This window comes from Podarcis pityusensis (genome assembly GCF_964106645.2).
Source record: "Podarcis pityusensis genome assembly, chromosome: 9".
In the NCBI taxonomy this organism is placed as follows: Eukaryota; Metazoa; Chordata; class Lepidosauria; order Squamata; family Lacertidae; genus Podarcis; species Podarcis pityusensis.
The window spans coordinates 30,316,244-30,377,191 of NC_138034.1; the positions used below are offsets into that span (position 1 = coordinate 30,316,244).

At 40.2% G+C, this 60,948-nt stretch overlaps 2 long non-coding RNA genes across 3 annotated transcripts; one reads left to right on the plus strand and one right to left on the minus strand.

The window, feature by feature from the left end:
* Nucleotides 1-28,041: 28,041 nt before the first annotated feature.
* LOC308486011 lies at nucleotides 28,042-37,747 on the minus strand. Of its 2 annotated transcripts, none has more exons than XR_013990897.1 (5): nucleotides 37,722-37,747; nucleotides 35,774-35,897; nucleotides 34,084-34,205; nucleotides 32,148-32,217; nucleotides 28,042-28,201 (listed from the first exon to the last, which is right to left on the minus strand). It is a non-coding gene; the product is annotated as an uncharacterized lncRNA (long non-coding RNA). The 2 variants fall into 2 exon arrangements; XR_013990898.1 differs by lacking the exon at nucleotides 34,084-34,205 and adding an exon at nucleotides 32,602-32,707 and having other exon boundaries at nucleotides 37,601-37,743.
* Nucleotides 37,748-51,872: 14,125 nt separating this feature from the next.
* Nucleotides 51,873-57,511, plus strand: LOC308485017. Its single transcript, XR_013990303.1, has 3 exons — nucleotides 51,873-52,121; nucleotides 52,533-52,627; nucleotides 57,276-57,511. It is a non-coding gene; the product is annotated as an uncharacterized lncRNA (long non-coding RNA).
* The last annotated feature ends 3,437 nt before the right edge of the window (nucleotides 57,512-60,948 follow it).

Below are 60,948 nucleotides of genomic sequence, written 5' to 3' on the forward strand. Positions count from 1 at the left end.
TGCTCTTTTCTAAACTGCTCAGAGAATATTTTATTTAAGTGGTACTTAAATTGTTTATTTATTTCTATATATATAGACACACAAACTGCATTTAAAGCATCACCCAGATAAAAGAAATAAAAAGCAGGGACAGGTTAAATAGCCTGAGAAAAAAATAAAGAGAGTCTTTACTTGGTACCTAAATTTGTTGAAGGTTCTACAAATCCAAGGACAAACATAGGCACAGCTACTGCTTCTAGATCAAGTTGTTGTCTAAACATAATGGTTTTAACTTTGTTATATATGAAGAAAGCAAACTTGAAGGAAATACATTTGGGCATTGTGTAAGGTTTATTAGAACAGGGACATTTTGTTCAGCATTCCCCTACATAGCTTGTTTTCCTCTTTCCATCACAAAGCAAATACAAATTGGGACAGTGTAGGTCTTTGTTAACATAACCTAAATAAAAGTGTACTCAAAACCTGTAGTTCAGATTAAAAATAATTAAGCCTAGGCAGTGTAACAGAAAAGAGAGAACATGAACTGGGTTGTAGTGAGTAAATGGAAACATGGCATTGATGTAACTTTGCCCTTAGTCTTTAAAATGCAATTTAAAAATGAAAGAGCAACCAAGCAAGAAAAAAATTAGACGAAGGAGTAATGGAGAAGTAGAGCTGTGTGTCAGCAGCATATTGCTGACAATATACTCAAAAACTCCAGATGACCCCACTCAGCAGTTTTATGTAGATGTTAAACAGCACTGGGGATAAAATCTAACTATGAGGAACCCCACACTGAAAGCTCCATAGGGTCGCAAAACACTCCTCGAGCATCACCCTCTGGAAATCAACATCCAAGTAGGACCAGAACCACCACAAAGTAGTGCCATCGATTTCTAACTCAGACAGACATTTCAGAAGGATACCATGGTTGATGGTATCAGAAGCAGCTGAGAGGTCAAGAAAAATAGAAAGGACACATTTCCCCTGTCTCTTTCCCAACAGCAGTCATTATGCAGGGTGACCATAGCAATTCTTGTGCCAAAACTGGGCCTAAGCTCCAACTGAAATGGATCTAGAAAATCAGTTTCCTCAAGGAGCATCTAGATATGGTCCTTGACCACCCACCCAAGAACCTTACCCAAGAATGGGAAATTGGCAACTGGCCAATAATTACATAGATTTTCCAAATCCAGGGAGGGTTTCTTGAAGAGTGGTTTTACTACTGCATCCTTCAAACAGGCAGGCACCATCTCTTCTTGTAGGGAGGCATGAATCATTTCCCTAACCCAGCCCGCTCTCCCCTCCCTGCTAGTTTTTATCAGCTAAGAGGGGTAAGGGTCCAGAGCATAAGTCACCCTGACCGATCCAAGCATCTTGTCCATATCCTCAACTGAAACTCATCCCACGTAACAGGACCAGACAGTGCTCTGGATACTTCTTGAGATTCATCTGCTGTCATAGTGGAGTTAAGTTCCCAGCAGTTGTAAATGGTTTTATCCTCTGCTTTGCCAACAAGTCACAGCAAGTTATTGTTGGTTCTGTCCCCTCCTTTACACCAGACTGTAAAAGGCCCCACAGGACCCAGAAAAGCTCTGCTTTTCTGCAATGAGGATGCAATGGAGGCAGCAAAGTATGCCTTCTTTGCTGCCTTCACTGCCACTAGGTAGGCTTGCTGATGAGGCATTACCAGTGTTCAATTGCATTTGACTGGAGTTTTGTCCATTCATATTTGAGCTGGCTCCCAGCTTGATTATGAAAGCCAATCCCTTTTTTTTTTTTTACGGAACATTGATTTATGAAGGAGAAAATAATAGCATTATTAAAAGCAGTAACTAGAAAGCAAACGTTCTTTTCTAGCCAATGAGATACATATAATTACTTAGGACCGTTGGGAAAAGGCAAATGTCCACCGAGTTTGGTATTGTGTACAGTGACTGATAGTGGCTTTCTTGGATTTCATGCAGCTGGAGATACCATGAATTGAAGCAAGGACCTAGAATTGAAGCATTTGCTCCCCCACGGAAGGTTGGCTCTTCATATTATATGCTGCAAAGGTTTTTTTTTAAAAAATATCTTTTTTGGCATAATATTTAAATAACCTCCAGCCTACCCTGGTTGATTGAAAACATATATATTTACTTTTTATGTAATGAAAAGTACAAAATGCAAAACAAGCAGCAGAGAGAAAATACATATTTTATAACTCTGCCAAAGGCATAAAAACTGTTCCTCTCCCAGTCACAGTGATATCAAGTTCTTCCACAGATGTTATCATTTTCAAGTTAAGCAGCCATACAAAGATTTGTAGTTGACAGCAAGACAATCTAATCATGCCCATATTGATGGAAAGGGAAAGAGGTCAATGTTATTCCATAATATAAAATGGTTTCCTGACATGTTTGAAGGATTTGCCATTTTGATGTTGTCTCTCTTGGTTTGTGTCTTTCCTCTGGGTACGAAATCTTTAAACCGAGAGCTCATTTTTCCCTAACAGTTTGCCTTTTTCACAGTATGCAATCCCATCCATTTAGAACACCAAATTCTGAATGTTTAATCACAGCCTGGAACGGTTTGCATTTTCCTTCTTTAATAAAGATACAAATGAGACTGTTGTCTCATTTGCAAGTTTCAAAATAATGTGGAGCTTGATGTGCTCTATTATCTACTTAATTATTGAAAAACACTGTCATGTTCTTAGAATTAAAAGCACAAATATTGAAACTATGAAATTAGATATGTAGCTTTAAATAACTTTGCCAAAATACAAACTAAACTCATGCTAAACTCATCAACATATTTCTAAATTAAGGTAGGATCTGGTAGGAATTCAGAACTTGCAGTGATTGTCAGGACTGGTTAAGCTGCAGTTCAGCACAGAAAGAGATGAGCAGTAAGCTTGATTCTTTATTCAGAGAAACAAAACATAACAGAGAACTCCATGGCAGGACTAGCCCGAGTGAGGCAGTTGCCTGGACTGAGGATCTGAGCCTCCCACTTCCTCCTAAGACTTTTTCCCAGCTGGCTGCCTTCCCAACAGTCACAGACTACTTAGATACCAGACTCTCTCTGTCTTTTGTTCTGTGACATGTAACACCCTCCTCATTCTTGGGGATAGATGAGAAAAAGGGGAGAAGGAAACAGTGGAGCTGGCAGGGGCCTGGGGATCTGTGCTTCTCCTCCTCAGCTGCCTCAGTCTCACTTAAACCTGTTGTTTGCCCAACCTCCAACTCGTCAGCACTCCATTCTTCCTCTGACTCGTCTCCTGCATCCCACCACCATTCTCCTGGCTTGGAGCCTTCATGCAGGTTTCTGGGCAGGCAGATAACAGAAGTAAAGAGAATTGTGGCAGTCTTTATACTGGGAAGGCCAGGGATTAAGTTCGGATGGCATACTATGGAAGTATGAGTTAGCTGATGCCAAATGGTGTGGTATAAACTGTCACATCTGAAAAAAACAGATGCAATAAATGTTAAAATTAAATTTGTGTACTGCAAATCACTAATGAATAAAATACTGCAAGTAAATCCAGTCTTAATCCAAGTTGCTCACTTCATTTATCTAAACTTCCATAATGATTTCAAAGTGGAGATTGACTAAGATTCTCATGGGAGGGGAATTTAAATTCTTATCAATATCACTTCTGTTTAATGGATTTATACTGCATATGTCCTAATTCTCCACATGTCCTCTTACCAGCCCCCAAGTTTTCATAATATTAAGATTGCAAAGTACACAAGAAAAACAACAACCTTGGTTACGAATTACATTATTTGCCATGGGAACCGCCACATACAGATTTCATTTGTTGCTATGGTAAGTGATACTTGTAGCAGTTGAGAACAAGAGAGTGAGTGCATTATTTAGGTATACCTGGAAAAAGAAATACGATTAAGGGAGGCCCCTTGTCATTCTTTTGTTCTACAGAAATCCACCCCCAAATTCAACAAAGCTGAAATTATTTATATGAGCCATCCTCCAATAGCCATCTTCTCTACAGGTAAGCTTGCAATCAAGTTAAAAAGAAATTAAAAATACATCCAATAAGAAAAAAAAACTTATGAAAACAAATTTGAAACCTTAGCTCAGGTAAAACAGCATTGAGAGCCAGTGTAATGTGGTGGTTCAGATATCTGACTAGGATTTGGGAGCCCAGAGTTCAAATCCTCACTTGGCCATGAAGCTCACTGGCTGAACTTGGGTTTGTTGCTCTCAGCCTAACCTACATCACAGAGTTGTTATAGGGATTAAATGAGGAGAGGGAGAACCAAGTAGACCACCCTGAGCTCCCATCTGGAAAAAAGGTGGTATATAAATTCAATAAAAACTATTAAAATGTCCAGTCACTAGTGCAAGAACATCAGGCACAGAAATGATTGGTTGGTTCTCATGTTAATCATATTCAGAGTAGACCCACTGAAATGAATAGATTTAAATTGGTTGTGTCCACTAATGGACATCATTGGTGGTATAGTGATTAGAGTGTTGGACTAGGAAATGAGAGACCAAGGCTGCAATCCTACTCAGCCATGAAACGTACTGGGTGACCTTGGGCCAGTCATTGCCTTTCAGCCCAGCCTGTCTTATGGGGTTGTTGTGGGGAGAAAATGGACAGGAGGACCATATGCACCACCTTGAGGTGAAGGATAAATAAAAAATAAATGTAGGCTGGAAGAAAGGGGGTAGCAATGTAAAAAGAAGAGTATCTGTGATGAACCAAAGGTGGACTGTTCCAGAAGCTCTGCTTACACCATGTTGATAGTCAAGATGACCCCATTCTTAACTGGTAGTAGCTGTAGCATTCAGCTCTTATGTTTCTACACAGCTTGCTTTGATAGCCACTAAGTGGCCTGTTTGGATGGTACTCTTATCTGTGGGCTTGGGAGGTTGGGTGCAGAGGCCAGTAAGGGGAAACATTGGTAATGCTGGGACATTTGCCACCTGTGTTCCCATGTGACATATGCTGTTCTGTTGTATAAAGAATGTATGCATCTTTGCTTGGGTATGGACTGTCCATCATGTTCTTGCCTGGCGGTGTCCGTCTTGTGCAAGATGCAAGACAATGGAATAAAGACAATGGAACTGGGGTCAGTTCAGTCTGGGGTCTTTAGCATCCTTGTTTGGAATTCCTGTCCCACAGTTCTAAGGTGCCATCCTCTTACTCAGTGTATAACATTATTATTAATACTGGATACAACCCCATACATATTTTACCCCACAAATGCTATGTACTTGACTTACACCCACCCACCCACCCACACACACACACACACACACACCAGTAAGTGAGAATAAAAATCTCTAACTAGATTATCCCCATTTCCTTAGCTAAAGATTACATCTTCAGATAAACACATACTCAGATAATGATGCGTTTATTAATCTTGTTAACAGTTGATAGAAAATGAAATACAAGGTGTTCCTAGGTGTTTCAACTTAAGGTCAGCATGCCAAGGCTGTAAGCAAGAAGAACGACATTCAACACCTACTGAAGAGCTTTCAACAACATTTGTGTGTCATTAATTTAATGGCATATGGAGAAAGATTAGAAATATCTCAAGCTGTGTAAATTATCTAAATTTCATTTGAACAAAGCTGACTGGTAGCAGTTTCTGCTGGATAATGATGTGAAGAGGATGCTGATAATCATGATAAGAAAGAAGACAGCCTATTTATTTAAAATCACAGGTTAACAGATAGAAGGGCCTTCTCTTGCTTGAGTAGCTATGTAAACAACTGACATCTTTCAGTAGGCAAAGCTATTATCACAAATCTGCTTTCATGAACCATTTTTCACTCTCCTTGTTAGATAGTTACAGTGTTGTGATAATACTGCAACTGCACTATTTCACAACCACTGCTTCATATATACTCAGTTTTCTACACTGGCAATACCCCTGTTTGTAACATGGGAAGGAGCAGGAATTTTGAACCTCTTCCAGGTATTTGATCAGACCACAATGGCCATCAGTTGAGCTAGCCTGTGTTCACAAATCCTTGTGTGCAACAAGTAGGTGAGGCAGTAAGTTTATAAAATATATAAACTTGCAAACTGATGTGGAAATGTGGTAACTGAACTAAGCAGTGGAAAGCAAGGAAATGAGGGAAACAGATTCAGTTATCCCTGCTTACTAGAAGCTGGAAAAGTCCCAGAACTTCTGTTCCTTAAGAATAAGTCATAATGGGGCAGCAGTGCTCACCTGACCTCCCAACAGCTGTGTCACTGCTGCTTACTGGGAAGAAGAAAGTGAGGCACAAGAAGGTTGGTGCAGTATAAAATGCACAAGCAGGAGCCTTGGAGATTCAGGTCCAAGGCTCCAGACTGCCAGTCTTAAGCAAGACTCAGTGTCTGATACTGAACCTATCCGTTAGAGGTATGGGCTGCACATATTCCTCTGGACCTTCCCCTTAGGTGGCCAAGTCCTGGCTGCTGCTTGGACCTAACGATCACAACAACATGTAGATGACAACTATAGGGATGCTGATCCACAAGATAGAAATAGAAAGCACCACCACCCAATTTTCAGTGTGGAGGCTAAGATCACCCAAACCACAGGAGGAGCTGCTCCAGACAAGCAGCTCGTCACAAGAAACTGGTCTCAATGACAGTGTGTTTTAAGTAAATGCCCATGAGATTGATTCATACATGCAGGCAATCTCCATGTGGTTTAACATAACAGGGGTTTTACAGATGGCAAAATTGCTGCAACTCATTCAGGTTGTCTTGCTTGCCTACCACCTTAAAAGCATGAAATAGGTATTTTGAGGTTGGGGAGGATAAGTAACTTACATCTGTGTGCGGATCTTCTTGCAGCTAATGTTGGAAGCTAAAGATCTCTGCCTATCACACTAGAAAGAGAACCAACTGCAATAATGAATAATTGAGTTACAAACGTTGCCTATTATAGAAGAACTGTCTACATATTTATGACTCAAGAGACAATTGTAGGATTCAAGATTGTTTCTGAAGTCTGAGCTTCCCCCCTCCCACAACTGCACTTTACAGAACAATCAATCTTAACAAATAGGAAAGCAAGACTAGAGGGCAAAGAGGCTAGAGAGCTAAGACAGCCAGGCAGAGCTAATTAGTTGATGAGCACAAACCAAGTTAGGTCTAGTACAAGTAGTGAGCATTTAGAGGAAATGTTAACTCCTTCATTGCACTGAATGGAATTCTGGATTTTGCCTTTAATATACACTCCTATAATATACATTCCTGCATGCTCAGAAGCTAACCTCAGCAAATTCAATGGAACTTACTCCCTGGTGTGTGCAGGACTACTGCCTAAAAATGTGAATATTGCATGAGTAAAAATATTCCATAATTTAGAACAAGGTTCAATTAGAAATACTGAAATGCAACTGAGTTGCAAACAGTATAATAAATTCACATCCTGTAAAATATCCAGTAGATCAATATGTTTGCCAGCAAACTACTGGCATTCCAGAGTGAATAATTCAAACATACAGGTTTATTAATTTAAAATGAGATGTTTTCAAGTAGGTTTGGACACCTAAGTTATTTATTACTTCTAAAGCACATTTCAATGTACAAATTGATTGCAGGTCTTAAGGAAGAACAGGGCTGCTACTATTGCAGACCAAAGTGGCAATTTAAAAAGAGATCATGATCTGGTTGGTTCATGTTTTTACCAATCCAACTTTTAATATATATTTTTTTTACAGGAACTAATTGCACTTGTTTGCTTAAGGGAGAGGCTTTAGCATATTGGCAAACAGCCAGATAAGCCAGTGTCTGGGAGAAGAGAGTGCTAAATGCACAGTTCCCCTTGTCTGGTCCTCATGCAGATCATGAGGGCACACTGCCAAAAGAGGTTGGCTCTGTTAAGGCTGACAATCACTTGCTTGCAGGGACTGGGTGACTGAATCTAGCCCCTGTTTTCTCCTCTAACAGATTGGTGTAGTTAAAGTCAATAGGTGCCATTGTATGTTTAGCATATAAACATTCGTGCATTCAAAATTAATCTGCACTGAGACCCATTTTTTAAAAAATAATAATATGAGGAACAGAAATGCAATATTTGCACAAATAAAAAGGTTAATTTCAACAGCTCTGTTTCATTTTCATTTTAGGAGTACTTTCCATTACGGCAAGAAGCGGTTTTATACAAGCAGGAAAATGGTTTGGCATCTTCTGTGAAGTCTGCCAACACAATAGGAACTGGAACTGACCACTTGGATTTGGACTGTTTACTCAAGCATTCAAGTCTCTGAAATGTATGTTGCATTGTGGCCAAAAGCAACCTCTCTGGGCTGAACAATCCATATCTTACCAGTTAATGTTGGCATCCGTTGGTCTCATGAAACAATGGAAGAATAATACTGTATTTTTTATTATTATAATTGTTTATTAAGTTTATTGGTCACTTTTTCTTGCAAGAGGCAACTCAAAGCGACTTACAAGCAAAACAAACAAAAACAAAAAGCATATAGATACATTAAAAACCATTAAAATAATATATTAAAAATACCTCACTCACTCTAAGAGGCTGCACATTGTTAGAGGCCAAAGGTCTAGTTAAACAGGAACATTTTTGCTTAGTGCCTGAAGATATATAATGATGGCACCAGAGATTCTCCCTGGAGAGAACATTGCACAAATGGGGAACCACCACAGGAAAGTCCTGTTCTCGTGTTGTCACCCTCCAGGTCTCTCATGGAGGAAACACATGAAGAAGGGCCTCAGATGGTGATCATAGTGTCCAGGTTGGTTCATATGGGAGAGGCAGTCCTTGAGGTATTGTGATCTTGAGCCTTTTAAGACTTTATAGAATATGATCTCAACTTACAGGTATGAAGTGGTCTTCTAGATACGCCCAGATATGGCCCAGATATATAGCACCATAAAAGCATATGGTAAAGTTTTATAAGCAAACCAATAGCAACATCCTTGTTCCCAAGGGAACTGGTCTTTGATATTTGAGATGTATAGTTTTAGGAACCACCATATTCTTTTGATTGTAATTTGTTTTGAACTGATGAAAGTCAGCTAATAAATCAAATTAATAAAAGCAATATTATCAATAATACAAATACAATGAGATAGTTAACAAAGAGATAAATGTGAACAAATTCAGTTGCAGTGGGAAAGGAAATAAGGGGTTAATCAAATTGCCTTGTGGAAAAGGTATTTTATTGTGGAATATTTTAGAGAGGTCTTACATGTATTATGCAACAACATCACCTTATTTCGGGAGTAAATAATGCTTTACTAGATATTTATGGTTTATGATTATTTTCATTATCCTGTTAAGTGACAACATCCAGAAAAGTGGACTAAAGAAGGGTTTGAAAAGGGGGAGAAAAATCAATATTTGTCTGCAAACGTTGTTTAGCCAAGCGGTACATAGTTGTGAAATAACTACTGAGCTGTGAAATTGACATTTGAACCAATAAACTGGACTTCTTCCATCTTGAATGTCTTTTACGGCTTTTTCACTTATGACAATCTGAAGTGACAGTGATAATGAGAGAATTAGAGCAGGGTTCCTTCCTTCTGGAAGGGATGTTACTGTAGACAGGCAGTACTGTAGAAAAAAGTACATTTAACTGACAAATCACTGACACTTTGGGAGCTGTTATTTCCCCATCTTGATTTTTTTAAAAAAAAGATCTAGGAAAAGATCTGCTGTAATGTCATTAGGTTAATAACTTAGCAGGAGAGAGAGAGCTGTGCATGTTGCACCATTTGAAAGGCTTAAGAAAATGTGTAGTTTTACAAGGATTTTGTACACAAGTGAAAGAACATAATTACCGTATTTTTCGCTCTATAACACGCACCCGACCATAACACGCACATAGTTTTTAGAGGAGGAAAACAAGAAAAAAAAATATTCTAAATGAAACAGTGGATGTATAATTTTTGTGGTTCATGCTGTGGCCACAGACATGTGATCTGACGGTGAGTTTGGGGTAGCCCAATGGAAAAATCCTGAGCATCCATGTGGATCCATGTTTTGTAACCATGTTTCTGCACCACTGTGGCCCCAGGCAACAGTGGGTGCGTGATTTTTTTGGTGCAAGCTGTAGCCATGGACATGCTATGTGATCTGATGGTGAATTTGGGGTGACCCAGTGCAAAAATCCTGAGGATCCATGTGGATCCGTGCTTTGTAACCGGGCTCTCTGTCCCTCTCTTCTCCCCACTCAGCAACTCTTCTCCCGCTTTGCTGTTTCAAAGCGAGCAAAGCGAGCCACGGAGGAGGGAAGGAAGGGGAACCATGGATCCTCTGCTCACGACTGCAGCAGATCCCCCCGCCATCCGTAGGCATTCGCTCCATAACACGCACAGACATTTCCCCTTACTTTCTAGGAGGAAAAAAGTGAGTGTTATGGAGCAAAAAATACGGTATATACTGTTGTTTGAGCATTGCAGCCTAACAGTTTCTGATGGATACAGGAGTTCCTACCTCCTTGTAACATAGAATAGAACTATAGAATTATAGAGTTGGAAAGGACCACGAGGATCATCTAGTCCAATCTCCTGCAGTGCAGGAATCTTTTGCCCAACATGAGGTTCAAATCCACAACCCTGAGATTAAGAATCACATGCTCTACTGATTGAGCAATCTGCCCAATCCCACCCACCCTACCTTTGTCTCAATGTGGGATTAGGTGATCACTATGGGGGCAAGTTGGAATTTGTGGGCAGTAGTATTCAGTGTTGGGGACACGGGCTGCACTCTGGTCTAAACCACTGAGCCAAGGGCTTGCCAATTGGAAGGTCAGCGGTTCGAATCCCCGCGATGGGGTGAGCTCCTGTTGCTCGGTCCCAGCTCCTGCCAATCTAGAAGTTTGAAAGCACGCCAGTGCAAGTAGATAAATAGGTACCACTCTGGCGGGAAGGTAAACAGCGTTTCCGTGCGCTCCTCTGGTTTCGCCAGAAGTGGCTTAGTCATGCTGGCCACATGACCCGGAAAAACTGTCTGCAGACAAACGTCAGCTTCCTCGGGCAGTAAAGCAAGATGAGCGCCACAACCCCAGAGTCGTTCGTGACTCAACTTAACTGTCAGGGGTCCTTTAGCTTTTAAGTATTTAGTGTTAAAGATATAAGTTTAGTATGCACAAAACTGTACATTTGAATGCATTGTACTCTGAAATGCTATGCAGAAAAGTTTGCATTAGACAAAAGAGTTTTGTCTCTAGTAAATGCAGCAGAAAATGTCAGATGCTTCCAATTGAGAGTTTAGGCTAATTGATGACTCATTGCTGGAAACTTGAGAACTCAAGAGTTTCCATGTCATGGGAGCAAGCAGGCATGGAAGAGTTGCCAGCTCAGCATGTCTTAAGGAGGTGCTCCCAGTATATAACAGAGAAGCGACTAAGCTCCACAATGATGATCAGAGAGAGGAAAATTACTGAACTGTTTAAGGACTTAATGAAGAGGGGACCAGATTGCTTGCTTGTTTACTTTGTATCTTTGTAAGTTTATTTGTAACTACTGTTCTGCAGTTAAGCTTTGAAACTCATTCTTTGTGGTGGAGAGCAAATTCTTGTCAATCCTACACAAGGTCCAAGTCAGGGATTCTGCTTGCAGCAACTCCTCTCATCCCTCCTCACTGCGTACCAGGGATGGGTAAGCATGAGTGATTTTCCTGATTATCTGCCAGGTTCCTGGGATCAATCCTGTGAGGTTTCCCCTCCCTCCCCCATTTTTGATTTGATTACTTGAATTTTATTGACCTAATTTTACTGTTCAGTATATCATTGGTTGATGGTTTTTCATGAAATTGAAAAGCAGAATATAAGTGTCAGATTGGGGGTGTGCAGATAGATCAGGAAAGCTTGATCCTAGTAGTTTATGCACTGGTTAGTCCACGACTGGATTTGTGCCATGTGCTCTATCTAGGGCTCCCTTGTGCTGGAAGCTGCAGTTAGTGCACAATGCTGCAGCATGATTGCTGACAGGAGTGAGGCCTTGTCAGCATATAACACCTATGCTTAGAGATCTGCACTGTCTGCCGATTTGCTGCTGTGCAAACTTCAAGGTGTTACTGTTAGTATCTAAATCCCTTAACATCTTGGTACCACTTTACCTGCAACATCTCCTTGCTCCATATGCTCCCACTTGACTGCTTCGATCTGTGGAACTGACACTGTTACAGGTGTCAGAAAATATTTGTTCTGCACATGTAAGAAATCAAGATTTTAGTGTACACTTTGGAACTCTCTGCCTATTGACAGGCAGCTTCACTGTACTCTTTTCATCACCTAATAAAAACTTTTTTTGTTTAGACAAGCCTTCCCAGATATGTTGATGTGTGTTTTAATCTGTTTTTAGTTCATTGCTGATTTTACTTTATTTTATTGAATGATTTAAATAGGTGTTTTTAACTGTCTTTACTGATAATTTTACTTTTTAAAAATTCTCTTTGTGAACTGGTTTTGTTTTGTTTTTACATTCAAGTGATGCATAAATTTCATGAAATAAAGATATAATAAGTAAATAAATGTTACGTGAGCTCCGTGGAGCCCCTTGATGGATCACTTTGGGGCACAACTGGCCTTCAATCTTCCAAGGGCATTGTAAAATTATCACATGGTTCAGTCATTGACCCCAGACAGACCAATTCAATTACAGCAAATGGCATTTTATGGATGCAGTTGGATTAGAGAAGGATGTTTGTTTGTTTTTCTTTTCTTTTTTGCATCACTGGCCCTGACTTAGCACAGTAATTCAAAATGAATTCACATGTGAAGATATAGAAATCATACTGGCTCGCTATTCAAAGTTCCATGCCCTCCTCAGCAGTGTTCTAGTTTATATTACTGCCACTGGCAACATTTGTACCAGGCTTGCCCCAAACAGATTTCCCTTCCACTATTTTTAAAATATTTTTTTTGCTAATCACATTTTTATAGTAAACTGCACACATCTGTGATTAGAAACCGCAGGCTCATTCTACAAACAGCCAATGAAAATTGACATTTCTTACATCCCAAGGTTAACACAGCTGTCATTAAACACTGTTCCACCCTTTTTTGTTCCTTCAGCAGTTATTTGTGCTATTTTAAAATCCTCTCCTGAATACAGATGGGAATAAACACATATCAGACCTAAGATGGTGCAGTAAATGTAACTGCCATTACTCATACACGCCTCTCTCAAAAGAAAACGTTATTACAATGCACAGAAAGGAATGAGAAAATAAAAATAGTGTTATTATGGCAAAATGAAAGGATGCAATAAAGCACTGCTGAAAGATGACTGAAAATACCATCCTTCCATGAGTCAGGTTACCAAAGTCACTGCTTCACTGGGGTAGAGCTATAAAGCCCAAATGCTGGGTAATAGTTTGGAATCTGTGTCCTTGTGCCAGGTTATGTGTTCCTAAGCCCTTCTAGAAACCATTGTTGTTGTTGTTTAGTCGTTTAGTCATGTCCGACTCTTTGTGACCCCATGGACCAGAGCACGCCAGGCACTCCCCTTCATGGATCACTGCCTTGCAGTTATTCAAAGGGGCTTGAATAACTCAGAGAAGCTATGAGCTATGCCGTGCAGGGCCACCCAAGATGGACAGGTCATAGTGGAGAGTTTTGACCAAACGTGATCCACCTGGAGCAGGAACCGGCAAGCCACTCCAGTATCCCTGCCAAGAAAACTCCATGGACAAAGACGACAAAGACAAAGAAACCATTACAAACCAAATAGAATGATCTTTCCACCCTAAGCACATAGACTATTTGTTAATATTCACAGTGGCTCAGGATCTGGCTTCAGTTTTTAGGCTATTTAATAGCTATGTAGCTGAGCACCAGATTAAAACTATTTGCCCAGGCTTTTTTTGATTATGGTAGTTTAGCTGAGTGAATGGGCTTATTTCTGTTAAGTATAATTGTTCAATTCACACAGAAGTGGAGAATGCCTGTGTGTATTGCTGAAAGGGTTTAACTGGAATATTCCATTGAAGCTAAAGAAGAGCGAGAAAATCTCTCTAAGCACTTAGATGGGTTGATAATTACCGTATTTTTTGCTCTATAAGACTCACTTTTCCCCTCCTAAAAAGTAAGGGGAAATGTGTGTGCGTCTTATGGAGCGAATGCAGGCTGCGCGGCTATCCCAGAATCCAGAACAGCAAGAGGGGTTACTGCTTTCACTGCGCAGCGATCCCCCTTGCTGTTCTGGCTTCTGAGATTCAGAATATTTTTTTTCTTGTTTTCCTCCTCCAAAAACTAGGTGCGTCTTGTGGTCTGGTGCGTCTTATAGAACGAAAAATACGGTAACTATTGTTGCCCTCTGCTAGCTAACACGTGAGTGTTTAACCTTAGATTACATGAGAAGTATTGAATTGCAAATCACCATCTTGGAGAGTTGGTCTACTGTTTGCCAGGTTGGGAGAAGGTTGTGTAATCTCCATGAGTAAATACAGCTCCAGGCCAAATGGAGGCTCTAAGGAAAGAGAGAGACCTTTGCTTCTAGATCTGTTTGGAATCATAGAAAATAATGGCAAAGAACTTGTGCCCGCAGGTGCCTTGATGCTGACCCCTAAGCTAGCCCATTCAGTTGAGTGCAACCAGTGAATTCATGCACACATTTCTTTGCACAAGCACACTTTCCTCATCCATTGAAATGAATTAAGTACTGTTTTGGTTTTGGAGAGCTGAACACATACTAGAATGGGTGCTTTTTTTTTTTTTTTAGAAGGAAGATAGACTATAGTATGCTTAATGATTCCCTCCAGGAACTAATTCCTCCCAATTTATGTCTCAGAAATAACTAGAGGAAAAACAATTCAGCACTGAAAACGCATTCAGAAAGAATTAATATTAATTAGCAGTTATCTGAGGCTGTTCATGCTTAGTCCTTAAATGCTTGACAAAGAAATGCAAGCACAATTTTTCATTATTATTTTTTCTTTAATAGGGGAAATTCCTCTGCTTAGGCAATTACCGAGAGCAGCAGAAAGACCAAAAATGAAAGATGAAAAGATACATTGTACTGAAAAGAGATACAAACTGCTCCACGGGGAAGTCTCCACAGAGATACAACACACACACAACATTTTACAGGTTTTGGACAAAACTGCTTTGAAGAAAGTTTTTGAGGTTTGTGAAATGGATTTCGCTTCTGCATTATCACTGAGCAATGTGATCCAAGAGGGATCTCAAATTACAGCATCATCTTCATTACTTACAGTAGGCTATTCAGACATCTCATAAACATCTCACTATATGTTTTTTAATTGGCACTAGTAAAAAAGAGAGAGAGGGAACTATTTGAATAGTTCAAATGGGGGTTATTTATTAACTATTCATTCCGATTTTGTGTGTATTGTGTATGTGTATGTGTGTTTGTGTGTGTGCGTGTGTGCGTGTGTGTGTGTGTGTGTGAGAGAGAGAGAGAGAGAGGTTAGATGATGTTGCATCAAGACAGTGTTCTCACATACATTCCAATGCATTTTCCCATCACTTTTCTTGCTGCAGAAAATCTGGTCTTTGGGGAGGAGAGTGCATTTGCTGTGCAAGACTTCCAAATAAACTATAATTGTGCAATCTGAATTTGCTGGAATGTGAATGAATTTCAGCTGAAAGCAGCAACAGTCTGGGAGCATCTTGTCCCACTGACTCATCTCAGGGCGGCATAGAGTAATTCCAGGAATGCCTCTATCATTGTGTTCCAACCACAGATAACATGTTGCTAGGAATCAGCTCCATAGACAATACTTACCTGGTCCTATTAGGTCTGCACATACCATCAATCCACTAAACATGCTATGAGATATCTTATTACTTTGGGACTCTGCATTGACTTTGCATTCAGGATGTTATTGGGCATCTGCACAAAAGCTAGGAAGAGCTGACATGTATGAAAATGAGTCAACCTTTCATTGAGAACTCAAAGGCAAGGTCAGCATGTCTACCAAACGTGTCTGCATTTCAGCAACCCTTGTTTCTGTCAAAACTTAATTAGGGGAAGTCTATCTCAAAATGCCTTTGCAGGAGAACCATTTCAAAATTAACATCGCCTCAATCTGAAAATAAAGCGGATCCTCTCTGCTGTGCTTCAGATTTCCCTAATTAACCATATCCCTGGGCACTTTCAGCTGTTCTTTAATGGCATCACCTGGGTCTCTCTGCAGCTCCCGTCCACAAGGCTGTCACACTAGTTCCCCTTCCTGAACATTCCCCTGGGGCCTCCTTACATTGTTCTTGTTGGGAACCTTGTGAGTTATCTTCTTTTCAACATCCATTCTCTTGGTTTTTCAGCATCCCCTAGGCTCTCAGCTGATCCTCAACTATACAGTGGTACCTCGGGTTACATACACTTCAGATTACATACGCTTCAGGTTACAGACTCCGCTAACCCAGAAATATTACCTTGGGTTAAGAATTTTGCTTCAGGATGAGAACAGAAATCGTGCAGCGGCAGCGCAGCAGCAGGAGGAGGCCCCATTAGCTAAAGTGGTGCTTCAGGTTAAGAACAGTTTCAGATTAAGAACAGACCTCCAAAACGAATTAAGTTCTTAACCCGCGGTACCGAGGTATATATATTTAAGTGCTTCTGCAGTTTCTCATTAAGATGCTTCTGTGTGAAGCTTTCCTGATCGGAGTCCTGTACACACAAAAGACATGGTGCCCCATGGAAAACAAATGCTTCCAAATGCAGGTTGCAGGAAACCATAGGAGAGAAGAGTGCTCATGCTCTCCTTGCTGGTTTCCCACAAGCATCTGGTTGGCCACTGGGAGAACAGGATGCTGGATTTGATGGGTCATTGTCCTGATCCAACAGGCTATTCTTATGTTCTTATAATAAAGAACAGACATAGACAAGGACGGGGACTTTATCCAACCCCAGCACAATATTTGGAAAAGTGCAAAATCAAGTGGCTATCCAAGTTCTGATCTTCAGATTAGTCTGATATATACAGATAACGTCACTTTGTGCTAGAATTTGCAATTTCTTGATTATCTCTACTTTCTAGAAATAATCAGAGTTATTTCTTTTTACATTTTAAGAGCTAAATAGCTTCACCCGTAAAGACTGAGCCTGACAGAGCTTATGCAGGATGGAAGTACAAAGAGGTGAGGCTGTGATTTTCTTTACTTGAATTAGGAGACTGAGGCTGCACCACTGACTCTCCCTCTCACAACATGTGGCCTCTCTGGGTCCGTGTTCAGTCTCCAACATTGAGGATAGATGTCTGCAGCAAGAAAGTTTACATGTATAGACATAGGTTTCCCTGCAAGCTGATACCTTACATCAGAGATGGGGAAATTGTGACCCTCCAGCTGTGGTTGAACAACAACTCCCATCATCCCTTACCATTGACCATACTGTTTGGAGAGCTTAGAACTCAAGTCCCATCCAGGGAGTCAGGATTCCAGTTCACATGGAGACATGTGGACATTTACACTCAGTGCATGGACATCAAGGCTACAAAACTGTGCAGTGGCACTACTTAGCACCCACTTCTCCTTATCTGCATGAAGTAGGGTTGCCACATTTAAAAAAGTAAAAACCAGGACACCCCAAAAGTTGTTTACCTTTTTTTAGGAAGACCCCAAAGTTAATTCCACTTCTGAAATCCTGGTACATAATGGCATCCGTGGCATGCTGCTGCCCAGCTCTATAGATGACACTTGTCTGTGGGGGGCAACAGTGTCGTATTGAACATCCCATCACTGTCCTTAAGCAATATAAAAATTGAAGAAGGTGTAGAGCGAGTCAATTTCTTTGCCCTATTTTTTACTCATTAAAAACCCTACTCGATAATTTTTGTATGTACATTTTACCATTCTCCCAGATCTCGATACGATACGATACGATATCTTTATTGTCATTGTCCCTTGCGGAACAATGAAATTGAAAACTACAGAAAACTACATAAAAACTACATTAAAAACTACCACAAAACTACATAAAACTACATAAAAACTACTACATAAACATTCAAAAACCCCTAAAAACTCTAAAACCCCATTTTAAAACACACTATACTACAGAAACCCCTTATGCTGCGTTTAGAACCAGAATTGCATTAGCGTAGAAACTGTTTTTCAGGCGGCTAGTCCTGGCCTTTATAGCCCTATACCTTCTTCCAGAAGGCAGAAGCTGAAAGAGATCATTTCTGGGGTGCGTACTATCATGTGCTATCTCTGCCGCTTTCTTATGGCACCTGACAGCATAGATTTGATCTAAGGTGGGAAGAGTGCACCCAATAATTCTCTCTGCAGTCTTTACAACCCTGGATAGCATTGTTTTTTTGCACATATTTCAAGAAAAAGGGGATCAGCAACATCACATGGGGAAACAAAATCAACAAGATTGTCACTGGATCATTTCATCCCAAGTATGTATCTGCAAAATACAAATTAAGGCATCACAACATTGAATGGAAGGATACAAAATGTTCTTGAAAATGAATGAACTGCAAAAATGCACTTTATCTTTTATCCTTTCCTGCCTCAAGCAGTTCAGAAATTTGACAGTAGTTGTATATTATGTCCAGCACATAATCAATTAACCTTAATTATTTTTGTCTTACTTATTGCCTTAAGTCTAACTCAAAGTTATACATACTCATATTGATGATCCAGGATATGAGCACCACATTTTCACCATGTTTAACTTTCTCTCTTTCATTCATTATCATTTCTTTCAGCCGTAGCATCTGTATAATGTTTCTTCTGTGAGAGGTGGAAATTTATTCAATTTGTCCAAAATGCTGCAGCTGGAGTTCCATTTAGATAACATTTAATTCTTGTTTTAAAACAGATGCTTAGGCTGCCAGTCAGGCCCAAAATATCTGAAAATCTGTCTTGTTTGCTACAAGACCCTCTTGTTCGTTTTGCCACCCTCAACAGCTCAGAGACTGGCAGGCCAAGAGAGGACATTCTCTGGGACAGCCCCTATGTTGTGGAATTGTCTCACCATAGAGGTGTATCTGGCAACTTCATTGTACAGTTTTGGGTGAATGCCAAAGATGTACTTCTTTATCTTGGCCTCTCTCTTTTTAGGTTATTTTTGGATTTTCAGGTTTACAAACAACAACAAAGAAAACAATTAATATATCATCAATACACCCCCTTTGACTTCCCTCCTGCCCTTTTGTGGATCCTTATGCCAACATTCCTTTATCTTTGACAACCACAATAGATATTTTCAGGACTCACAAAAAATCCATTTTTAAAAAGAGCAATTGTAAGTTTTCAAAACAACATTTTGATGTATTTTAAATTGTTGTAACCCACCCTGGAACTTTACAGTGATGGGTGGATAGTAAATTAGAATAATAGTAATAATAATGCAAAAAAAACCAAAATTAATAGGATATGACATGCATATAAACTAGGACATGCCTCATAATGATACCTTCAGGTGCTGCTTGTTCAATTGTTCCTGAAACATCCACATACACCCCCCGTATTTTTTTAGAATGTTTAAGAAAGACAGTCAAATTTCAGCTAGAGCATTCTAATTTATTATGTCCTTTTTATATTTAGTATGTTTATGGAAATATATCTCCTGTTTATGCAGGCTTATGAAATGTAGGTCACTGATTTCTCCCCCTCCCCCATCAGTCTGCTTTATTTGCATGAAACATGACCTACAAAATTACTTTCTCTTTCTCTCACCTTTGGGTGAGTTTCCATTCTGAAATAGTGATAAAATAACCAAAAGAAATGGGTTTACAGTCTCCTGTGTTTCAGTTCTATTGCTAGCATCAATACACACTGCAAGGGAGTTTTGACACAAAGTGCTTTCTAGGTTCATGGCTGGTGTGGATGCAGGTAAAGGTCTGGATATGTATCTCCATCTCATATCACAGTGCTTATATAGACCTAAACTGAGGGATAAGTCTTATGATATAAATAAGGATGCACATATCTATCTGGGGCCACTTGCTTCTACATGCAACTAGGTAATTGGTCACAACTAGAGCTAGACTAGGGTCATTTTGAAAACTGACACACAATTTATACTGTTATGAGGGGTTGGTGTTTTTTTTGTTGGTTTTTTTTTTTTTTTTTTTTTTTTTTTGAGGGGTTGGCTAAATGCATGGGCTGCCTTCTATTTTATGGAACAGCAAGGCTAGCTTCCTGGTGAATTGATAGCCTGGGTAATGGACCATTAAGGGAACAAAGGAAGTGGGTGTGTACAAGATAACAAATGGATGGACCCCCTTCTTCAACTGGCTGGTAGTTAGAAAGGCAAAGGCAAGAGCTGAGCATGGAGTGATGTGAACTAGAAACAAAGAGGGAAGGGAAGTCCTCTTGGGGTGTTAATGTTGTGAACTCCTCCATCATAGGCTCAGGCTTATATTTGTAAATGAACCATATAACATAAAGACACCACAGTCTCCATTGTACCTCATTCCAAAAGAACCACAAGCCTTGGGTAAGCACCTGGAAATCCTGGAATCTCACACTACTCAGCGATTGGGGTACCATGCAACAATATCTTCTAAGATATGGCCATTCAGTTGGTTGATATCTTTGTTGGGGCTAAAGCCACCCAAGTTTTTATGAGGTAATCTTCAAATAACCAAAATACTTGCCCTCCACTTACGTTTTTAATGAAATTACCCAATGATAATTTAGCTTTATTTCAGGAAAATTGACACCCAAATCCATGTTACAGTTAAATGAGAATGTTGCTTTTCTCAGCATATTTTAACATTGCATTAATTTGAGCTATTGATGAGCATTAACTGTGAATGTAAATGACTGTTGTGACTGAGGTCGCCACACATCTGGAATTTCCTGGACATTCAGCCCTTGTAAATAGCTCAACAACTCTTTGATTTAAAAGCTCAACAACTTTTGTGTCTGGATTTTGTGTCCAGATTTGTGTCAGCCCTAATACCAACTGAATGCCAACTCAAAACATAATATTTGTCCATAGAATCCATATTCATTTGAGAGTCATCAAGTGTTCTTTACTAATCAAGACATCACATGATGTAACTGCATGTGGGACCCAGCTCTATAACTTACCAATTTAATGGCACTTTATTCTGTCTAATTGTACATAGTATCACAGCCCTGTATACTGAGCAAGATGAGTGTTAACTATTGTTCAATATCTAGGACTATAGCACTATGTACAGTTAGATGGTGTAAGGGTAATTAAAGTTGATTAAAAGTTGTGAGCTCAGTTAATATTTTAAACCCATCTGTTTTCCATCTTTAAGGTGCTATCCACATCTAGAACTGCAAAATCTATTAATAATGCGATTTTCTGCTCCACATGTATCAGCACTCTGCCTAGTTTGTTAATGTGTATGTGCTTTCCCCCTTGATCCCAAGAGAGTCTATAACTTTGTCTAGATCAAAGCCTTGTACAATAAATGACGCAGTACTTCAGTCGAAAAGGTTATTCATGGTCATTTAATGAGACACCATATAAATGCCAATGAATAAAGAGATGTATTTAAGTTGCCCAGGATGCTATATATCTGGCAATTTAAGTGATCATTGACTATGAAGTTTAAATTTGATTTTCAATTTCAGGAAATGTTGCCTATACACATTATAGAATATAACAACTCCTCCTAGATGAGACACAGAAAAGGGCCTTTCTGGTAGAACCTATGGAGCAGAATGAGACAAAACCTTGAGTATCCAGGACCCAAGCCATTTAGGGCTTTAAAGCAAATCATCATCACTTCATATTGTGCATGGAAACTAAGGGGCAACCAGTATAACTATTGCAGAATATGTAAAATCTCAGGGGTGAGTTTCTACTTACATATTTGATGCTGCATTCTAGACCAAAGTGAAGTTCCAGAAGACTCTTCAAAGGCAGGCCCAAGTCGATATCATTGCAGTAATCTAACCCAGATTCACATAAGGTATGCATTAAAATGGCCAGGTCTGATGTCTGGCAGGAACCTCAGCTTGGCAAAAGCACCCTGACTGCAAAATATCTAGATGCAAAGCTGAATCCAAATGGCAAATCTGATTTTTCAAGAGGAGTGCTACCCTATTAAAGAGAAGCTCAATTCCTATTGATGGGACACGTACCAGCTCACAAGAAAGACAATCTTTCCCAGCAGCTTCATGTAGTTGGGAGACAGACTTCATTATCCACCAGCACCTTTTAGGAATGAGCCCCAGGGAAAGATTAGAACCTCAGAACTGAGCCCCAAGGAAGGACTGGAACAGTGCCTCCCAAGCACATTACATCCAGGTTATCCAGAAGGATGCCATTGCTGATGGTGTGCAATGCAAGATACCCAAAGCTGTGTCAGTCACAAAACCAGTCCTGAACCCAAACTGAAATGAGTCTAAGTCAGGGGTTCCCAAAGTGTGGCCCTCAAATGACCAGTGGTCCGTGAGCTTCATTCAGGTGGTCTGTAGTATAAATAAATGAGTATAAATAAACTAAATAAATCATACAATACCTAACACAGTGTACTGCACAGGCAGAAAATCATAAAGTGTTCTACCAAGACCCTCAGAAATTTCCAAATGATCCATAGGAAACAAATTTGGGGACCGCTAGTCTAAGCAATTGTTTCACCCTCAAACATATGAAGTCAAGACATGCTCAAGCATTTGGCTCAAAACTGGGAGATTTGAGGCTGGCCAGAAATTATTCAACATGTTGGGATCCAGGGAGATTCCCTTCCCCTAAACAAAGCTTTCACAACAGACAATGGGTGGATAAGCATTTATCACTCTGCTTACCCACCAAGCCAAGGCTTCTCTGTCTGCTTTAATCAAAGGCCAATCATGCAAGAGGCCAATTTCACATATCCAGAGGTCTTGTCCTCATCATTAGGTCACACAAATTGAACAGTATCCATCATAAGAGGACAGGCAGCTACTGAAGGTACTTCCATAGGATCCACTATTGTTATGACAGCTAAATCTAAATCAAAGTGGGTGAAGGTAACTATTTGCACAGCTTCTAGTAGAGGGAAGTGGAACCTGTGGCCTTCCATATGTTGTCATTGACCATGTTTGATGGAGCTGATGGGAGTTGGAGTTCAACAGTATCCTGAGGGCTACTGGTTCCTCAGCTCTGTTCTAGCAGACGTGTTGCAGTGGGCCACTGAGTCTTCTTTTCCCAATTTTCCAGGCCCTTGACATAACAAACCTTCAAGGTTGCAGAACCCTCATGCCACTCAGGTTGTAGCTGGAATTGCAGTTCTTCTTCTGCCTCTCCCTTCCTCCACCTGCAGACTAGGGGAACAACTCAGGGGACTTTGGGATCTGAATTGCGTCCACCACCTCCATCTCCAGCTCACCCAGGAACCACAGTGCACTGATGATGATGTTTCCTGAGTAACATAACCTACCTAGTGCAAGGATTTCAAGGGTACTGCAATAACATCTAGAGGTGTGAATCCCTGTTTAATTAATCATGCACCTGCACAAAATTCCAGTAATTTAAATATCAGGGATAAAAATTTACAGGCTGAAATGTATCGGTGAAGCCTTTATGTGTGCCAGTGAAAACCGGCAAATCCCATTTAGTACATTTTCCCACCAGGTATAGTTTCTCAGATCTCCAGATGTTCCTTTTTCAACATAATCTCTTGTTGGAACCTATTCAATTAAATGTAGACAGGTGAATGGGCAGCACGCCACTGCAACAGATGGGAATGAGGCATCCTAGGCAAGAATTATGTACAAACAGTTAAAATGCGATCTGCTGGAAATCCAGACAAAAATGCAACGGAGGTGGCATTCAGCACTCCGGGAATTACACTAAGAGAGCATGGTTTTAGTTATAGAGCTGAATGCTCAACTGCTGAATAGGTTCCAGAAAAGAGAGGCCATTTTTATTCTTGGCACATTTCAAATCAATTCTGATATTTTGATGTAATCTTTCTTAGATTTTAGACATAATTCTTAGAATTTATTTAGAATATCTGGATTTTAAAAATCTAAAATATTATTTAGTGCTACTAACCGCTTGTTTATATGTGGCTTGATACTACTATTTCTTAAGCGGTGTATAATTGGGATACCAAAGGAATACAGTATAAAATCAGTTAAGATCACCGTTAAAAACAGAGAAACTTACTGCTTGCTGAAATTAAAGAAAAGCTCCTCCCTTGGGCAGCTCATAGGAACTGCTGAAGAGCCCGTAAGGAGGAGGACAGGCTGTCACCACTGAGGCCCAGCCCCATGTGATGAACCAGCTCTGAGGGGCAGGTGGAGGACAAGGACCCTGGGCGGGAAGAAAGGCGGAGTAGTGTGGGGCACAAGGAGACATGATGGGTTTTTTATATAAAAAAAGCTTTGAGTGACTGCATCTAATCTTGCCCATTTCTAAAATTTACTTATTAGTATGTGTTTTTTATACCAAAGAATAAAATAAAATAAAATCGGGATTAAGGGATTTTCTCAGGACCACCAAGGAACCATTGGTATACTAGTGGTAGCACTCACCCTTCTTCTGATAGGAAATGCTCTGCAGCAGTGCAGGGAGGACAAAAAAATGGGGGTCAAGGAGGGTCAATTGCAGGGGATTAAGGATGTCCCTATTTTCATATGAGGAATGTTGGAGGGTATGCTTTTGTATTTTAAAATGTAAAAGACTATTAACATTTTTTTAAAGTTAACAAAACATATTGACTCCCTTTATCATATATTTCAGCCATTAGTAACCCTCCCTGGGATCACTTGTTGATGAAAAGTGAGATAGATATGCAATATCTATCTATCTTTCTATCTATCTATCTGTGTATCTATCTATCTGTCATCTATCTATCTATCTATTGTTACATTGAAGATGCTTGCCAATTACTCCAGACTCAAAATCTCAAGATCCAGGAGAGAGTTCTGTTCTTTGAAGACAGTCATCCCTGCCGAGATTATTTTATTTCCCCATCAGAGCTGTACTGATCTTTGTTTCTTCTCTAGTACAGTTTCAGCAGGAACTCTAAATCCAATGCAGAAGCCCACTGAGTAAACTATGGAAAGGAACTAGCAGCATCAGACCAATGGAAGAGCTGCACCGGAAGAGTGAATAACAAAGCTTGCTCTCCATCACAATAAATCATCTAAAACTCAGTCAAGGAGGGAAAAAACAAGGAAAAAATATTCTTATGGCATTTAGAAGACTAAAACTGTTTAACTGTTTTTAATTGTCCTTTTTAACTGGCTTGTTTTATTGTACATTTTAATTAAGGGTGTTTAAATGCTTTGGTGGAATTGTTATTGTGTGCAGATTGTACTTTAAGAACAACAATTTAAAATGTTTATTTGGAAAATGCAGCAAATTTTCCCCAATTAAACTAAATTAAACATAAGTCAGTGCCAATCTTTCCTTTCCCCGCACATCAGAGTACACCATGCCTTTGTTAAGATACGTTTTCTGAGACAGAAGTATGCCTATGTCTTTCTTCAACAGTACAACTCGTTCATCTGTTGCACATAGGGGCTGCCAAGGAGCAACAGTCTACTGTCCCAGACAGAACATCCTTCTTCCTTCTCCTTTAGCACACACATGAGCAATAAGGAAGGATGGAAGCTCTGTTTTGGGAGTGGTGCAAATGAAGGCAGGGTACCAAATACCTCTATAATACTGCAAAGCGATCTAATGGACAACAAGAAGATCCATTTCTATTGTACAGTCTTTGTATTTTATTGTAACATTTATATATGTTATATAATTGTCTTTTGTATATGTACCCACACATCTTCCCCTTATCACATAATGTAAAGGGATTATGGCACTTCAAAAACGAAAACAAAATCCAATACAGTGGTACCTCTGGTTGCGAATGGGATCCGTTCCAGAGGCCCGTTCGCAACCTGAAAAGAACGCAACCTGTGCCTGCGTGGGTCGCAATTCACCGCTTCTGCGCATGCGCATGATGTCATTTTGTGCAACTGTGCATGCGCAAGTGGCGAAACCTGGAAGTAACTCTTTCTGGTACTTCAGGGTTGCTGTGGGACGCAACCTGAAAAAAAGTATGATGAAGCAATCGCAACACGAGGTATGACTGTACTGTCCATTTCTTTTGACATTGAATTCATATGTCCCAGAAATCTCATTACCTTTTTCATTCCATGGCCCCACTGTTTAGAAGTGCATGTTCTTCCTACCACTTATAAACATTTTACAGTAGTAATAATAGTATGAGAAATCAGCTCCTCTGGTACAATGATAGTATGATTAAGATATCATAGAATCATAGAATTGTAGCATTGGAAGACTCTGAGGGTCATCTAGTCCAACCCCCTGCAATGCAGGAATCTCAGCTAAAGCATCCATGACAGATGACCATCCAACCTCTGCTTAAAAACCGCCCAGGAAGGAGAGTCCACCACTTCTCGTGGGAGCCTGTTCCACTGCTGAACAGCTCTTACTGCCAGAAAGTTTTTCCTGATGTTCAGTCGGAAAATCCTTTCTTGTAACTTGAATCCATTGATTCGGGAATCTTTAACCCACCTTTCCACTTTATTTTTTACAACACTCAAGGTGGCATGATGTGAAGGAAATTTGTACACCTTTGAAGAGTCATTTATTTGATCCTTCATGAATGCACATGCTTTTCAGCTGCACATATAATTTCACTCTTTTTAATTATGCAATTTTGCAGAGGAGCAAGGTCAGGCTTCGACAGTGATTACCATAGCATTTTGCAAAGCATACTTTTGCAAAGTAAGGCAAATTATTTGTAAAGTAAAGCAAATTATTATCAAAAGAGTTGAGAGCTGTTGAGTACACAGTTTGCCATAAAGAATCTAAACAAGGCCAAAATGTTTAATTGAGTACATTGTGGTGGCAAAGTGAGAGGCACAGAGTCTAATAGTGTAAACCTATATCAGCTTAATGGGTAATAAACTGTATCGAATTCAACATGGCTTCCTTTTGCACAGATATGTACAGGATTGTGTTGTAGTATCATGTTTTCTTGTTCTGTATAGATTTCAAGAGCATTTTGTATGTGTGTTTGATTATGTGCATTAGCAGTACTAAGCAAATTTACCAGGATGTAAGTTACACTGCACATAGGCTAAAATTACATGTCCCCAGGAGATCCTTCAGTTTCATCCATGAGTGAGGCATAGGCCCATAGACATGCCCTGCCCCAATGAGCCTGGGCATGGGGGCTCCTCATCAGACATCAGACAGGAAGGTATAAAGATTTTTTTAATGGACATGCAGGCAAAAGGAAGAAGGGGCTGTCAAGTTGGCTCTTTCCCCCATTGGCCACTTTGGGGTTCAAAATCATGCCTTTGTCCCCAAGTTGCTTTACCAACAATGGGGAAAGAAAGTACCAGGACTTTGAATTAATTAATAGATAAACACACAGAATTTTTCAAGATGCTGTACCCACAATGCATAGGGTCACAATGCAGTAAACATTAAAATTGGAGGAAAAGGAGAAAGGAAGAGGGAAACAAGCAACTTGGGATTCCAAATTGCAATACTGAGTTATAAAATGCCAGTATGGCCAATGGGAGCTGTACTCCATCAGCATAAGGGCAACCACAAGTTGCCAACTCCTGTGCTCTTCCACTGTATTTTATTCCATCAAGACTTCATAGAGTTTCCTTCATGGTATGTTTTTATGCTGCTGCTATCTTTAAGTAGTTCTTAACAACATTTCTGTGATTTACTGACACCAATTGTTTTATGATTGTGTGTTTTCACATCTGCTGTGAGCCAGCGTGAACATTTCATTTCATAGAAAGGTGGAATATAAGGATAGAGAAAGGAAAGATTGAGAGAATTCAAATCAGCACCATATTCAAGGATGTGTTCCTACAGAGATGTATGCATTCCTCTCAAATCAACCAGTTATTGAATGTTTCTTTTGGAGAAAAAAGGAGAATTGGAAGCTGCCTTTTCCTGACTCCACTCGTCCATCTAGCTCAGGATTGCCCACTCTGACTGGTAACACTTTTCCAGGGTATCAAGCAAGAGTTTCTCCCAATCCTACTTGGAAACACATCAGGGATTGAACTTGGGACCACTGCATGCAAGATAGATGCTTTGTCACCGAGTTCCACTGCTTTCTCAAGACATTTAATATTAAATCAATAAAACACAAGTTTAATATTAAATCAATAAAACACAAGTCAAAATTTCAATTTATTGTTAAAAATATATTACTTTAAAAAACGAGCTGCTGGAATTATGCATGGGATATTATGTAAGGAATACTAGTCCTCTCCACTTCCCTTTCAACAGTAGATCCGATTCTGAGAAAAGCAAATGATCAGTTTGTGTATGGAGATGCCACCAAATTTCAGATAAGATGGAATGTGGTGGTAGATTGTCAGATCAACCCTGGAGAATGAGAAACCAAATTTACCACATTAGGGCTAACACAAGAGACCTATACATAGTTTTGAGTGGAGGTACATTGATGTGAGTCAATTATATCATCCAATACAACAAGGGCAGAAGCTCTTGGTAATTCCAGGCTCTGACTATAGTTCTGGAATTATTTATACACTCAACTTGGAAGTTTATCTGGAAATTCAGGAAATGAAATTCTCATCAAATTCATTTGTGCAGAACCACATTGTTCCATTCATTCCAATAGGTGTCCCAACTTGTGAATTGCCTTGGCTTCATTGTAAACAAAGATAATCTATTTAATTTTCATTTAGACACATCTTTGGCTTTAAGGCTTCTTGTACTTGGCCTGACCTTATCAAATGACCTACCTTCCTCCTTTCCAGTAACTTGAGGGTATTCATTGCCCGCAGGCATTGTCTCAGCTCTACACGGGGCTAAGCTGTGGCAGATCTGGCTTTCTTTCAGCATTTTAATAGTATCTATTGCAAAACCTTGCGTTTTTCTTTTATATAGCTAGAGGGCCTGTCAGGCTGATGAGTGTTTGCTACATTTTAGGCTCTTAACTAGATTTCTCTTGCATGTTTTACCATTTACCTCTGCTGCTAACTTCTCTTAGGTTCATATAATGTGTCCCTTTAGGGGATCTCAAGTGCTCTATTTTAATGGCTTGAGTCCAATGAGCAGAACCCATGTGGATTTATAAATTATAGTACAACTATAAAATACCATAAATGGCTGAGCAGGACTAATCCTTTGTGGTCAGGTGGGAACACTTCTGCTCTTGTTCCTGCAGTAAGAGGTTATTGCTAGAGGGTGTTTTTTAAAAAAGGAAAGTCCACACTAAAAACACTTAAATAAGATATAAGAAGAAGAAGAGAGTTTGGATTTGATATCCCGCTTTATCACTACCCGAAGGAGTCTCAAAGCGGCTAACATTCTCCTTTCCATTCCTCCCCCGCAACAAACACTCTGTGAGGTGAGTGGGGCTGAGAGACTTCAAAGAAGTGTGACTGGCCCAAGGTCACCCAGCAGCTGCATGTGGACGAGCAGAGATGCGAACCTGGTTCACCAGATTACGAGTCTACCGCTCTTAACCACTACACCACACTATAAATTTATATGGACATTTCAACAACTTTAAACCCATAGAATCAGAGTTTTAAGAACTCCCCTTCATGTTTATATCAAGTGAAAGGGGACTCTGGGCACTGAAGGTGCTGGAGATGATGGGAGATGATGGGTTTGGAATACCTTCTAGTGACAACGTGTCAGCCAGCTGCTACTCCAGCTCTGTCTGCTCCTCCTCTCCCATTATTTCCCAAATTCCCCCCTCATTTGCCTCTGAGCTGTGACCTCCCGCAAACCACTGTTGTAAATCTTTACTGTCTTCGTCTTCCTCCTCCCTGGAAGGGTTAGGATGGGGAGGAGGTCTCCACCACTCCTCCTCTAACCAGCCCCTGACAGTCCCATATATTGTGTGGCTTTCCTGGCTCTGTTCCAAATATCCATGTTTTGCATGCAGGTGTCTGGTGTTGAGAACCTTATGTGCACCATTCTGTTCCGTAAACCTGACCTCCAGATATGGATAATTCCAGATTGCCCAGAGATCAACAGTACATGCATTTGGGCTGAATGGAATTGGGCTGATTTGTACCCAATTTGTGCCCAGAGTGGGGATTTGTGCCCATTTGTGCCCACAGAGTGGATCGGGTTGTCCCCAATTGATCTGTAGTGATTTGTAGTTCCAAACAGTCTCTCAGAAAGCCAGAGAGACAGTCTCCAAAATGTTGCGATAATTAACTACAACACTGTATAAGAAGAAAACCAGAATGTGGAGAGGAGAGGAGCTAAAGGAGGCGTAGAATGATCTCACTCCACCCAACATTTTCAAATTGTGGTGTTTGCAGGGGTGAAGTCTTAAACGGCTTTTTAAACGCTGTCTCTTAGCAAGTGTTTGGTGGAATTGGCTGCCATTTGTTCAACTTCTCTTTGTTTTCTATCCTTTCCCAACCAATCCCAGTTTCATTCACATTTTTATTTATTTTTAACAAAATGTATTTATCTTAGCATTCACCCACCTCCAATTGTTGCTCTATCAAGCAGTATATAAATTTTATGAAATAAATGAAAACAAATACTTTAAAAGGGAGGGGGCTGCCTTAGCTATACTAGAATATAGCCTCTCACAATAATGCTTTGTTTGGGGCTTTAGAATTGTTTTAAAATACAGTATTTCTCTTCCATTTACCCCTTTTTTCTATCTTAATGTGTGGAAATTTGGAAGTTTATTTCCTAATTGATTTGTTGTCCCAATTCGATACAGTGGTACCTCGGGTTACATACGCTTCAGGTTACAGACGCTTCAGGTTACAGACTCTGCTAACCCAGAAATAGTACCTCGGGTTAAGAACTTTGCTTCAGGTTGAGAACAGAAATTGCGCAGCAGCGGTGCAGCAGCGGCGGGAGGCCCCATTAGCTAAAGTGGTACCTCAGGTTAAGAACAGTTTCAGGTTAAGAACGGACCTCCTGAACAAATTAAGTTCTTAACCCGAGGTACCACTGTATATATTCCAGGATTCAGTAGTTCCAGTGTACTTCCCCTAAATCACTGGGTTGCTGAGAATGGCTTTGGCAAATTTTGCTCCATATGAGATCTAAATAATTTTAACTAAAGCAAACAAAGCAAAATAACCTCCATATGGTTGACCCTGAGCTCATTCAAGGAAGCAAGGAACACAAATGTGAGAAATAAATGATCTCTAGTGATGCACAACTCAGTTTATAATGAGCAAGTGAGTAGCAATGTAATGTGTATGACCTTTTTCTAGGGGGAACTATCTGCTGAATATTCTATATGAGAGCTCAAAAACAGCTGCTCTCCATGTTGTGTCAGCAATGCAAGAATAGCTCAATGTGTTTCAATGGTGAGGAAGTCCTTCCATTAGTACACATTGCACACTTCTGCTCCCTTTGTAAGTGTCTTGTCTGTGAGCCCTTTGATGATGGGGGTGATTTTGCTATCTTCCCCACTGCTGCCACTCTAAACGATGGAAATATTATTTGATGTCCTAGCACAATTCCAAGATTCATTCTCAAATTACATGTAGTGGTTACTTTCAACACCATCCTTGGTGGCTTCTGCATGGTGACAAAAATATATATAAAAGAGGAATTGTTATTAATCAAGTTGGATACCCGTAGCACTCTCCAACATTTCACCAATGAAAATATGGGATTAATAGGAACATAATCCAGACTAAAAAGGAAATGATCATCTGCACCTGATTACAAACAGCCAAAGCAAATGAGGCAAGCCAGAGATTACCATGCACATCAAATAGCCATTTTGTACATACAAGATGTTCTGAAGGCACCCACAATTTGGTTCAATTTGGTTCTTTTGCAGGGGGATGGACTGGATAACCCTTGGGATCCCTTATTTCCATTTAGTTCATTTTATATCTTCAGAGGATCCCAACTGGGTCATGGCCCCAGCACTCCTGGGGAGTGCCTGATAGATGCCATGCTCTCAAAATATTGCTCTGTCATGAACCAATGACCCATAGAACACCATCTGTCTGCCTCCTACACACCCACCCATCTTTATCCATTAGAAACAGGGCTCAATCATTTCAAATCTGCATCAGTTCTTTCAAAATGGCAGCTTGTCTCTCATAATCCCTGGTCAGGGGATGTGGTGGCAGCAGCAGCAAGGTCTTCCTCTTTTCTTTCTTTCCCATATTACTTCCTCATCTTCCTTCACTTTCACAGAACACTCTATCCTTTTCTTCTCCCATGATTCCCTCTTTGCAACCTCCCAGGGAAACAATCTTAAAAGTCATAGTCAAACTTGCAAGGCTTAATTAGAAAGGAAAATTGAATATACAGAGAATGATCTGAATTATGCTCCCATAATCTGATTTCTTCTTACCTTATATAATATTTCTGCTTTGTTTTCTTCTGCAGTTTAATATTCTGGTATTGCTTGGGTCAGACTGACACTTAGGAGTAAACAAAGTGAAAATATAATGAGTCCTGAGAGGCAGTGAGGGCTGCTGTTGCTGCGGTTCTCTTCATGTACTCCCCCAAACCAGTTAGTTATTTAAAATAAAAACACAAAGGCTGCTGTGCATGCTCTCTCTCTCTTTCACACACACACACACACACACACACACACACACACAAACTTACTTTCTACTCTTTTTCATGTCCATGTACTTTCTCACAAAAAAGTAACATTCCATTTTTAAAAAATGATTTGGCATGCCTAGAAGTACATGTTCCCACATACCATGGCTATCAGATCCTGTAACACTTTTAGCACTTGCTGCAAGGAGAAATGGACTTTACACAACAACATTATACAAAGGGGAGGGGGGACATACCTTTGGGGTTTTGTTTAGGAACAAGAAAATCCATGGATGATTCATAAGATCTCCTTGGCCTCATTTTTTTCCCTTGGCAATCTCTACTATCTTTGTTTTCCTCTACCTATTTTTCCCAACAAAAAAAGTATGAGAACAGAATGTTTTGAGAAAGCATCCTGCTCTTTACCTCTCTAACCCCTGAAGCTGAAGGAGAGAATAGAAAGCAAAAAAGAAATGTAACGTTGTGCCATTGTTGTTTCCTATCATTTTGTCTACTTCAGTGTATGTGCCTAACAACGCAATGCACAAAAGTGAAAAGAAAAGAGAAAAGAAAAGAAAAAGAAGCTTAATATTCCATTCAAGCACTTGTAGTGCATCTTGAAAGTACTCCAGAGCTAAAAAAGAAAAAGCATCAAGATTTCATCGTAAGAGGCTCCTTGTTTACAAAATTGCCAGGAACTTTCACGTTCCCAGACTTTATAGCTAAGAAGCACTCTTCATTGCTGTCATTTCTCTGGGTTGCTTCTTTGGGTCATGTTACAATGCACAGAACAATCATACAGCACAGTCCTATACATTGCAACTCAGAAGTTCAAAACTCAGTGCCTTGGGCTTCAGTCTTAAAACACACTTACTAGAAGAGCAGAGAGTAAGCAAAACTCCTTCCAAGTAAACATGCCAATGATTGTGCTATTGGGTTTTTAAAAAGCATATCTATTCCACCTTTCCAAAACCTTAATGTGGTCTAAAAATAATAATACCTGCATTGTAATTCTGCTAGTCTTGCAAGACCTCGCTCCTTGCTTGTCTGCTCCCTTCCACCTGACCTGCGAAGACCTTGACTGTCTCCAGCTACAAAGGCTACTTCTGCTGTCTAGGATATCTAGAGACAATCGGGGTGGGCTATTGATTGGAGTTTTTCCTGGGACAAGATTTACTTCAGGAAATGTAATATTTTTGCTGTTAATCTGAGTAATGTGATTGTCAGACCTTATTATGAATATTCAGTGGATTTGTTAGTGTCGACCGTATTATGAATATTCAGTGGATTGTTTAATTTCACTGTAACTTTGTTAGTGTGAGATATTTTCATTAGTTCATTGTTTATGTGACTACTTAAATTCCATTATATCTTGTAACTGTTACAGAATTGTGTTAAATGTTATGACATTGTGAGACCTCTTGGAACATGGTTTATTATGGAAAGGGAGCATGTAAATTGTTGGTGGTGAATATATATTGCAACAAAGGAACAAACTCATTCCCAGCTCCCCCACCTGCTACCTCCCAAAGCTTACCAAAAAGTTCCTAGCAGTTCTCAAAACTGTTTGGATTTCATACTGAATTTTGAAATGCCCTGGCAACAGTAGAGGTGGGTGAGTGAGCACATAAACATTAGCTGTTACCTTCTTAAAGTTCAACAATGCTGCAGTGGTATGACATTTGTGAATAGGCAAGAATGATCCAGAGATTTTGGACTTTACTTTAGGAGTTCATTACTTGCTTTTTGCTGTAATGGTTTTTATCCTCCAGTGCCCGCTCCAGTGCCTGAGTTGTAAAGATCCTGAACTTCTGCATGAAGGGCAATTATGGTGTTTCCTCCCTACATCTCTGGTCAGAAGCTTCATGAAAATAAACCAAAATGCTATGATCACTTTGACACAGCCTTAAATGTAAATGGACATGCCTCATCTTACCTCTCCCCACCGCCGCCCGCCAAATGCAGCCATGACGCCAAACCCTCATTGCTTGTTTACTAAAAGAGCCTGCTAAATATAATTTCGTACCGTTATGCATTGATTGCCACATTCTATTTCTAGAAGATTGCTGTACTAACCATGCCACATATCACTGTTTCCATCAAGCACTTAGGGATTTAGAAACTGCAAACTCTAAAGAGGTAGAATGTAAACATTCACCATCGCTGTCATTATAAAACTCCCAGTGCTGTTCACACTTGATGAATCACTTTTTGCAGATAAATACCGGGCATGTTTGCTGCTAGCTATGATGATTAAAAGTGTTGCTTTCTTCAGTTATACTCCCTCTGCAGAAACAGCGACAACACCCCAAAACAAAACTAGATCTTTCAAATACTCTATTAAGCAAGAATTCAAACACGTCTTATCTTTTCTTGGTGAGTTAATGAGGCACCATTTTGTTATGTCCACATAACAGATTCATATCATCTGAATCGACAACAATACCATGGTCAGATTTTAGGCAAGACCTTCATTCTATTTGCAGCTTTTCTTTATTAAATCTGACCTTTGGAGGTCCAGGTCTATCAAGTACCAAACAAGTGGTGCCAGGGCCCCATGAAAGCAATCTAGAGAGCCACCTTGTCAGATGCCATGCAGTCAGTACAGATGGGCAAACTCCCCTCAGCTCACCCTAAGAATCTTTGTTCCAAAAAAGATAAAGCTTTCTGAGTAAATGCTTTCTTAAAAACCACAATATTTAGAGACTTTCATAAGAAAGCTAAAAGAAACCCCACAAATAGATAAGGAACCACTTCGCTCTTCTGCCAGTACACAAATCCCTTCACAGTCCTGAAAGGAAAGAGTAACCTGCATGGGGATCACTTGTGAGACCTAGGAAAGTCCCTTCACCTGTCTCCTGTCTTAAAGGGAAATAAAGCTTTGTGCATTGTGAGGCTTTGTGCTGCTTCCTATCAGCAGCAAAACTATTTGCCCAGGGCATGGTTGTGGCCTCTGCTGCAGAGGAGGCCCCCACCCAGTGCTTCTGGGAAGCCCATCCAGATGGGCAGGGTATAAATAAATTATTATTACTCCTTTCCTCTGGCAGAAACTGGCACAGAGATGAATATGCACCATCCAGTGCAGGCTGGTCCATTAAGGTGAATGAGACACCGCCCACCAAACTTTGTTCTCAGCCAGCCCCACTTTCCTGCCTTCTTACTTAATAACAAATCCAGAGAGCTAAGATGCTTTTCAGTTTCTTCCTCCCCAGTCTCAGTGTTGCTTTTGTATACATCAACAGAGAGGAAGATGGGGAGGGGAACATACACACCAGTTCCCAGGGGCCAAGGCAATTGGGGGGGGGGCTGGTTCCTTGCAAGTCACATGCATCATTTCAGGATGTCACATCAGTCCCCCTCAATCAACTTGAGAAGACAGAATCTTGGGGGGGGGGGGGGAGACGGACAACTAGAATTAGTTGTTTTTACCTGTAATCTGTCAATCTGATACCAACAGGCACCAGTTTCCACAGACACCATCCTCATCTGCCGAAGCAACAACATGGTGAGGACAGGTAGAAATGCAGCCTTTGAGTTTATGGAAAGTACTTCCCTTAGAAAAGAAGACTTTGTTTAGGTGATGCTTGAGATAAAATGTTAATACAGAATAATTAATTTCCTCTTTCACAAAGAATCTTAATAAAGTTTTAAAGACAAGCAATAAGAAGCGAAAGAGAATTTCCCACAGAGAACATTTCATCTCTAGTGGCCTTTCAAAGGTTATTGGTAGCTTAGCTGTTCAAAATGCGCACAACTGCATAAATGGCAAAGTGAAATTGAGTCAGACAGGCAACAATAATATTTAGCAAATTATTGGTAATATGAACTGGTTTTATTTCGCCTGCTTGAGAAAATGGAACTGCTGATGCAAACATCATTCGCAAATTAAAAACTCAAAGGGGGAAATTAGTGATGAAATAAGTGTTCGATAAAATGTCTTGTGGAAAGAAGCAATTTACAGCGTATTATGGGCAGCTTCCCATATGACATTTCCCTTTCCCAGAAACCCCCACCCCCTACCCCATCCACACTAATTACACACCTGTATTGTGGCAATGTGCATATTTCTTAGCCAAAGGGGAAATGTTGCATGTTGCATGCAAAGATGCAAAGGCTTGGGACTTGGAAGTCACTCACATTCCTATTCCCTCTTGGATCTTTGTTTCTTGGGTTCGGGACTTCCATGCCCCATCTCCTGCCACACATCACCTTCATATCATTTACAGCTCCTCTCATGATGAGTTGGAAGGCAAAGATCTGATTATGCGGGGGACTAAGTCACACAGGGAGCCTGCAGCTGGACAAAAGATGCCCATTTGCCACACTTCAAAGTTTCACCCTCAAGTGACAGAGGGCTGTAGACTGGACGAAAGCTGGGCAGGGCTTTGAGACTTCCCTATATAAGTCTCAGGTTTATATAGCCAAATGTTTTATTTGTTATTATATAAAAATGATGTTATGCTGGTAAATATTTGTAAAAACCAATAAAAATAAGAAAGAAAGAAAGAAAGAAAGAAAGAAAGAAAGAAAGAAAGAAAGAAAGCTGGGCAGGGCAGGACTTCTCCTTGCTTCAGCCTTGAGCATCTCATGTCATCGGTTTATTTGTATGCTTCTCCACAAATTTGTGCCCAAAGTGGCTCACAACATATCAAATGAACAATAATAGGCCTGCTTTCTGAAGAAATTGCTGTCCTGCTCAGCAGAATGGAATTTGTTAAAATTTACTCTGTCCTTCAACCAAACATGGTTTCTAAAAGCTGCAAAAGGCAACAGGAATTGGAAACAACGAAAATGAAACAGAAAGGAGGGAGTAGTACTTACCACCAAAAGAACACAACAGACTTCCCCCAGCACCCAGGAAATAACAGCGGTGGTACCTAGGAATGTGTGATTCCATAACCAGAGCAAAACTGCGGAAAACACTCTTAACTCCTGTAAGCATGTTTCTAACCTCCAAAGAGAGGGCATCGACTCCAGTAAAACTATAGGCTGCGTTCTTATGTATGCTAAGTAAGCCACAAGTCCTATGCACACTTGCATAGAAATCTATATTTAATTAACTTCCCATTAAACATGGGAAACTACATATGTTGGCCATTTGTTTGGAATGTCAAGTTAATACACAATGTTCAAGGAAAACATTGTAAGTTTTAACCAGGTGGTGGAGGAGATATCTTTATAAGCGGACTTCAGTTCTTTTTGAGACATGGTTAGATTCCACTTATGATAAAGGCACAGCTTGGATTTATAACCTACCATAAAATTATACTAGAGACTAAATGGATATTCATTACCACATGACACTCAGTAATTTATTATGGAATCTTGAAGAATATGTTTGGATTTCCAGGCCATCCACCATCAACATCATACATACATGTCATTGTGATGCCACAAGCTCTTTCTGTATCTTGAAATAAAGAAGGATTCTGTGAAATTACAGACACTTGGTGGTAACCACAGACTACATTCTTAGGAACTTGATGGTGTTGTGACATCAGTGTTAAAGAGCACTGGGGGAGGGGACTTTAAGAGCAGAGAAGCAGCAGGAGGGGGGGAGGGAAAATTCTTAACTCTTATTTCAGGGGCTGCTCTTTTGCTTAAAATTGTTCTCCCACTGTTTTTTCCTTTCCATGAGATATCAGTTGCACATCTGCAGGGCAAATGAGGACCAGTACAGAAGCTGGTTTGTTCCTTAGGGAAATGCTTTATGACTGCCTTCTGTTAATTTCCTTTATTGCTAATTTAAAAGAGTAATGTCAAAGTAGATGTTTCCCATTCTCTAGCTCAAACTATTCATTTCAATCAGTGATTAAGAGGGATTTAATTTCAGATGTTTCATTAATCCATTCAGAGTAGAATGGTTTGATTTGATTATTTTTTTTAATCTACAAGGATTACATTGTAACAATCCATGGGGATAGAGTGAAAGCATTCACTGTTACACTGCAGAGTAGTCATGTGCAGTGTGTTAAAAGTGACCATTAAGTTCATGAAGCAAGGTAGGGTTTTCCCATGTAGCCAGTCAAGGAACATTCCTAATTCACTTCTATTGTGAGGAAAGGGTTCTCATATGCACTGAGCATCCCCCAGCATTGTAGCAACCACTCAGAGCTCAATGAACAGTACAATGGAGACCTGTATGTGCAGTGGACCCAATGACTAGTCTGCAGGGGGAAATGTTATGAAAACTACTGTGAATCAAATGATGATATTCAACTAAGTTGTACACAGAGCAGACCCACTGAAATTCATACACTAAGTAAAACTTGGTTGAATACCACCCAAAGTGTCTTATTTGTTGTGTTGTTATCTTCTCTGACAGGATACACATCAACTTCTGGACAAATACAGTTGTGAAACATGACTTCTATAGCTGATCTCTAACATTATTATAATTCTGCTCTAGTGAATTCAAGGAGTCTGGCTTCTCATCAAATCAGACACTGAAATAAAAACAGGTATACACAAAGGGGAATATTCATCTGTCAGTATTTTGAAGAAACCCTTTGGTCATATGTCAACAAGTAGTTTAAGTTTCATCCTGTGCTCTCATATTTCAAAGCTTCCTCATCTTGTTGAACTATAAGAATATCCTTCAGCCATCTTAACTGTAATTGCAGGAAAGAGGAGCCAGTTAATTGATTGCCTTTAAACAATTAGTACATTCCTATGTTTTTTTATTCCTGTTACAACTTACATTAATTATTGAAATATTAAAGATGGCATGCCATAATCAAATGTTAATTTTAGCACCTGCGGAGATTGACATTTTAAATGAAATTGAAGGGCAGGGAGAATTTGCTCAAAAACAATCTGATCACAACTACAGACATCAAATTTACAGTTCCATAATTTTAAGCTAAGATTTGGGACTAGTGTTTCTTTCTTGTTGGTCCTATGGGAGAGAGGTTAAAAATAATAAAGCTTTCTTCAGCTATGTTTGAAGTAAGAGGAAGAACAAGCAAATAGTAGGTCCTCTGAATGGAGAAGATGAAGAACTGCTATTGCTGACAAAAGGCAGAACTGCTCAACACCTACTTTGCCTCTGTCTTCACCCAAAAGGAAACCTGTGTCCAACCTAGTGATAACAGAATAAATGATGCAAAGAGGGAGCTGAAGCCCAAGACGGGAAAAGAGGAACACCTTGCTGGTAAGTTGATTGTCTTAGAGCAGGTATAGAGAACCTCCAGTTCCTTGCAATCTGGGATTGGTTCCATTCAGGAGGCCCCAATGAGAGTTCCCTAGCAAAACCACTCCCTGCTGAATTCAAGTCCCATTGGAATCAGTTCCACTCAGAAGCTCTGATAAAAGACAGCGTAACTGAAGCAAGCATGAGGCATACTGGCAAGTCACTTTTCCTTTGTATTGACTCTGCTGCACATTCTTCAATCAAGCAGAGGTTCTATGACAGGAAAGTGCAGGAAAGTACATTTTATCATCATATATCTGTTAGGACTTTCAGGTATTTCACTGGCCACTTTTGGCAGCTGCTGGGATCCACAAGGAACCTACCTATATTTTCACGAGCAAAGTAACATGTCAGCCTGAAGGATATTTTGGGCTCCAGTAAGAGGTTTCTTCATTATCCATTTACAATTTCTCTCTGCACAATGTTGCACATTTGCTATAAAACTTTAAACTTGCAAATACATGAAAAACTGATGAGCTTTTCCCATCTTTTCTTTCCACCTTAGTTTGTGGCAATGTAAAAAGAAAAAAAGCCATTTAGGTCAACATACTGTATCCTAGATATTGTGCAATACTTTGAGCATTAAGACAGCAAAAAAATCAATATGGTTTATACTGCAAGAAATCAAAAAGGGGCAATATCTTTCCAAGAATAGAATTCTCTGATGGACAAATTTTCCTTGCAGCTGCCCATCTGTTTGTGTAAAAGCCCATTATTTTTAGTTGTTCAGAAATGATAAAAGCCACCTCTGTATTTTTCCGCTGGCTGTATGTCTTCCTCTTGTCCAAAGACTCAACTTACAGACTGGCATTGCTAGCTAACCATCCAGGGATTGTAGAGTAAGGGGTCTAATTTGAATGAACATCCTGAGATTCTAAATGACATAATGCTCTCACAGACATATACATTCAAAGTTTCACAGAACACTCTGTTGTAAATCACTTCATAAAAAATTCAAATAACGGAGTGATAGATTTCTTCCTGATAATAATAATAATAGGAAAATTAGTTGAGTCTTGGCTAAGCAGCTAAATGTTCTTTAAGTTGATAGAGCTGGAAGTTTTTCTACTAGTGCCTAGGAGTCACTTCTCTCTATGGGGATGTTGACAAGTTGGAACATTTCAGAGGAGGGAAATTGAGATGATCAAGAGTCTAGAAACCAAGCTTTATGAGGAATGGTGAATGAAGCTAGGTGTGTTTAGCCTGGAAAAGAGGAGACTGAGAGGAGATACGATAGCCATCTTCAAATATCTCAAGGACTGTCACATGGAAGAGGGAAGAAGCTTGTTTTCTCCTGCTCTGGAGGGTAGAACTCGAACCAATGGTTACAAGAAAGGAGATTCCAACTAAACATCAGGAAGAACTTTCTAGTGGTAAGAGATGTTTGACAATGGAACAGTCCCCCTTGGGAGGTTGTGGACTCTCCTTCATTGGAGATTTTAAAGCAGAGTTTGGATGGCCATCTGTCATGGATGCTTTAGCTGAGATTCCTGCGTTGCAGGGAGTTGGAAGGGGGTTCCTTCCAACTTTACAATTCTGTGATTCTATTGCAACCCCACATGGCTGGGGCTGTGTCTGATTATGAAAACTACAAGAGCAGGGCTGATTGCATGAGGCCTTTCCACAGAATTAGCACCCTGTTTCCCAGTGGTGTGCTGATTCTGTGAGAGAGACACAAGGAATCTGTCCTACCCCCATAGTTATTCATACCTCCCAACTGTCCCGTTTTAAGTAGGACATCCTGGCTTCTGTTTGTATCCCAGAATGTCCCATTTTTTGGTTCAGAGCTCTGGCACGAGTTCTTGTGACAGAGCACTGGACCAAAAGACACCTGCTCTGCTCATCAGCAGGGTTGCCCCAGAGTGCCTTCCATATCCTTCTGACTCACAGCAGAGCCCTAAGCATCACTGATAGATGAGTTGAATGGGCTCTGGAGGCTCTAGGGTTCTGGAGCTGGAGCTGGAGCTGGAGCTGGAGCTGGAGCTGGAGCTGAAGCCCTCTTCGCCTCCATAAGCTAGGTTTGAAATGTGGTCATAACCTGACATCACAATGGTGCCAGGTGACTTGTTTTCACCCATGTGCTGCAATGGTGCTTTGAAGTCCCAATTATCAATCAATTGCAGGTTTTCAAAGCAATGCAGGGCTCCCTGCAAGGACTGACAACCAGCTGATTGTTGGTGCTTCCAGAGAGCCTTGTGCAGCACTTTGAAGCCCTGCAACCAGCTGAAAGTCAGGGTTTCAAAGCTTTCTTGACCCTGCTATGACTTTACCTTCCCTACACCTGAATATAGAATAAAGGATAAAGTTATTCCTACTCAGAGTGACTAAAGGCCACATAGGATGTCAGAGCTCCCCACAGCTGATATCATATATGATCCCAGGTGTGGGGTAAGTGGGTGTGGCTTGACCAGAATTGTGTCACAGACCAAATGAGAAGGCCTGCAAGTCAGATGTTCTCCACTTCTGCTGTAATCAAAGTTCAAAGGGGAAGAGCAATGCTTTGCATACAGAGAGTCCCAAGGTCAACCCATGGGAATCTCTAAGAAGGGATGGATAATGACTCCTGTCTGAAACCCTATAAAGCTGCTACTGGTGGTCACCATAGCTGACACTTATCTAAGTGGTACAATGGTCTGACTTAGTATATGGCAACTTTCTGCTGTAAAAAAAGGCAAAAAATTATGTCATTCATGCAAGCAGGCTGTCGCATAGGAAAAGATGGACTAATCTTGTAAACATTAAAAAGTGTGCACTATACATTTTTATCAAAGACTTACTGCATTTCAAATGCTAATAATATCAGCAGAGAAAAGGGATTTTGCAGATTTTAAGTACCAAGTTAAAGCAAAGCAGCTGGTAGGCTTTTTGTTTTATTTTTTTAAAAAAATACCCCAAGGCAATATATTAAGCTTTTAAGAATAGTGGGCTCTGTCTTGTCTTGGCATATAGAGGTAATTGGGCAAATATTTGTAGAGAAAAGGCATTAACAGTGTCAAAAATGATGACATTCTGAAATACAGAAAAGAAAGCTAAGCTGCATAGCTCAGAACAGCGGCAAGCTCACTTAATATGTTGTGCTGATGGTGGTCACTTCCAATTATGCTGATGAGCTAAATAAAAGCTAAATTTAAACAAATACATTCATGGTGTGCCCTTTGCTGTGTGCTCTCATAGGCTGATGTGATTTACAACTTCAGTACTTATCTGAGAACAGAATACATAGATCCAGTTGTACATTATGACCCTTGAGCTTTTGTTACACAATTAATTACTAGTTCATTGAAAACAATAAAGATAAGACCATCCCCAGTTGTTTTTTATTTTGAAGTTTAAGTTAAGGCCTAGTGCAAACAGTAGATTGAGTGGTTTGTGGTTTTGACTCAGACTTTGTTTTATTGCCTATAACAGTCAAAAGCTCATTACAGTCATGTAGAATTAACTCCTCATGGAAGACACTGTAGTAATTCCATTACATTTGAAACTTACTCCCCCCCCCCCAAAAAAAAACACCTTTCAATTATTTTTCTGGCAAGAGAACTGTGAACCTTCTTTCCCTGGGTGCGCTTTGCATACAAAGGGCTCATGTTCTGTTGACTTTCAGTGGCATGATATTCTTGTAGCACCACCTCATAGCACACATTGCAAAACAAGAGCTTCCAGAACCTTTACTCTCAGGGCAAAGAGATGAGTTTTGCAGTTCATTAATAGTAGAAGTGGTGCCTTGTGCAGTCTGTGGAATAGACTAGACTAGAAACAGCCAAAACAGCTGGTTGCCATGAAACCCATCAAGCAAAGGCTTTGGCATGGCACTTAACTTTATTACTACTACAAGATGTCATCTGGTGTTTTAAGTCTTTAAAGGATACAGGTCTATGAATCTCTTCACGTGATATTCCTAGAAAAAGGAGCAGAAGTTAGACAAAACCATTCTATATTTTTCAGTATGCTCTTTGCTCTTTTCTTCAGGGAATTGCCTGCATCGCAAACTCATATTCTACCCCCACCTCACCTGCTAGGTTACAGAGTTTATGTTTCTGATCTGAAGACGAAAGGATGATGCAGGCCCATATCCATAATATTGTGGACATCCCCTTGTTTCTATTCCTCTCCATCCACAGTCTATGTGTCTTTCCATTTTGGGTATTCTCTCCAGCCTAAACAGTTCTTGTATGACCATTTCCACTGAGGCAGGCACATAGTGATCACCTGGCAGGTGCATCACCAGTGCCAGGGCTGGGCCCCTAAGGAGCCTGGGCATTGGCAGGAAGCTAGACCCTCAGGCAGAGAATAAATGAAGTGTTGCTACGTCTCTTGTCAGCCCAGTGGGTTGGAGAAGATCCAGCTGATTACTAAGGGAGTTAATGAGAAGTAAAGGTGCACAGAGCAAGACTGGTGAGGGGTGTGGTCTCGGCAGACAGAGAGGCCTTGGGCCTGAGGTTCCCCACCCTTGCTCTACCTCAAGAAGGCCCTCCATGAGAATCCATACTTTGTTAATCGTTGAAAAGTCTAATTTTAAAAGGTAAATAAAATCTTTCTTTTTTAAACCCAGTCTGATAATCTTCTGCAGGGTACTCCCATTTGGACACAGACCTTCAGATATTCACTTCAGTGGGGAGCACTGTTCCAGCCCCACATAATGTGTGGGAAGCTGGTCTTCCGTTGAAATGAAGGGACAGTCCAAACATTCATCAGCATATGGTCATTGGAGCAACATGGTGTTGGGTTCTGCATCAGATTTAATTTCAGAATCTCCTCCAGGAAACAAGTGAGCACTATGGACTAAATAAGGCAGGGAAAAGCTAATTGTGACAGCTGGCCCATATGCAGCCATTTCAATACATTTTCTTCTACAGCTCTCGCTTTATGTAAGAAATGCTCTTTCCTAATATATACCACTAGCTAGAAAATCACGATGCCACATTAGTAAAGCTTGCTTCAGTTTTTCTTGGGCCTGTTCCTCTGCTACCAACATATAATAGACTTTCAGTGACAATGAACTCTGCCACAGGCTGGCTGCCACTCTCCCACCTGGGACTCCTGCTGTGCTTGCATGGTGGTATTAAAAGGTTAAGCACTAATCAGCACTGCAAACAACTCCTTTGTGCTGGACTGGTACCATTCTCTGAGGATTTGGTGCAATACAAAAGCCTAGATTAAACGACACATTCTACTGTGCATCTGCTTTCTCTGAAACTTCTGCTTTCAACGCAAATGCAAGCTGAGTGTTGATGGCTCTTGCATACCAGTTAGAAAAGACAAAGCAGATGAGAGATTATCTGCAGATTTCTTGAATACACAGCACAAGATAGCTATTCTTCCTATAATCCATTTTTCAATAATATGCTTTCCTGTACAATGCTCATGTATATAGTGCTGTCATCATATGTAGCATTCTGTAAAGTTCCTTAAGCAAGTGGCAGCTTACGGCCAGAGCACCATGTCCCTAAATGACCCTGTAACCTACATTTTGACTGTGCGGGAGGCAACAGAGGGAGAGACAAAAGGAGATTGAAAGAACACGGACAAATGCAGTTACTTGTATTTATTGATTTATTTGTTATATACCACTTCATATTTCAACAGAATCGTTTAGTGATTTACAAATCCCCCTCAAAATAAGAAATTCAAATTCCACATTCAACACCAAATACTACCACTACTATTACTACTACTACTAATGGCTTCACATTTCATGTATCAATGTACAGAAGTAAAATAAAAATCCATATACTAAACATCACAACACATCAAAATGCAACATCACTACAATGTATCATCATAAAAATGTCATAAATATTGCAAAATCGTTCACCTACACATTCACACTACACAAAATCTACACAATCCACATACACAGTCATTCAACAATCTCCTTACACCCACCATATCACTCCATCCATTAAGTTCTCACTTTGATAAAGCACTCAAACATTCAACTAACAGGAAAATAAGTCCACTAAATAAATACAAAAAGTCCAATAGCAGCATACAAACCCCCGGACCCACACTAATTTCCTCCACATCTCTCACTTGAGGCAGTACAAATACCTTCTCCGCTCATCTCACCTAGGGAGATGAAGTCCTTCCCCACAAGCAGCGTCTCATCCTATGGCCATAACCTACATGGCTCTTGGTTTCAAAAGAAAGTTTAGAAAGTAACAATAGTCTCAAAATTGCATCAGCACAGATGAATGCTTTCAGCCCATAAGAATTCATAGCTCAGTGAATGCGTACCACACAGCAGAATCATGACCTTCCTGCTTATCAACCACAAATGATGTCCTCATGGTCTTGTGGATAAATGATGCATACATGGAGCTGCAATCAAGCAAGGATTTCCTCCTTAGCTTTCACCAGACATTTGCAGAGCTTTACCTGACATTAGCTTTACCTGGCACTGAGGGACGCAGGTGGTGCTGTGGGTTAAACCACAGAGCCTAGGACTTGTCGATCAGAAGGTCAGCAGTTCGAATCCCCGCGATGGGGTGAGCTCCCGTTGCTCGGTCTCTGCTCCTGCCAACCTAGCAGTTCGAAAGCACATCAAAGTGCAAGTAGATAAATAGGTACCGCTCTGGCGGGAAGGTAAACGGCATTTCCTTGCGCTGCTCTGGTTCGCCAGAAGCGGCTTAGTCATGCTGGCCACATGACCTGGAAGCTTTACGCTGGCTCCCTCGGCCAATAAAGTGAGATGAACGCCGCAACCCCAGAGTCGGCCACGACTGGACCTAATGGTCAGGGGTCCCTTTACCTTTACCTTTTTACCTGGCATTGAAGAAGGGAGAAGCCTTTTCTCCCATGTAAAGTTGTGTGTTCACAAAAGCCACTGCATGGATGCTGGAGGGCTAACGGAGTCAAAACCATCCTTTGATACATTTTGAAAACCAGCACCCTGAGCAGAGATTGCGTATACTGCAGTAAATGCACACAAGACTTTTCTCATAACTGAATGTAGTTTGGTTTCAAGGAGAAAGAAACCAAAAGGAAAGCCTTTTATTTCCATTTTTAAAATAAAATACTTGTTCACAACTTCTTTTGCACTCATTGCCCACTCCAACCAGGAGGCTTAGAGGGGCTTGGGAAAAGCTGTCAACAGACTAGACTTTATGCTTAGCCTTTACACCTTCTATCACGAAGCTAAGTAAATCACTTGATCCATCATCTTAAAAATAAAGGAAACTGTTCTATGCCAGATTATCACCATTGTCATCCCTATCGTCATAGTAAATTACTACGCACACAGTAATTTACATGAGAAAGGGCACCAACTGGATTCCTTTTCTCATCTAAAGGTAAAGTGACTTTAGCAAATTAAGGGAGCTTCACACATTAAGCTTAGATCAAAACTATCATGTGATAAGAGATAAAATAATAGTGTTCCATGCATGCACTGGAGCATTTAATCAGCTCCCTTCTGACAACAGCATTTGTTCTTCCCAGTCGCAAACATAGGATGCTTAGCCTCCAAAAGGATACAATTGCCTCATTACCTGCATGCCTAATGGCCTAACTGCACATGACAGGGCCAAAGCATATGGGAGCTGGATTAACCCTTCTCTTCCACAGTCCTTTAAAAACGAAAGGAAGAAATCCCAAAGCTGATATGAGTCCTAGAAAGGAAAGTTCAATTGCTAGTATCTGCTACAGGATTGTATTTTGTGGGACTGTAATGCATATGGTCAACCCTCTGCCAGCACAACATGATGTTGATAACTTAATAGTAACACAGGAAACTATCTTATACTGAGTCAGACAGTTGCCTCATCTAATTCATTCTTGTCTGTACTGGCTGGCAGCAGCTCTCAAAGAGTTTCCTTCAGGAATCTTTCACAACCCTCCCTGGAGATGCCAGGGACTGACTTTGGGATTTTCTGCATCTTCTCACCCACAGGCCTTTTCTCCTAATGTCCTGCTTGGCCCTCAGATGAACTTTGCATAGTCTTTCAAGATCTCTGGATTGCGGCAAATTGTGGACCACAGAAAAGGTGTTATGGAACTACTTTATTAGGTTTAGTTTGAGATTAAGCAAATAAGATTGTTTTTCATGTTAATCATAGACCTCTTTGAGCTAGAATCACAGACTTGTAGAGTTGGAAAGGACCACAAGCATTATCTCATACAACCCTCTGTGATGACAGGAATCTTTTTGCCCAATGTGAGGCTTGAATCCACAACCCTGAGATAAAGAGTCTCATGCTTTACCGACGACTGAACTTAAAAATTTGTACAGTGGTACCTTGGTTCTCAAACTTTATCCATTCCAGGAATCCGTTTGACTCCCGAAACAGTTCAAAAACCAAGGCACGGCTTCCAATTGGCTGCAGGAGCTTTCTGCACTCAATGAGAAGCTGCAGAAGCCGTGTCCGACATTCAGCTTCTGAAAAACGTTCACAAACTGGAACACTCACTTCTGGGTTTGCGGCATTCGGGAGCTGATTTGTTCGGGAGCCAAGCTGTTTGAGTACCAAGATACCACTGTACTGACTCTCCAATGATGTTTAATTGCTGTCTTGAGCTGCATAAGGAAAAAATATTTAAGCACAATAGCATAATTTCTTGAAAGTGGGGTTATTTTCAGTGTATTATACCTGGTTAAATATACTGTAACCCATTCTGACTTCATACCCTGTAAGTATATTTATAGGAATGGTTGGGCCCACTGAAGTCCAGTCCATTCCACTTCTGCATGGGGATGGGACTATGTCCATTTCGTCCAATTTCTCTGTGGATTTTTCAGGGAAAATCCTTTAAAATGTGAGGGCTGCAGCACTGCCTCTGTCCCTCTAAATGATATATCTTTTTCTTTTAAATTTTTGGAAAAGACATATTCCTGGAGTGTCTAGCCTCTAAGGCTCCATGCACTTTGAATGCAGTACAGCACAGATAGCCAATATGGTGCCCTCCAGCTGTTGTGCTTTCATGAGCCCAGCCATCATGGCCAGTGGTTAGAAATGATGAGAATTGTAGTCCAACATCTGGAGGGCCCAACATTGACTAGCCTTGCAATACACCCCTTTGAGTGACTGTAATTGATGACCTTCCATTTCTCATGATCCATCTGGATTGAATCAGTTGGAGCTGAGTTTAAGAGATTCCCACCCACCCCCATTGCTACTTCTTTAAGTTCTATCATCAAGGTAAACATTTTCAGCGGTGTTTTTATTATAGATCTTTAAGATATGTATTTCTCTCTTATGTAGCTTGCACACTAAAATACAGGCACTGTCCATTTTCCTCCTCAGTCTAAATCCTGTTAGCCAAACTCAGTAATTATAAGAGACTTCTACAGCTAACAGTATATCAACATTTTGTTCTCCCTCCCTCTTAGATAGTATAATTGTTGCACTCTTGCTTATGCAAGAGTGCATGAACTCCTTGGGATGAACTGACTCATTTCTAATACAGAAGTAGCTTACAGTACCATGGCTAATGCAGCTATGCTATATGAAGGTTTCTTCCCTCAAGGCTAGCAGATGAATTTTGTGTTCTGATATACATTGGCATTTACTCTATAGGGAAGCACTGTTTAGGAAGCATGAAAGGCAAGATAAAATAAAATAAAATCTCAGTTTGTTCACCCATTACAGATAAGAAATTGTAAAGGGCATTGTTACCAGAATTTATTTCAGACACTTATGCCCAATTTACCTTTTTGTATTAATAATAGTTTATATTTCTATGGCAATGCATGTGCGTATTTAAGTACTGGAACAAGAAATTTTCTGTGCGTTAACATTTTGGTTTTAACGTAGTTCTGTTTGTTTCTGTTCATAGCAACTGTGTTATGTGTCAGCCCTGGTGTGGATGGATTTCATAACGCTCCATGGAAACAGAGGGGGTGGAGCTTGTTTTACAATCTGGATAGACTTTGGCTCCCAGTCCTTAATTTTTATAGGAAAGCTTTTCTATAGAAGAATGGGCTTCAGCCACAGGCTAGCTGTTAACAATGCAGAAAAAAACACCAGCAGAAAACAGAAAGGAAGATGGGTGATGGGTAAATCACCATATATACTAATAGTGGATGCAGCTACCAGGATCCTAGCCAAAACAGGGCAATTGACAAGCAAGATGAAGGCCTTTTGGGAGAACCCTAATACTTACAAACAAAAGATCTGGAAGGGAGGCCTAAGGATGTCAACCCCGAACCAAACTGCATAGTGTGTGCTGAGAGTGTTCAATAGACATAGAAAGCTGAGTATTTGCTGGAGGAATGAAAAAATGTGGGAGAAGAATGGAATGGAGCGTCGTGGAAGAGGCCATGACTGGCTGATTAGAATCCTAAACAGGAGCACTCCACACTGTAACATTTTGTGGCAGGTCACCCTTGCACAGACTCATTGGGAGTGGTCACTGTGGTGGTTCTGCAGTGGCACCCTCTTGACATCATCACTGCCACTTACTGAGGTGGGGACAGCTCAGGACAGATCACTGGCAAGGTAAGGGCTATGTGGTTACATCAGTGGGAGTGCCTGTGCATTGGTAAGCAGCGATCATACTGGTGTCAATAGCACCACTCCACACTGACAGCTCCTGGTACTAATGGGAAGTGTAGGCCTTAAGCTTCATAGGATGGCCAGACGGAGAGAAAGGAATCAGAGCTCTTTAGTCAGCTATTAGTTCAGGAAGCAAAGGGTGGATAATTCCATTGCCAGCTAAACAGGGGAAATAGAAATGATTTGCAGCCTGCCATAATCTGACTGCAGCAATGGATATGTTGGGGTGGTGGCACAGGGTGCTGAAGAGGTGACACTTACTGTGATAATTTCATTCTCATTTACCATGTCTGAAAATTGACTCATGTACAGCAGAGCAGTCTATAATCTTAAGCATGTCATTATAATTCACTAATCCCTTACTATTACTAGCGTTTCTGTAAGCTGTTCGACAGCCTGCAAGAAGAAGGGCAGAGAATTCTCTGCCATCATGAGTTTAGCATACATTACTATTAGTCTAGGTGTCTTGCATTACTAGGGTTGAGCCAAAGTGTGCTTCAAAAATGCCCCATTTTGGTACAAGGATTTGCCCATTCAGACTGAAGATTGCCTTACTCTGATCTGGCTTCATGATATCTTCAAATAACCAAATCTGATTGGCTATTTAACATTGTCAGGACATTTGCTTAGAATGTGGGAAACACTGGCATGTCATCATCATATTGCCTAAGTCAGTGGGCAACACTTTCAGGGGGGAAATCTGCTCACACCACACAATTTTTTTTATTGATAAGAAATACATTGGAAGACAAAACAAAAAAGAATTCATAGGAGTGCTTGATTTATAACACAGAACACAACTACTTTATAATATGATCATGGGACACTGAGAAAATTTAAAACAATGCAGCTACATAAGAAGAAGAAAATATTGATACTATGCTATATAACACTGAAATGTTTCTTCAATTGTCCTCGAATCTTCTCTCCATACCTGAGATTATCTCCTGCCAGTGTGGCATGCCACACACTTTGAGAACGCTGGCCTAAGTGATCTTCGATGAATAGATGAGATTACTTCAGGGAGAAACCATTGCTGGATTTTTATTTTTATTTTTAATGACAACAAAGGTGCAAAATGGAAAAATAAGCATGCCAAAAGGAAAACAATAACGGTGATACAGGGTGTGTGAAAAAGAGCAACAGAGAGAGTAAAGCCTGGAGAAAAAACTAAAGTTCATTTTATCATGCATGAATCTGAATTGTACAGGCACAAAAACTATGCAGTGGAGAAGAAAGGTCATATCTTGAACTAGATCAGTGTTATCATTTCAGCCCTAATACTCTGCATGATGTGAAAGGAGGACGGTGACAGATGATAGCAAATCTACTGAGTGCATGACTTGATAAGTGGAATGCTGAAATAATCATGCTGAGCTACAACCCTTTCTACAATCTGAGATGGCAAAGAAGAATTGTAAGTAAATTAATAGCAATTGTGGTGGACGAGAATGGCCCCATGAAAACAGTATGCCAGGTATCTCAAGGTTGATAGGTCGGACTGCCATACATCTGGAATTTCCCAGACATAGATGTGATTCAATATGGCACCCCATATTGAAAGTGTTGACTTTTTTTTGACGAAAATACAACAATGGCAACTTAGGCAAAAAAAACCAAAAAAAAAAACAAAAAACCTTAACAACTTTTGTGTCCAGATTTTCATGCAGACAAACATACAGTTTGCGTATTTCTCTTTGGCTATCTTCTGCCCCATGCATAGCCCACCAAAACTAGACCAAATGTCATTTTCACATCTTGCTTATCATCTGGTTAAGTGTTTAGTCCAAAATCTAGCACTACCTTCCAAGTAGCAGCACTTTGATACATACGAAAGTCAATGTGGCGTTTGCCTCCTAGGTGGGTCATAAGGAAAGGGTTAAATGAGTGTGAAGTGATTGGCCAGTGGGAACCCAAGGGGAGGAGTTAGAGTTAGAGTTGGAGTTGTGTGGAAGTCAGTTGGGAGCTGGAGAAGGAAGAGGGAGGATAAGTCTGTGGGTTGGTCTAGTTTTGATGTGAGAGAGTGAGAGCAACTGTTAGGAGGAGTCAGATAGACAGTTGGGATAATAAATTAGGAGTTATTAGGAAGGTATAGGCCAGTAAAGAAACTAAGATTAAGAAACTGACAAGAAAAATTATCTGAAACCATAAACTTGTTAATGCTTATAAAATAAACTTGCTTATTTGATTTAATGTTAACAACTGTCTGGACTCAGTGTGTACCCAAGAGAAATGGGTTGGTGGCAGCGGGGAAGTGATCATAGTGGTGGCACAGGGATCAATAGACCGTCACACATCCAGGGACCCTGTGTGATAGTCAACTCTTTCATTACTGTTTCTTTCTCAGGGTGGGGTGGGTGGGGGTGGATTAGCCTAAAAAGGAAGACGCACTTGGATTCATAAATCCAATAAATCCAATTTGGCAAACAAATCCAAAACAGTGTATAAGCAGCTGGTACTTTCATAAACTGAGGAACTGCTACTGATTGATTTCTCTGTTCCACAGGAGTCTGCTGTGGAAAAGGGCGTACAGGAGAAAACTGGAGGGCAAATTGCAGGATGGAGATGAAGAGCTGCTGCTTCTAGATCTCTTCACTCTAGGTGTGCCAGGGGACTTGGAGGAGCAACCAGGGCTTGAGGAAATGGTGGCATTTTCCTCAGTGGAGAAAAACCACGCAGGAAAAGCTTGAGGCATGTGTGCATGCGCCAGTGGATTGGGGTGGCATGCAACACTATTATGACTATGTGATGGGACATGTGACTAAGCCTCAGGATATCAGGGTTCAAATGTCCACTCAGCCAGGAAGCTCACTGGGTGACCTTAGGCCAGTCACCATCTGTCAGCCTAAACTACCTCACAGGGTTGTTGTGAGGATAAAATGAGGCGGGTCATGAACTCCTTAGATAAAGGCAGGATATAATTTAAATAAATAAATATTAAATATTAATGAATACTTCTGTCATTACCACCACCAACACTACTATTACATTCCTCATTGACATGTACCTGATAGTTGAATGCAGCCTTGAATAGGGAAATTCTGTATTTCTTCAGTGCACACAGGTTTAGTTTGAAGGAGATCAAAGGAAAATGTGCTCCTAAGAAAACAAAGGTCCCAGCTGAGTGACTTTTTGGCTGCTGGTTGCTATTCAGTATGTAATGAACTGAGTAAATTGTTTGCCATTCACCTCCTCTAGGTTCTGGCATTAAGTGGACTGTTGATATATTGCAAACTCCTTTCATGCCAGAGGCCCTCGTTTCACACCACCTCTCATACTTACTGACAGTAAAATTCTGAAATACAGGACAGAGGAAAACGGACTCCTTGCTATAAGAATGCCATGATGTGGCAAGATCACAGCAGAGCTTTAGCTAGGATACATGTGCACAAGCAAATACTTGAGTTCTTAGCGACAACACTGTTGCAAACGCTAATATAAATTCGGATAGACATGACATAGACATTCCCCCTTTGAACCTCTTGAAATTGTGCTTCAGGCTGTGAGCGTACCTCTGAAATCTTCCATGTGCATTATTCCGGGCTGTATGTGTGTGGGATAAGCAGAAAGAAGGAAATGAAAGGGAAATGTGGTTTTGTCTGTGTGGAAAGTGAAATATGACCTACATTTAAAGAGACAATGCGCCCAATCAGCCAGAAACACATGCCACTGTACGCTCAAGTACAAACTGACTTGATTGAGTGCAGCAGTGATGAAATTTGCAATCTGCCGTTCCAACCTGCAGTCCTACAGCTTGTTTCAGTATGGGGACTGCAGAAGTCAAAATCCAAGAAGGTGGCAAGCAGGAATATTTACCTGGAATGTTTCCAAGTGGAAATAGAAAGGAAGTCAATCCCATCCTAGTTCAAACAGACTGTGGTCCTCGTGTGGCTTCCTGGATGACTGGATTGGGATGGTGCCAGATTCACAAGCCAACAAGGCTTGCAAACAGTGGCAATGCTAAAATGCTGCATATAGAACCTTAAAATAAGGCTGCCATTATTAATCTGAATTTGTGCTGAACTGAATTTTGTAAGTTTCAGGGGTGAAGTGAAAATACTTCCTACACCTCCCCCCCCCCAATTTGATGAATCTTCAAATGTAGCAAATTTTAAGAATTTAAAGATAAACCCCCTTCAGTAAATGTTTTTAAACCACCAATCCCTGAAAATTATTGAATATGCCCATATCCATTCATGTGGGATGAATGATCCCATGGGAGTGAGAGAGATACTCAACACATCTTTATTTTTATTTATATATTTCTATACTATAAATATAATACTATAACTGTGTACTCTGGGAAGTTCATGATTTAAAATAAATCAATACAATCAACTGTACTAAAAACAATCAATATAAAAAACACGTAATTAATAATACGTGGCAGAAAGCCATACAACGTCATAAAATCAATAAAGCAACACTTAAAAAAACCCAGAAAGGCAAAATTTAAGTATTCTATTACCTTTTTGTACTCAGGTTAGTGTATCTGAAAACAAAGCATTTGGCTCTGAGTGGTTTCTTGGGTGATCCATCAAAGCTACTGTACATTTTTCTCATCCAAACCATTCTTTTTAAGCGTTTACAATTGCCTTTCTGTTTGAACCTGCAGTTACTCCACAGAGGTGCCATAACAGATTAAACCCCATCATCTTTCTAGAGTTCCAATGGATCTTTAAGCCCACACAACAAACTGAAGCCAGGAATTTCACATGCACACAGAATGAAGGCCTTGGGCAATACAGCTGAAGCAACATCTTAGCATCACCACTACTTTGGGTATTGGGGGATTATTGTTTTGTTACAGCACTGAATTTCCAGCAGTTCCTTACACTGGCACGACTTACAAGAATAGCACCCTTAACGTGTGAAATTATTTCAGATGCTTAGTAATGCTATGTCTTACCATTCATGTGTCATGTGGGAGTCCTTGTAAACAACATCTGACCATCACTGTCCTGCTATTTTAGATGCTGTGTGCCTTATCGTTTATATATAGTTGTACTTCATATGTCCAGGCTATTGCTTGCAGCAATGTTTGTACTAGCTACCTCTTCTTCAAGTTACTATAAAAAAACAGTCACCCATAAATAGCAATACTAGCCTCAAACACGATGCATAATATATGCATATTCATATTTTTTTTAAAAAAAGTACAGCATGCCCATCTGTCAGTAAGAATGTCCATTTTCATCTGCATAAGCCACATTATAGAAATAACTCCCCTTTATCTGTTATCAGAAATTTGTCCTAAGTAATTTTTAAAACATCATCATCATCAGTATCTAAACTCACAGTAATTCAAGGAACAGAAGCTATAGGGTACATCAGAAGACATTATCATAATCGTATTAGGTCTATAATTTACTGTCTTCAGTTCCTGTAAAGTAACAATATTTTAGCCCTGCTGATCCCTGATCCCTGCGCACATTAGAAATAAGCAACCACAGAACATTGGCAAAACAGCCTATCCTGCAATAGATGCAGTAGTGGAGTGGTGGAGCTCATGTAACCTCCTGAAAGCTGAATTGCTGCAGCTTACCTGGAGGGCAAAGTGATGGAAAGGTTGGCATGGCGCAAACATTCCTGCTGATGTGTTTGTACCACACCAACCTTTCTGCCACCTCCCCATTTCTGTCCAAGGAAGCAGCAGTGACTCAGCTGTCAGGAGGATAGGTGAACCTGCTACTCTGTCATGCCATCTGCTACTGACCAAATGTTGCTGTCTCCTGTGCAACCTTGTCCCTGCATTTCCAGAGAACACTTCCCATGCTTCTCTTGCAAGTCTGAAATGAAGTAGTGGAGCACATGGTGCTTCTTTACAAATATATTCCCCAGGTTTGTGTCTTTGATGTTCCAGTTCTAGGGAGCTCTCTTTGATGTTCCAGTTCTAGGGAGCTCTGTGGCATGGACACAAATATTGCCTTTGCATTCTGCCTCTGTTGATGTAGTGAGAAGACAAACCTGACAAATCCCTTACTGTAAAATAAGATTACAAACTAGTGAGGAATGAATTTTTTCAATGTTGATATCTCTCTGTTTCTTATTTTTCCAGTCTTGACTTCAGTATGCCACATTTCCACATCAGACTGCAATCTTTAAAAAAAAAAGTCCTCCTGAAAATCAATCAGCATTTTTGTGCACATATTTGTATGCAATTTTGCCTAATAGACACATTTTTGTGAATGGTCTTCCTGAATGCATCTTTTGTATGTTATTTTCACTAGCACGTGCATTTATATGTACACTTTCTCCTACCGTACACATATTTGTACACATTTTGGAGGACTGTATTGCAAAATTTAGAAAAATGCAAATGTTGAAGGACTGCTGTGTGTTTTTTGGTTCATTTATTGTTTGGGGAAGAGCTAATAAAGTAGGTCCTCATTAATTGTGACCTGAACCAAGTATGTCCCCCTCCCCTAAGAGTTACTAGAAATATGGTCAAACGGAAAAATCCACACAGGATATAATTGGTGTTTATCTGATTAAGGAGATTATCAGAAGAGATCATAAAGAAAAAGAAAAAATGTACAAATAAGATGAGATGTGGAAACAGCAAGATAAGACTGGATAGAATTATGAACTTTATTTGGACTGATTTGGATATGAATGCAGTAGCAAGAAGATGATCGGAATCCCCCTTCGAAACTTGAAATATGGGTCCCCTCAACAAAAATTTAAAATTCGGCTTTGTAATTCGGAATTTATGTGATGTGATTTGATTTGATTTGATTGGTCAGTTAATAATTTATTTATTTTTTTAAAAAGAGTTACTAGAAATAGTCTATGTATGCTGTCAGAACATTCATGCTTCTTTTATTTTAATTCATTGATAATGATCACAGCATATCAGTGGAGGAGCTAGTTAGTAAAAATATTGCTATGGGTTGGTAGCTGTTGATCTACTTGTAGGAGCAGCTGATCTATCCTTCCTGCAATTTTGGCCATGATTTTTGAAATGTGGTTGATTTCTGATTTTTGCATACCTGTGCTGGTAGGAACTACTTGATTATTTTTGTGAATTGCTCAGATAACTGTGTGTGAGTCAGAAAGCTGCTGAAGCATGAATAATTGACTAGGAGTATGCAGCAAGGAGAAAGAAGGAGGCCTGTTTCCAGTGGACTGGGACTTTCTAGTTACAAATAAGCTCTTACTGTGTTGGTGTTGGGTTAAAAGTGTAATTGTGCTTTATGATCCATTTTTGACTGTGTGTTCTAATACCTTTGCTGTTATTTTTCTACAGGGAAACTGTTTGTTGCACACCTGGGAGGTTCTGTGCCAAAATCAGAGATAGAAGGAATGTTTTAGGGGTAAAAGGTTGCAGCTTGGTTAAGGCAGAAAGCAGGAGAAAGGGTCAGACCATTATGGCTGATTTCTGTTCTGCATCCACAGCTGTGGTCACAGGAGAAGCAAGACACCTTTTGGGGTGTCAATGCTGTGAAGCCCTCCATTGTAATCTCAAATTGTATATATGTGTAAATAAACCATCTATCCTAAAGACACTGCAGTCTCCACTGTGCCTCATTTCCAAAAGGAAACACGAACCCTGGGTAAGTGCCTGAAACCCCTGGGATCTTGCAGAGATGGTGGTGGTGTGCGGGAATGGTATTATTTATGATGCTGAAATGAATGAAGTTGAGATGCTGGGTTTTTTGTTTATTTTTAAGAAATCACTAAGAGTTCTCGGCAGTTAATAATAATGCTAACCCAGCGACACAGGGATTAAAGGGTGGAAATTTAAATATTATCTAAGGTCAAGAGTCTTGTTTGTTGAAATCTTTTTTTGGAAATGCTGGCATGAGCATGAAGTAAACAAAATTTTAAAGGTATAACCTGAAGCTTAAACAGTTTACTGTGAAGAGATGGTTTTCATTCAAGTTAGTAATAACTTCTTTGCAAGCTCATGAAGTTCCAGGTGTAAATAAGGGGGTCAGAAAATTTAGGAAGCTTGATATCAACTCTTTAACTCAACCTCTTTTCTCTCTTGGGAAAACTAGAAAGATCTTGATTAATAATAATAATAATAATTTATTTTTACGGTCAGAGACCAGCTTGTGAAACACAAATGAAACTATAATCCCAAAAGCAAAACAAGCATTTAAAACAATATACAACAATGGAGTTTAAGTTTAAAAATGAGGTATGCATGTAAACACATAAAATCTTTAAGATAGACTACCATAGAGAAATGTCCCAGAGTCACCCGTGGATCTGAGTTTGGGAATTTTCTTAACAAACTAGTTTGAATCGGGGGATGGTCTGTGCCTCCAAATCTGTGCGCAGAATCTGGTGACCATTCGGGTTGTATTGTGATCTTTGCCTAACAGGAGAAGATCAAATTTTTGCTTTACCAGGAGGTCAGCAAGCCTCACCAGCAGGGGGTCAATGGTTTCTCTACGTGCCTCATCGTAAAAGGGACATTTTTTGCTTTTGCCGCACTAATTAATTCCAGCCAACATTTTCTGTTATAGGCGATCTTTTGGTGGGTTATTAGGTCTTTATACTCTTTTTTTAGGGCACGTATGGCAAGGTAGGCTTGCTGCCTGATAGAATTTTTGATTTAAATACATTCCCAAATTTCTTAAAAAATTATTTGAGGGGTTTTTGTTACAACTAGGCTTTCAAACTTGTTTGTGTATCATATTGTATCATATTATAAATATCTCATTAGATTTTTTGAAATTAAGATAAGGCTTTGTTTGTTTTAGTAAAGTAATGTTTTGTTTTGTTTTTAAATGTCAATACAATGCCTGTTATAAGTATGTCATTCTCACACATCCCAGTTAACACAAGTAACTTACAGCTTGCTTAGCTAGTTGGGGGTGAGAATTAACAGATAAGAAGTACAACATCACAGCCTTATTTACCTAATGGCCAGGAGGGCTCACAGCAGGTGCTATGTTAGTCCCCATCTGCCACTGTATCCAGCACCACCAGGAGCCATAGGAAATATAGTTCTCTTGACTCTTGATGCCCCTAAGGAACTACATTTTATGTGGTTCCCAACATCTCTATATGCTATAATGAATAAGGCTCATAGCAGCATCTAGGTCAAAGGAAGCCAGTGTAATGCTTTCCATATATTTTTGGACTACAATTCCCATCATCCTTGACCTTCAGCCATGCTGGTTGGGGCTTATGGAACCTGTAGTCCAATAACAGCTGCAGGGCAACATGCTAGTTACCCCTAGTTCAGAGTCTAACCAAAGCCCCGCTATGAGGCCTCCCCACCACCACTGCCAGGAATGGTGGCTCATGGTTAGGTCTGGGAGCAACAAAACCTCTAAAACACAATCGGGCCCCCAATTGCTCCCCATCATCAGACTCCCAAAGTGCCTCCAGCCAACTCAGTTCATTTTCCGTCTGTCCCTTCCAAATGGGCGTCATTCAAACACACAGAGATTCCCAACTATGCCCATTATGTACCATCAGCCAACCATTTTGAGCTATTAATTGGTAATGTACCTACCATTCAGCAGTTGTAGCAATACAGTTTAGATTATGTTCTAGCAAATTTTCATTTCTATTACAGTATTTCTCCTGATTTATTTCTGAACTGCCCTTCATCAGTCACAATCTCAGGGCCAAACATCAGTACACTGAAAGAGTATAACATGAAAATTCCAATGGTAATTTAAAACCAATATGAAAACAATTAAAACTGCAGCTATTATACATTCATCAATTCACTGTTGATCTTGTCTAGAATAACCTCTTCCAAATATGCTTTAAAAAGTCTGAAAATGATGTTGCTATTCCTTTACAGTTGGGAATATTACTTCAGTGTTTGAATTACATTTTGGGGGGAGGGTGTGCTTAAATAGCATTCCTACCAGCACGAAAAATTTGATTACAAGATGATCATAATCAGTGTTAATGTGAAACTCCATTATGACAAAATTTTCAAGTTTTTAAAATCCTAAGAAAATCTCATTTGCACTGCTATTTCCATCAAGTGATTACTGTACATTTGCAGTTCCAGATTGCATTCTAATTTCTGCACCTCTTGCTTAGGCTGCATAATTTCTCTCCAGTACTTTTTATCAGCACACAAGAGTATTTGAGACTAGACTAGACCAGACTAAGAGCTGTGTATTTGGAAAACATTTTAGACGTTTTCTGGACTTCCTTGCTCCCTCTTAGGAATCTGTCAAACACCACTACAACACTGAAAAGAATGATGATGATAAAGATATTAACAGTAATTATCAAGCTGGACACACAAGGGAAATAAAGTGACAAGGCCCAAAAGTCTGGGTAAATTGGGCCACATTTATTTCAACACAAAACCAATCTACATAGTGGGAACAAGGTATGGGATCAAACCAATAACCAAACTGTGAGTGAGTGTCTGTTCCCAGCTGAGGAAGTCCATCTGAGAGTGAGGAGCCAGGATCCTGAACTGAGGCCAAGGAGGACTGTTCATGCCCAGCATGACTTCAGTCTCTGACATTGAGGCCAAATAAGTCCCTAGCCTGAGGAAAAGGTGGCCTGCTAAATGCCAGGTGGAAACCCAGCACATCCAGAGAAGGGCCTGACTATAGGCAAGGACTCCTCAGGAGTTCAGGTGTCCTCAGCAGTCAGACGCTCATATCAAGGAGACCTCTGGAGAAAAGGGAGTTGATAGGAGTCAGCTGAGGTTCAGATGTGGTTCCAGCAGTTCCAGTTCAAATATCCCAGTGGTGGGCTGGAAGAGCTGCTGGAACGTCTGTGTACCAGCTCTGTGCCCTTCCTGCTGCTGCTAGATTGCCTGTCTATGCCAAACGTGACCATGGACTGTTCTGACTTTACCTCTTGGCTGGCCCTTTGTGGTGTGGAAATGTGGAGAACTGGAAACTGGAAAGGAAGAGAAGCTGACAGTAACTGAAATTGACAGATTTGCTCATCCTAGACACCTGAGACAGAAAATAATTCCC